General features: G+C 49.9%; 1 protein-coding gene across 1 annotated transcript; it reads right to left on the reverse strand.

The window, feature by feature from the left end:
- Window positions 1-6,497: 6,497 nt before the first annotated feature.
- Window positions 6,498-57,254, reverse strand: CHP1 (calcineurin like EF-hand protein 1). Its single transcript, XM_075331181.1, has 7 exons — window positions 57,101-57,254; window positions 50,946-51,018; window positions 45,902-45,982; window positions 44,802-44,929; window positions 34,555-34,616; window positions 13,763-13,885; window positions 6,498-7,056 (listed from the first exon to the last, which is right to left on the reverse strand). Exons 1-7 carry the CDS (start codon window positions 57,165-57,167, stop codon window positions 7,003-7,005), a joined length of 588 nt encoding a protein of 195 aa, XP_075187296.1. The 5' UTR covers window positions 57,168-57,254; the 3' UTR covers window positions 6,498-7,002.
- Between the last annotated feature and the right edge of the window lie 14,835 nt (window positions 57,255-72,089).

Here is a 72,089-nt window from a genome sequence, read left to right on the forward strand (position 1 = left end):
CATATAATCACTGCATATACATGTATGTGATGACTAGGGGAGGACACTGTACATATAATCACCGTATATACATGTATGTGATGACTAGGGGAGGACACTGCACATATAATCACTTATATACATGCATGTGATAACTAGGGGCGGACACTGCACATATAATCACCGTATATACATGTATGTGATGACTAGGGGAGGACACTGCACATATAATCACTTATATACATGTATGTGGTAACTAGGGGAGGACACTGTACATATAATCACTGTATATACATGTATGTGATGACTAGGGGCGGACACTGCACATATAATCACCGTATATACATGTATGTGATGACTAGGGGAGGACACTGCACATATAATCACTGCATATACATGTATGTGATGACTAGGGGAGGACACTGTACATATAATCACCGTATATACATGTATGTGATGACTAGGGGCGGACACTGTACATATAATCACTGTATATACATGTATGTGATGACTAGGGGAGGACACTGTACATATAATCACCGTATATACATGTATGTGATGACTAGGGGAGGACACTGCACATATAATCACCGTATATACATGTATGTGATGACTAGGGGCGGACACTGTACATATAATAACTGTATATACATGTATGTGATGACACTGGACATATAATCACCGTATATACATGTATGTGATGACTAGGGGCGGACACTGGACATATAATCACCGTATATACATGTATGTGATGACTAGGGGCGGACACTGTACATATAATCACTGTATATACATGTATGTGATGACTAGGGGCGGACACAGTACATATCACTGTATATACATGTGTGTGATAACTAGGGGAGGACACTGTACATATAATCACTGTATATACATGTATGTGATAACTAGGGGAGGACACTACATATACATGTAGGGGATAATCACTGTATATACATGTATGTGATAACTAGGGGAGGACACTGTAGATATACATGTAGAGGATAATTACTGTATACACAGGTATGTGATAACTAAGGGAGGACACTGTACATATACATGTATAGGATAATCACTGTATACACAGGTATGTGATAACTAAGGGAGTTCACTGTACATATACATGTATGTGATAATTAGGAGAGGACACTGTACATATACATGTAGGGGATAATCACTGTATATACATGTATGTGATAACTAGGGGAGGACACTGTAGATATACATGTAGAGGATAATTACTGTATACACAGGTATGTGATAACTAAGGGAGGACACTGTACATATACATGTATAGGATAATCACTGTATACACAGGTATGTGATAACTAAGGGAGGACACTGTACATATACATGTAGAGGATAATCACTGTATACACAGGTATGTGATAACTAGGGGAGGACACTGTACATATACATGTATGGGATAATCACTGTATATACATGTATGTGATAACTAGGGGAGGACACTGTACATATACATGTATGGGATAATCACTGTATACACAGGTATGTGATAACTAGGGGAGGACACTCTACAGATACATGTTGAGGATAATCACTGTATACACAGGTATGTGATAACTAGGGGAGGACACTGTACATATACATGTAGAGCATAATCACTGTATATACATGTATGTGATAACTAGGGGAGGACACTGTACATATACATGTAGGAGATAATCACTGTATACACAGGTATGTGATAACTAGGGGAGGACACTGTACATATACATGTAGAGCATAATCACTGTATATACATGTATGTGATAACTAGGGGAGGACACTGTACATATAATCACTGCATATACATGTATGTGATAACTAGGGGAGGACACTGTACATATACATGTAGGAGATAATCACTGTATACATATGTGTGATAACTAGGGGAGGACACTGTACAGATACATGTAGAGGATAATCACTGTATATACATGTATGTGATAACTAGGGGAGGACACTGTACATATACATAAAAAACCAAAGCTGTAAATAATTTAAACCTATACCCTGCTGTAACTAATAATTAAAAGCATAATGCATATAAAATAGGGTGCAAACACTGTTTTGATCAAAAAAATCATCAGGACAGTACCTACTCTCTCTAATAGGGCTCTCCTCCATTTGCGTTAAAATAAATCACAGCGATACTCGGCTACAAATGTGAGTCGAGTGTCCTGCGTGCGGTCTGCGTACGGTGTGTGTTTTTTTCCTCACACAGCATCCGTATGACATGCGAGTACTGTTTGAGTGTTTATGCAAGCAGCGTCAGACTGGCTACTGGAGGAATCTCCAGTAAAACCAGTCCTGGCAGCGGTTACCTGCACTGAACCCCGGAGCTGTCACCTGAGCCCCGGAGTTCAGCCCGGCCTGTCCGCAGCTGTGCTGAACTGAACAGAAATCACCGGGGAATCAATCACTCGGCACTCGCGTTCAGTCCAGGCTGCACTCCGGAGCTCAGGTTACAGCTCCGGAGTTCAGTGCAGAAAACCGCAGCCAGCGCTGGTATTTCTGGAGATTCCTCCGGTAGCCAGTCTGACGCTGTATGCAAGGATCCGTGTGACATGCGTATGCCATCTGTATGACATGCGTATGCCACCCATATTCTGATTGCGAGAGCTGAGACTCGGTGCAAACCTCAGCATGCTGCGATTTCACCGAGAGCACAAGTCATGCTGTTAAAAATTTAGCAAGAGGACACGGCCTCATTGATTAACACTGGTGCGAGTGCGATCCGATTTTTTTATCGGATCGCACTCGGGAATCGCAAGTGGACAAGAGCCCTTAGATTGATGTCTGTTGACACATGGTGAAGTTGTAAAGGGAACCTGTCAGGTGCAATATGCAAGGTGCAATATGCACATAGAACCACGAGCAGGTCTGTGTATGTTGCTAATCCCTGCCTAACCGTCCCTGTATACACTAGCATAGATAAAGAGATCTATAGAAAAAGGATTTCTAAAGATCTTTTACCATATGCTAATGAGCGAGGGGACTAGTCCACTGGGCGTTAGCACGCCCTCAGGGCCCCACTAACATGCTAATGAGGGGCGACTGGCCGGGAAACTATCATGCTAATGAATGTGCAGCGTTAGAGGATGATCTCACTCACCTCTCCGTTGCCATCGCATCTGACAGGGAATTTCGGCTCAGAGCACATGATCCTGGAGTTTGGGTCATGCCCACTACTTCAGTTTGAAGCCAGGACCTGTACACCCGGCTTCATAGTGTGCGTAACCCAAACCCCGGGGTCATGTGCACTGAGCCGAAATCCCTCGTTGGACGCGATGGCAGCAGAGAGATGAGATCATCCTGTGACAGTGAGTATCCATTAGCGTGATAGCATGCCCATAGGGGAGAATCATCATGCTAATGGAGCCGACAAGCCAAGGGAAGCAACGCCCAGTGGACTAGTCCCTGCACTCATTAGCATACGGGAAAAGATCTTTAGAAATCCTTTTCCTATAGATCTCTTTATCTATGCTAGTGTATACAGGGATGGTTAGGCAGAGCTTAGCAATATACACCCAGAACTGCTCGTGGTGCTGGGGGCAGATTACACCCCGAGAGGTTACCGTTAATATTAGAGTGTAGGTACTCTCCCGATTGGGTACACCTTGTCGCGGTGGGAGGGCTTTATGCTTTTTTGATTAATAACAGCTTGTTTTTTTATGTGTTATGGCCAGTGTGATCATGAGCTTACAAGTTGCCTGCACACCAATCATACTCCGGCTCACTTTTTTGTTTTCTTTTGTAGTCTTTTGGGTTCAGTACAAATAGGGTGCAGCCCCCCTTGATTTTTCTCCCATTTTCCATGAGCTGAACTAAAAGATGTAAGATTTTTCTATGTAACCAAAAGACCTTTTCTCTGAAATATTGTTCTCAAATTGTCTAAATCTGTGTTAGTGAGCACTTCTTTGCAGAGATAATCCATGCACCTCACAGGTATGGTATATCACGATGCTGATTAGAAAACAGGATTATTGCACAGGTGTGCCTTAGGCTATGTGCCCACGGGACTCTGTATCTGCAGATTTTTCTGCATCCAAATCCGCAGCTTTCCGCACCTTTTCATATGTGCAGATTTTGTGATTTTTTTTTAATTCAATTGAATAGGCAAAATCCGCACGAAAATCCGCAACAATAATTGACATGCTGCAGATTTTTCCGCACTATTTCCGCTGCGGAAAATTCTGCAGCGTGGGCACAGCATTTCCCAAATGCCATAGAAATGGCTGGGGAGTAGCTGTGCTGCAGATTTCTGGAAAATCCGCGACATTTCCGAAGCGTGGGCACATAGCCTTAGGCTGGCCAGCATGATTATTGCACAGGTGTGCCTTAGGCTGGCCACAATAAAGGCCACTCTAAAATGTGCAGTTGTATCACTCAGCACAATGCCACAGGTTTTGAGGGAGCGTATAATTGGCTGTTGACTGCAGGAAAGTCCACCAGAGCTGATGCCCGTGAATTGAATGTTCATTTCTTTACCATAAGAGGTCTCCAAAAGGAGTTTCAGAGAATTTGGCAAAAAATCCAACTGGCCACACAACCGCAGCCCACTTGTATCCACACCAGCCCAGAACCTCCACATCCAGCTTTACTTCCAAGATCGTCTGCGACCGGCCACCTAGTCATGCAACAATCTGTTAGAAATTGTCAGAAACCGTCTCAGGGACGCTGATCTGCTGCTCATCATGGATCTCCACCTGACGGAAGCCTATCGTCATAATGGACACGAGTGGGCAAATACACGGGCTCTTGGAGGTGTTCTCTTCAGAGATGCATCCTGATTTCGCCTGTACAGGGCAGATGGTGGACTGTGTGTTGAGCAGTTTGCTGATAAGGTTGTGAATGGAGTGGCCCGTGGTGAGGTTATGGTATGGGGAAAATGCATTTTATTAATGCCATTTTGAATGCAGAGACACTGACGATAATCTGAGGCCATTGTTGTACCTCATCCACGATGATCACCTCATGGTGCAGAATGGTAATGCTCGGCCCCATGTTGTAAGGATCTGTTGACAATGTATGGAAGCGGAAAACATCCCGGTTCTTGCATGGCCAGCGTACGTACTGGACATGTCACACCATTCAACATGTTCAGAATGCTCCGGATCGGCCTATAGGACACTGTTCAAGTTCCTGAAAATATCCAGCAATTCCATCTGGATAACACACGGACCGCACAACCTTGAATACTTACCTGTCTTCAGGGCTGCTGTTACACTTGCTTCGTAGTTCCCTGTTAGTGCAGTAAATATTCATAAGCATAACGAGCGGAAGCAAGTGACAGCAGCACCAGAGACAGGAAAGTATAAAAATATACCAGATGGACTTCAAGAAGATGGCTGCGGAGGTGACGTGTGCACAGATAGGACTCTGCAGCCATCTTCTTGAAGAGCATCGCATCAACCGCAGGCAATTCAGTGGAGTCCACAGTCAGCTCATTGCACCTGCTGCTGAGACACCGTGTCCTGCAACACCCTCGGAACCCGCTCGCTGATCAATGCCACCCGCTGCAACACCTGAGCGCGTCCCGTGACCCGGTCTCCTATGAACCTGCTCCACCATCGCTGCTCAGTTGGGGGGGGGGGGGGGGTATGCCATATTAGACGAGCGTTAAGATTTGGCCTTGGACACTCCTAAGCTGGTTTCCCTAGAGACAGGCACGTATTTGTACTCCATCAAACATACTATAGCCCAGCTAGGCTACACAGGTTTCAGCCTCAATCTCCGGACCTGTATTATAAGCGACACAAGGTCCCATGATAGAGGCCCATTAATTATGGGACTGACCAACAAGTAAATGCTTCTGGGCCCTAGTAGTTACATTTCCACATAACCATATGGGGGATCCTTTTTACACAAAAAGGACCCCAAATCCTATCTTTTCATAATAAATCCCAAAACACAGTATAGTCACTGCAAACAAATCCTTTTTTTGATGGAGACACTGATCATTGCCAAAAATGGTGTGGCCATATACTTCCAGTGCTTCATTGAGAATCGCTCATTTGCTTTAATGTCCTTGTTTTATTCTGCAGCGACATCGTAAAACGTCACTCCATAGTAAACCAGCTGCAGGACAGTGTAGATGCGGAAGCAAAAAAACTTGTCAGACACAGCCAGACTCCCTATAGGAGAAGGAAGAGACTGTTAATTACCGTCTCTGCCTTTTCTATAGTTGTATACACAGAATAAGAAAGTCCTCAGCTGTAACTGGGGCTAATGTTGAAGTGTTTGTATCCCAATTCTTAAATTTATTAAAAAAAAATAAACATACAAATATTTATATACCACCCCTGAGGGCAGAAATGAGAGACCAAGAAAAAAAAAAAAAAAATAATAAATAATGTAAATCTATATATCTATTTTGATTCAGTACTACAGACTATTCCCATACTCAATACTCCTATACTCAGTACTATTACCAGAGATAGTAACTCCTTTCTCCAAATATGCAAAATTTTTCTTATAGTCTTAACAGGAAAATCTCTGCAAAAACAACATTAATCTTCTCCATTCTCAAAACTTTATTTACAGTTACAAGTGTCCACGCGCTGAATATACAATCGCCTTTTGTATATTTTAATAAGAGCAGGAGCAGTCACTCACCGGAACGATCAAGATTATGAAGAGATGAGACAAGTTTGGCCTAAAGCTTAATGATAACAATTTGTACACATAGTTACAACATAGCAAAAAGGCACGAACAAGGCCGCAAATATCATTTTACAACCTCCGGATTTTGTCTGGGCCTGTACGCTATAGGTTTTTACAGCAGTTGCTAACAAAAAAAAAAAAAAAAAAAAAAAATTAAAGAAAAGATAAAACAAATGTAATAAATTAATAGTGACTTATGACTACTAAAGTTACAGTAGCATGTCAGACGGGAAACATTGCGGCAGTAGTGTTGTGCTTCTAATTAAGTTCTCCCTTATCTGAAGACGTAAGGCAATCCAAAGAAGATTACATAGGCCGTTACTCTACTGCTTCATCCATCCGCATGGTCCAGATGGGTTAGTGCAGGAATCGTATGCTCATTTTCTGCTCAACGTCCACTTTCTCCAAGACCTTTAAGAAAAGAATATTAGATTTTTCTTGTAAAACCTACCTATATACACACACACACACACACACACACACACACACACACACACACACACACTCCGTATTCTTTGTCGCTCCTAATTGGGAGACCCAGACAATTGGGTGTATAGCTATGCCTCCGGAGGCCACACAAAGTATTACACTAAAAGTGTAAAGCCCCTCCCCTTCAGCCTATACACCCCCCGTACTGCTACGGGCTCATCAGTTTTTATGCTTTGTGCGAAGGAGGTCAGACATCCACACATAGCTCCACAGCTTAGTCAGCAGCAGCTGCTGACTATGTCGGATGGAAGAAAAGAGGGCCCATAACAGGGCCCCCAGCATGCTCCCTTCTCACCCCACTCTTGTCGGCGGTGTTGTTAAGGTTGAGGTATCCATTGCGGGTACGGAGGCTGGAGCCCACATGCTGCTTTCCTTCCCCATCCCTCAATTAGGGCTCTGGGTGAAGTGGGATCCCATCGGTCTCAAGGCACAGGAGACCGTGCTCCATCCACAACTCCTGAGGAGCCTGCTGGATAGGAGCCGAGTATCGTTCAGGGACATGGCCCTGCTACTTGGAGGTACTCTGGGTCCCCGTGGGGACCGCGCACAGCAACACTCCAGCATTGCTGGGTGTGCTAGTGCACCGGGGACAGCAGCGCTGACTGCGTTTGTGCCACTATACACTTCAGCGTCGCTGAGTGTATTTGTGTAGGGGGACTGCCGCGCTGACCGCCGCTGCCATGGTTATCCCTGCGGCGCAGCTGGGACTGTTAGTGCGCCGGGGACTTCCGCGCCGACCGCGCTTATACGGCGGCCGCGCTTATAACTATAGTCCCCGGCTTCTGCGGCCTAGTCTCATTCTTTTCCCGCCCCCAGCCCTGCCAGTCAGGGGAAGGGTGGGACGCTGTACAGGACGGCAGCACTGACGGCTGGAGCATGCTTTGCATACTCCACTCCCCTCACTCTGCACAGTGGGGCACCAGTTCCCGCACTTTTCTGGGTCACGCCCACGGCTCCCTCCTCTCCCCAGGACGCTGGCAGCCATTCCTCTCAGCTCTGCTAACGCTGGAGAGGAGAGACAAGCTCAAAGAGACCCAGGCAGGAATTCTGGTGCCCACACAAACGCTTTGCGCAGGCAGTAAGCAGCACCTGTGGTGCTGGCCCCACTAGTGCAGAAGTGTATTTATAGTTTATATGATTATAGTCTATACTTTACACTGTATGGTGCACTGTTGATTTGTGGCTATTTACCCTCCTGTATTGCTCAGAGGAGACAACAGCATGTCGTCCACAAATAGCAAGGGTGCCATGGCACAGACTTACTATGCTGCCTGTGCAGCATGTACGGCTATACTGCCGGCAGGTTCCACTGACCCTCATTGTGTGCAATGCTCGGCCCCTGTGGCACTTTCTCAGCCGGAGCCTCTGCTAGGGGTGGCCCAGGGAGAACCACCTGTTGACACTATCCAGGTGACAGGGACGGAGTTTGCAGTTTTTACTGAAAGACTTTGAGACTATGGCTAAGATATTAGAAGCCTTGCAGTCCAGGCCGGCATCTCAAGCCAGGGGCACTGTGGAATCATTGCCCCCTGGTCCCCCTCAGTTGGAACAGCAAATGTCTTCCCGGGGTGTCTCATAGATCCCAGGGTGAGGTCTCTGACATGGAACGCAGTCCCAGACCGACTAAGCGAGCTCGCTATGAAATTCCCTCGACATCATCACAATGTTCAGGGTCTCAGCGAGAGGACTCTCTGTATGATGAAGCGGAGGTAGCTGATCAGGATTCTGATCCTGAAGCCGCTCTCAACCTTCATACTCCTGATGGGGACGCCATAGTGAATGATCTTATTGCGTCCATCAATGAAATGTTGAATATTTCTCCCTCAGCTCCTCCAGTGGAGGAGTCAGCTTCTCAGCAGGAGAAATTCCGTTTCAGGTTTCCCAAGCGTACAAAGAGTATGTTTCTGGACCACTCTGACTTCAGAGAGGCAGTCCAGAAACACCGAGCTTATCCAGATAAGCGTTTTTCCAAGCGCCTTAAGGATACACGTTACCCTTTCCCCCCTGACGTGGTCAAGGGCTGGACTCAGTGTCCCAAGGTGGATCCTCCAATCTCCAGACTGGCGGCTAGATCCATAGTTGCAGTGGAAGATGGAGCTTCACTCAAGGATGCCACTGACAGACAGATGGAGCTCTGGTTGAAATCCATCTATGAAGCTATCGGCGCGTCTTTTGCTCCAGCATTCGCAGCCGTATGGGCACTCCAAGCTATCTCAGCTGGTCAGGCGCAAAATTGACGCACTCACGTACGTCTGCGTCGCAGGTGGCGTCCATAACCTCTCAAACGTCAGCATTTGCGTCCTACGCTATTAATGCTGTCCTGGACTCTGCGACCCGTTCGGCGGTTGCAGCCGCCAATTCGGTGGTAATACGCAGGGCCTTGTGGCTGCGGGAATGGAAGGCAGATTCGGCTTCCAAAAAGTGCTTAACTGGATTGCCATTTTCTGGCGACCGTTTGTTTGGTGAGAGATTGGATGAAATCATCAAACAATCCAAGGGAAAGGAAACATCCTTACCCCAAGCCAAACCAAAAACACCCCAACAGAGGAGGGGACAGTCGAGGTTTCGGTCCTTTCGGGGGGCGGGCAGGTCACAATTCTCCTCGTCCAAAAGGCCTCAGAAGGATCAGAGGAACGCCGATGCATGGCGGTCTAAATCACGCCCTAAAAAGACCGCCGGAGGTGCCGCTACCAAGGCGGCTTCCTCATGACTTACGGCCTCCTCACACCGCATCCTCGGTCGGTGGCAGGCTCTCCCGCTTTTGCGACACCTGGCTGCCACAAGTAAAAGACCGTTGGGTGAGAGACATTTTGTCTCACGGTTACAGGATAGAGTTCAGCTCTCGTCCTCCGACTCGATTCTTCAGAACATCTCCGCCTCCCGAGCGAGCCGAGGCTCTTCTGCAGGCGGTGGGCATTCTGAAGGCAGAAGGAGTGGTGGTCCCGGTTCCTCTTCAGCAACAGGGTCACGGTTTCTACTCCAACCTGTTTGTGGTTCCAAAGAAGGACGGGTCCTTCCGTCCTGTTTTGGACCTAAAACTGCTCAACAAACACGTAAGGACCAGGCGGTTCCGGATGGAATCCCTCCGCTCCGTCATCGCCTCAATGTCCCAAGGAGATTTCCTAGCATCGATCGATATCAAGGATGCTTATCTCCATGTACCAATTGCTCCAGAGCATCAGCGCTTCTTGCGCTTCGCCATAGGAGACGAACACCTTCAGTTCGCGGCACTGCCGTTCGGCCTGGCGACAGCCCAAAGGGTTGTCACCAAGGTCATGGCTACAGTAGTTGCGGTCCTCCACTCTCAGGGTCACTCAGTGATACCTTACTTAGACGATCTGCTGGTCAAGGCACCCTCTCAAGAGGCATGCCAACACAGCCTCAACGTTACTCTGGAGATTCTACAGAGTTTCGGGTGGATCATCAATTTTCCAAAGTCAAATCTGACACCGGTCCAATCACTGACATATCTTGGCATGGAGTTTCATACTCTTCCAGCGATAGTGAAGCTTCCGCTGGACAAACAGCGTTCACTACACACAGGGGTACAATCTCTCCTTCAAGGTCGGTCACACCCCTTGAGGCACCTCATGCACTTCCTGGGGAAGATGGTGGCAGCAATGGAAGCAGTCCCTTTCGCGCAGTTTCACCTGCGTCCTCTTCAATGGGACATCCTACGCAAGTGGGACAGGAGGCCGACGTCCCTAGACAGGAACGTCTCCCTCTCTCAAGCAACCAAAGATTCCCTTCGGTGGTGGCTTCTTCCCACCTCATTATCGAAAGGGAAATCCTTCCTACCCCCATCCTGGGCGGTGGTCACGACGGACGCGAGCCTGTCAGGGTGGGGAGCAGTTTTTCTCCACCACAGGGCTCAGGGTACGTGGACTCAGCAAGAGTCCTCACTTCAGATCAATGTTCTGGAGATCAGGGCAGTGTATCTTGCCCTAAAAGCGTTCCAGCAGTGGCTGGAAGGCAAGCAGATCCGAATTCAGTCGGACAACTCCACAGCGGTGGCTTACATCAACCACCAAGGTGGGACACGCAGTCGGCAAGCCTTCCAGGAAGTCCGGAGGATTCTGCTGTGGGTGGAAGCCACAGCATCCACCATATCCGCAGTTCACATCCCGGGCGTAGAAAACTGGGAAGCAGACTTTCTCAGTCGCCAGGGCATGGACGCAGGGGAATGGTCCCTTCACCCGGACGTGTTTCAGGAGATCTGTTGCCGCTGGGGGATGCCGGACGTCGACCTAATGGCGTCACGGCACAACAACAAGGTCCCAACATTCATGGCTCGATCTCAAGATCACAGAGCTCTGGCGGCAGACGCCTTAGTTCAGGATTGGTCGCAGTTTCAGCTTCCTTATGTGTTTCTTCCTCTGGCTCTGTTGCCCAGAGTGTTACGCAAGATAAGGGCCGACTGCCGCCGCGCCATCCTCGTCGCTCCAGACTGGCCGAGGAGGTCGTGGTACCCGGATCTGTGGCATCTCACGGTCGGCCAACCGTGGGCACTGCCAGACCGACCAGATTTGCTGTCTCAAGGGCCGTTTTTCCATCTGAATTCTGCGGCCCTCAACCTGACTGTGTGGCCATTGAGTCCTGGATCCTAGCGTCTTCAGGATTATCTCAAGAGGTCATTGCCACTATGAGACAGGCTAGGAAACCAACGTCCGCCAAGATCTACCACAGGACGTGAAAAATATTCCTGTCGTGGTGCTCTGCTCAGGGGTTTTCTCCCTGGCCATTTGCCTTGCCCACTTTTCATCTCAATCAGGACATCTCCTTACCCTCGTTTTGTCCTCATCCAGTTCACCAATGTGAAAAGGATTTGCACTTGTTAGATCTGGTGAGAGCACTCAGATTCTACATTTCTCGTACGGCGCCCCTGCGCCGCTCCGATGCTCTCTTTGTCCTTGTCGCTGGCCAGCGTAAAGGGACACAAGCTTCCAAATCAACCCTGGCTCGGTGGATCAAGGAACCAATTCTCGAAGCTTACCGTTCCTCGGGGCTTCCGGTTCCCTCAGGACTGAAGGCCCATTCTACCAGGGCCGTGGGAGCGTCCTGGGCCTTGCGACACCAGGCTACGGCTCAGCAGATGTGTCAGGCAACTACCTGGTCGAGCCTGCACACTTTCACGAAACACTATCAGATGCATACCTATGCTTCGGCAGATGCCAGCCTAGGTAGGTGAGTCCTTCAGGCGGCAGTTGCCCACCTGTAGGACGGAGCCGTTACGGCTCTATTATGAGGTATTATTTACCCACCCAGGGACTGCTTTTGGACGTCCCAATTGTCTGGGTCTCCCAATTAGGAGCGACAAAGAAGAAGGGAATTTTGTTTACTTACCGTAAATTCCTTTTCTTCTAGCTCCAATTGGGAGACCCAGCACCCGCCCCTGTTTTTTGTATACACATGTTGTTCATGTTAAATGGTTTCAGTTCTCCGATATTCCTTCGGATTGAATTTACTTTAAACCAGTTTATAATTTTTTCCTCCTTCTTGCTTTTGCACCAAAACTGAGGAGCCCGTGGGAGCACGGGGGGTGTATAGGCTGAAGGGGAGGGGCTTTACACTTTTAGTGTAATACTTTGTGTGGCCTCCGGAGGCATAGCTATACACCCAATTTTCTGGGTCTCCCAATTGGAGCTAGAAGAAAAGGAATTTACGGTAAGTAAACAAAATTCCCTTCTTTTTCGTTTTATAAAACGCACCGGTTTATAAAGACGCACCCCAAAATGAGAAGAGGGGAAAAAAAAACAAACCAAAAACAAACCACGGTGTCCATCTTAGGGCTTGTGTGCACGTTGCTGAATTTCATGCATTTACGCTGTGTATAGCACTGCAGTGTAAATGCATGCGTCCTGAGCACAATCTATGTATATTGTGCATGATACGTGCACACGTTGCTTTTATGAATGCAGCAATTTGGGTGCTAAAATCTTTACCCAAATCCATGCGTTCATAAAATGATCGTCAATTAATTTGTGCGTTCTGGATGCAGCTCCCGCTCTGTCTATGGTGGGAGCAGCATACCATAGGGCATGAAATCGGCTTTTTTTCCTGCAGAAACACAGCATCCATTATGCAGAGTTTCTGCAGCGATTTGATGCGCATATGTGCTGACAAATCCCTGCAGAAATTGTTGCAGGGACACGACACAACGTGCGCACATTGCCTTATACTCTAAGGCTAGTGTCACAAATACTACTTTTCGCTGATTTGGCGGATCCGGTGCACTCCAGTACAGTGTGCACAGTACAGTGGCAGCGCTGTAACTTCCGGGTCACGTGCTCCGGTCACATGTGACCGGAGCTTGTCGTGCTTCAACTGTACTGTGCACACTACTGGAGTGCGCCGGATCCGCCAAACCAGCGAAAACCTGGATGTGTGAAACCGGCCTTACCGGAGGGGGAGGGATGTTGGGTCACAGGAGGCAGGGGCTGTGCTGCAGTGGGGTCTGTGCTGGCTGTGTGGAGCAGAGTGATACAGCGAGTGTCCCAGATGCTCTGTCTGCAGTGTGGGCTTCAAAGAAAATGTGCACCAAGATAGTGAGTGTGCAGATGAGGTCTTGAGTAGGGAGCTCTGTCTATACACACACACCACAAGATAACAATACATTTTATATGCAGACCTTAACAAATTCTGTGAAAGAAATTGCGCAATCTCCATTCTGGTCTGCCTCCTGGATGGTGCGGTCAGCAATGCTTCCTAGCTGCTCATCTGATATGTTCACTCCCACCATCATTCGCAGGACCTTGGAAAGGGGAAAACAAATGAAATTATATATATTTATATTATATTATATTATATTATATTATATTATATTATATATATATATATATTATATATATATATAATATATATAATATATATAATATATGTCTTTCTGATTTTTTTTTTTTGTTTTGTCTATATAATATCGAATGTGACTTCACATGAAAGCCTTATGCGTTTTCAAAATGTTGTGTTTGTTGCTTATGACAAATGTTCTACACACGCGGGAAAATAAAATGGCGGAGTCTAATGCAATATTCAAAGCAATTGAGAGCAGAGGAGGGATAACATTCTTGTTTCTGCAAGGAAAGTCCACGAAGGATATTCATGGTGATAGGTCACAGACATTGGGGGAGGGGGGAAATCAATGTCCTTCATATTCCACAGTTATGAACTGGGTTGCAAATGTAAAAACGGGCGACTTCAGCCCCAATGATGAGGAACGTCCTGGATGCCCGAGAGTGGTTGTTGTTCCGGAGATCGTTGATGCTGGACACAACCTCCTACTGGAGAATCCACCAATTTCAGGTACAGCAATAGCAGACATTATGGGGATTTCCCGTGAACGTGTTTGTCATTATCCATGAACATTTGGACCTGAGGAAGCTTCTGCAAAGAGGGTCCCCAAATGTCTGACAACAGATCTGAGAAGCAGCGAGTGACAACTTCCTGGTCCATTTCTCAGCGTTTCCAGACTGATAAGAACTTCCTGCATTGACCGGTCACTGTGGATGAGACCTGGATTTATTTGTAGGACCCTGAGAACAAGAAGCAGTCAAGAGTGGAGGCACAGGGGTTCTCCTTGTCTAAAGAAGTTCAGGGTGCTAAAGTCAGCCACTCAAGCCTGCTTTACACGTTGCAATTTCGCATACGATATCGTATGCGATTTGCAACGCTCCCATCGTACGTGCAGCACGTTCAATTTGTTGAATGTGCCGCACATACGAGTAACCCCCATCACACGCACTTGCCTTCCATACGACCTCGCTGTGGGCGGCGAACGTCCACTTCCTGGAGTGGGAGGGACGTTCTGCGTCACAGCGACGTCACGTGGCAGCCAGCCAATAGAAGCGGAGGGGCGGAGCTGAGCGGGACATAAACATCCCGCCCACCTACTTCCTTCCGCATTGTGGGCCGGGAGCCGCAGGATGTAGGCAAGATCCGTTAATCGTTCCCGGGGTGTCACACACTGCGATGTGTGCTGCCCCGGGTACGATGAACAATCTGACATGCAATTCTAGAGAAAGGTATGATGTGTATGCGATGAACGTTTTACTGTTCAATCGCAAGTACCTGTCACACACTGCAATGTACCTTTACAATGGTGGATGTGCGTCACTTACGACGTGACCCCGCCGACACATTGTAAGATACATTGCAGCGTGTAAAGCGGGCTTAAGGTGATGGCGTCTGTGTTCTGGGATAAGGAGGGTGTGCTGCTAGTGAACTACCTTCAAAAAGGGTTCCACCATCAATGCAAGGTATTACATTGAACTTTTGGACCAATTGAAGGCCAAAAGAAGCGTCAAAGGAATCTTGTTCCTGCAAGACAACACCTCTGCTCACACTGCACAAGAAACCATGGCAAAACTGGCAGAGGTGGGCTTCCAGCTGGTGACCACCCACCTTATTCACCAGATCTAGCTCTCCAACTATCATGTGTTTCCAAATCTGAAGAAACACCTCAAGGTACCAAATTTCACACCATTTCTGATGCCATGGCTGCTACGTTGCCTTGTTTGAGGCACAACCGAAATACTTTTTGCTAGGCTTACAGAACGTGGAATACCGATGCAAGAAGTGTGTGACATCAATGGAGAGTATGTGGAAAAAAAAAATGGAAAGTTTCATCATCCGATCTCGTTTCTTTTTGGGTAACGCTAAAGACTTAGCAGCCCCTCGCAATTTATATTACGATATATTAACACACACACACACACACACGTAGAACATCTTACATTGGACGATTAAGTATAAACCTGGGACAGGTGTTGCATGTGGGCAAAAGCTGTAGCTTTTGAAGGTGCTAATAAGTACAAAATGTGTTGCCAATACCTTACTGTTACCACAAACTCATGCATTTATTTGCCCCTGTTGGTGGCCATAGCATTAACCACATACATCACCTCAACGCAAATTTTAAAGAGGACCAGTCACATTTTTTTTTTGTGAAATACCCTGTAAATACTGTTTCTGCAGCTCTTTTTCCATTTCTTTGTCGCTCCTAATTGGGAGACCCAGACAATTGGGTGTATAGCTACTGCCTCCGGAGGCCACACAAAGTATTACACTTAAAAGTGTAAGGCCCCTCCCCTTCTGGCTATACACCCTCCCGTGGGATCACGGGCTCCTCAGTTTTCATGCTTTGTGCGAAGGAGGCACACATACACGCATAGCTCCACTGTTTAGTCAGCAGCAGCTGCTGACTATGTCGGATGGAAGAAAAGAGGGCCCATATAGGGCCCCCAGCATGCTCCCTTCTCACCCCACTTTTGTCGGCGGTGTTTGTTAAGGTTGAGGTACCCATTGCGGGTACAGAGGCTGGAGCCCACATGCTGCATCCTTCCCCATCCCCCTTAGGGCTCTGGGTGAAGTGGGATTTACCGGTCTCCAGGCACAGAGACCGTGCTCCGTCCACAGCCCCTGGGGAATCTGCTGGATATGGAGCGGAGTATCGTCAGGGACAGGGTCCTGCTACGCCAAGGTACTCTGTGTCCCCGTACAGTCCGCGCGCACACTGCAGCATTGCTGGGTGTGTTAGTGCGCCGGGGACAACAGCGCTGCGCGCTGGTGCCATTCCTATCTACAGCTTTGCTGAGAGGGGACATGTATTTGAAACTGCCGCGCGGCCGCTGTTGTCAGTTTTTTCGCTGCGGCGCGGCTGGGACTTGTGGTGCGCCGGGGACTTCCGCGCTGGCCGTGCATATATCACGGCCGCGCTTATTACTCGAGTCCCCGGCTTTCTGCGGCCTAGTTTCGTTTCGTTCCCGCCCCCAGGCCTGCCAGTCAGGGGAAGGGCGGGACGCTGTATAGAACGTCAGCGCAGAGAGCTGGAGTCTGCTTTGCATACTCCAGCCCTCACACTGGGCACAGTGGGACGCCAGTTTCCCGCACTTTTGTTTGAGGCACGCCCACGATCCACCTCTCTTCACAGGACGCCGGCAGCCATTCCTGTGTGCAGTCTGAGCTGGAGAGAGGAGACTGGGAGACCCAGACACGGGATTCTGGTGCCCACACACCCGCTTTTCAGCGGGCGGTAAGCTGCCCTCAAGGGCTGACCCCCACTGGTGCCGAAGTGTATATTGTATTTTATGCTTACAGCTTTACATTGCACTGTACGGGCGCTGGGGATCCTCTGCTATATACCCTCCTAGATTTCTCAGAGGACACAACAGCATGTCGACCGCAAAAAGCAAAGGTGCCAAGGCACAGGCTTTCTATGCTGCTTGTACCGCTTGTGGGGCTGTTCTACCGGCAGGTTCCACTGACCCCCACTGTGTGCAGTGCTCGGCCCCTATGGCACTTGCTCGGCCGGGGCCTCTGCTGGAGGTGACCCAGGCAGAACCTCCTGTAAATACTCTCCAGGTGACAGGGACGGAGTTTGCAGTCTTTGCTGACAGATTGTCTGTGACTATGACTAAAATTCTTGAAACATTGCAGTCTAGACCAGTACCTCAGGCCATGGACACTGTTAACTCATTGCTCCCTGGTCCCCCTCAGTCGGAACAGCTCCGGGATCCGGGGGTGTCTCTTGCATCCCAGGGTGATGGCTCTGACACGGACGACAGTCCCAGACAGCCTAAACGAGCTCGCTATGAGCGGCCCTCGACTTCATCACACTGGTCAGGGTCCCAGCAGGACTCTCTGTATGATGAGGCGGAGATAGCTGATCAGGATTCTGATCCTGAGACCGCTCTCAATTTGGATACACCGGATGGTGACGCCATAGTGAATGATCTTATAGCGTCCATCAATAAAATGTTGGACATTTCTCCCCCTGCTCCTCCTGTGGAGGAGACAGCTTCACAGCAGGAGAAATTCCATTTCAGGTATCCCAAGCGTAAATTAAGTGTATTTCTGGACCACTCTGACTTTAGAGAGGCAATCCAGAAACACCACGCTTATCCGGATAAGCGTTTTTCCAAGCGGCTTAAGGATACACGTCATCCTTTTCCCCCAGATGGGGCGGCACTTAAAGATGCCACTGACAGACAGATGGAGCTCTGGTTGAAATCCATCTATGAAGCTATCGGCGCGTCGTTTGCTCCAGCATTCGCAGCCGTATGGGCACTCCAAGCTATTTCAGCTGGTCTTACACAGATTGACACGGTCACACGTACATCTGCTCCGCAGGTGGCACCCTTAACCTCTCAAATGTCTGCATTTGCGTCTTACGCGATTAATGCTGTCCTAGACTCTACGAGCCGTACGGCAGTGGCGTCCGCCAACTCCGTAGTTTAACGCAGAGCCTTGTGGTTAAGAGAATGGAAGGCAGATTCTGCTTCCAAAAAGTGTTTAACCAGTTTGCCATTTTCTCGTGACCGACTGTTTGGGGAGCGCTTAGATGAAATCATTAAACACTCCAAGGGTAAAGATTCATCTTTACCTCAGCCCAGACAAAATAAACCCCAACAGAGGAGAGGACAGTCGGGGTTTCGGTCCTTTCGAGGCTCAGGCAGGTCCCAATTCTCCTCGTCCAAAAGGACTCAAAAGGATCAGAGGAGCTCAGATTCTTGGCGAACTCAGTCACGCCCAAAAAAGACAGCCGGAAGACCCGCTACCAGGGCGGCTTCCTCATGACTTTCGGCCTCCTCTCTCCGCATCCTCGGTCGGTGGCAGGCTCTCCCGCTTTGGCGACATTTGGCTGCCACAGGTCACAGACCGTAGGGTGAGAGACATTCTGTCTCACGGGTACAGGATAGAGTTCAGCTCTTGTCCTCCAACTCGCTTCTTCAGAACTTCTCCACCTCCCGACCGAGCCGATGCTCTGCGGCTAGCGGTGTCCACTCTAAAAGCGGAAGGAGTGGTGACCCCCGTTCCTCTTCTGGAACAAGGTCACGGTTTTTACTCCAATTTGTTTGTGGTGCCAAAAAGGGAATTTTGTTACTTACCGTAAATTCCTTTTCTTCTAGCTCCTATTGGGAGACCCAGACGATTGGGTGTATAGCACTGCCTCCGGAGGCCACACAAAGCATTACACTAAAAAGTGTAAGGCCCCTCCCCTTCTGGCTATACACCCCCCGTGGGATCACGGGCTGCTCAGTTTTAGTGCTAAAGCAAGAAGGAGGAAAGCCAATAACTGGTTTAAACAAATTCACTCCGAAGTAACATCGGAGAACTGAAAACCATTCAACATGAACAACATGTGTACCCGAAAAAAACCAACAATCCCGAAGGACAACAGGGCGGGTGCTGGGTCTCCCAATAGGAGCTAGAAGAAAAGGAATTTACGGTAAGTAACAAAATTCCCTTCTTCGGCGCTCCATTGGGAGACCCAGACGATTGGGACGTCCAAAAGCAGTCCCTGGGTGGGTAAAGAAATACCTCATGTTAGAGCTGCAAAGACAGCCTTCCCCTACGGGGAGGTAACTGCCGCCTGCAGGACTCTTCTACCTAGGCTGGCGTCCGAAGCATAGGTATGCACCTGATAATGTTTGGTGAAAGTGTGCAGACTGGACCAGGTAGCTGCCTGGCACACCTGTTGAGCCGTAGCCTGGTGTCGTAATGCCCAGGACGCACCCACGGCTCTGGTAGAGTGGGCCTTCAGCCCTGATGGAACCGGAAGCCCAGCAGAACGGTAGGCTTCAAGAATTGGTTCTTTGATCCATCGAGCCAGGGTGGCTTTGGAAGCCTGCGACCCTTTGCGCTTACCAGCGACAAGGACAAAGAGTGCATCCGAGCGGCGCAGGGGCGCCGTGCGGGAAATGTAGATTCTGAGTGCTCTCACCAGATCTAACAAATGTAAATCCTTTTCATACCGAAGAACTGGATGAGGACAAAAGGAAGGCAAGGAGATATCCTGATTAAGATGAAAAGAGGATACCACCTTAGGGAGAAACTCCTGAATGGGGCGCAGCACTACCTTGTCCTGGTGGAACACCAGGAAGGGAGCCTTGGATGACAGCGCTGCTAGCTCAGACACTCTCCGAAGAGACGTGACCGCCACTAGAAAGGCCACTTTCTGTGAGAGACGAGAAAGTGAAACATCCCTCAGAGGCTCGAAGGGCGGCTTCTGGAGAGCAACTAGTACCCTGTTTAGATCCCATGGATCTAACGGCCGCCTGTACGGAGGGACGATATGACAAACCCCCTGCAGGAACGTGCGCACCTGAGAAAGTCGTGCTAGACGCTTCTGAAAAAACACGGATAGTGCCGAGACTTGCCCTTTAAGGGAGCCGAGCGACAAGCCCTTTTCCAACCCAGATTGCAGGAAGGAAAGAAAAGTAGGTAACGCGAATGGCCAGGGGGATACTCCTTGTGCAGAGCACCAGGATAAGAAAATCCTCCACGTTCTGTGGTAGATCTTAGCAGAAGTGGACTTCCTAGCCTGTCTCATGGTGGCAACGACTCCTTGGGATAATCCTGAAGACGCTAGGATCCAGGACTCAATGGCCACACAGTCAGGTTCAGGGCCGCAGAATTCCGATGGAAAAACGGCCCTTGGGACAGTAAGTCTGGTCGGTCTGGTAGTGTCCACGGTTGGCCGACCGTGAGATGCCACAGATCCGGGTACCACGACCTCCTCGGCCAGTCTGGGGCGACGAGTATGACGCGGCTGCAATCGGATCTGATCTTGCGTAGCACTCTGGGCAAGAGTGCCAGAGGTGGGAACACATAAGGGAGCCGGAACTGCGACCAATCTTGCACTAAGGCGTCTGCCGCCAGAGCTCTTTGATCGCGAGACCGCGCCTTGAACGTCGGGACCTTGTTGTTGTGCCGCGACACCATTAGGTCGACGTCCGGCACCCCCCAGCGGCGACAGAGTTCCTGAAACACGTCCGGGTGAAGGGACCATTCCCCTGCGTCCATACCCTGGCGACTGAGGAAGTCTGCTTCCCAGTTTTCTACGCCCGGGATGTGAACCGCTGATATGGTGGATGCTCTGTCCTCCACCCACAACAGAATCCGCCGGACTTCCTGGAAGGCTTGCCGACTGCGTGTCCCTCCTTGGTGGTTGATGTATGCCACCGCTGTGGAGTTGTCCGACTGAATTCGGATCTGCTTTCCTTCCAGCCACTGCTGGAAGGCTAGTAGGGCAAGATACACTGCTCTGATTTCCAGAACATTGATCTGAAGGGTGGACTCCTGCTGAGTCCACGTCCCTTGAGCCCTGTGGTGGAGAAAAACTGCTCCCCACCCTGACAGACTCGCGTCTGTCGTGACCACTGCCCAGGATGGGGGTAGGAATGATCTTCCCTGTGATAATGAGGTGGGAAGAAGCCACCATTGCAGAGAGTCCTTGGCCGTCTGGGAAAGGGAGACTTTCCTGTCCAGGGAAGTTGACTTCCCGTCCCATTGGCGGAGAATGTCCCATTGAAGTGGGCGCAGATGAAACTGTGCAAACGGGACTGCCTCCATTGCTGCCACCATCTTCCCTAGGAAGTGCATGAGGCGCCTTAAGGAGTGCGACTGACCATGAAGGAGAGACTGTACCCCTGTCTGTAGTGACCGCTGCTTGTCCAGCGGAAGCTTCACTACCGCTGAGAGAGTATGAAACTCCATGCCAAGATACGTTAGTGATTGGGTCGGTGACAGATTTGACTTTGAAAAGTTGATGATCCACCCGAAAGTCTGGAGAGTCTCCAGCGCAACATTCAGGCTGTGTTGGCATGCCTCTTGAGAGGGTGCTTTGACAAGTAGATCGTCCAAGTAAGGGATCACCGAGTGTCCCTGGGAGTGCAAGACTGCTACCACTGCCGCCATGACCTTGGTGAAAACCCGTGGGGCTGTCGCCAGACCAAATGGCAGAGCTACGAACTGGAGATGGTCGTCTCTTATCACAAAACGTAGAAAACGTTGGTGCTCTGGAGCAATCGGCACGTGGAGATAAGCATCTTTGATGTCTATTGATGCAAGGAAATCTCCTTGAGACATTGAGGCAATGACGGAGCGGAGGGATTCCATCCGGAACCGCCTGGCGTTCACATGCTTGTTGAGCAGCTTTAGGTCCAGAACAGGACGGAACGAGCCGTCCTTTTTTGGAACCACGAAGAGATTGGAGTAAAAACCTTGCCCTTGTTCCTGAAGAGGAACAGGGATCACCACTCCTTCTGCTCTTAGTGAGCCCACCGCCTGCAGAAGAGCATCTGCTCGGTCGGGATGTGGGGAAGTTCTGAAGAACCGAGGCGGAGGACGAGAACTGAACTCTATCCTGTACCCGTGAGACAAAATGTCTGTTACCCACCGGTCCTTGACCTGTGGCAGCCAAATGTCGCAAAAGCGGGAGAGCCTGCCACCGACCGAGGATGCGGAGGGAGGAGGCCGAAAGTCATGAGGCAGCCGCCTTGGAAGCGGTTCCTCCGGTTGCTTTCTTGGGGCGTGAGTGAGCCCGCCAGGAATCTGAGCCCCTTTGCTCCTTCTGAGTCCCTTTGGACGAGGAGAATTGGGCCTTGCCGGAGCCTCGAAAGGACCGAAACCTCGACTGCCACCTCCTTTGTTGAGGTTTGCTTGATCTGGGCTGGGGTAAGGAGGAGTCCTTACCCTTGGACTGTTTAATGATTTCAGCCAATTGCTCACCAAACAGTCTGTCTACAGATAGTGGCAAGCTGGTTAAACATTTTTTGGAAGCAGAATCCGCTTTCCATTCTTTTAACCACAAGGCTCTGCGCAAAACCACCGAGTTGGCAGACGCCATTGAGGTACGGCTCGTAGAGTCCAGGACAGCGTTGATAGCATAGGTCGCAAACGCAGACATTTGCGAAGTTAAGGACTCCACTTGCGGCACTGCTGGACGTATGATAGAGTCCACCTGTGCCAGACCAGCTGAAATAGCTTGGAGTGCCCACACGGCCGCGAATGCTGGAGCAAACGACGCGCCGATAGCTTCATAGACAGATTTCAACCAGAGGTCCATCTGTCTGTCATTGGCATCTTTAAGTGAAGCCCCATCCTCCACTGCAACTATGGATCTAGCCGCAAGCCTGGAGATTGGGGGATCCACCTTTGGACACTGGGTCCAGCGTTTGACCACGTCAGGAGGGAAGGGATAACGTGTATCCTTAAGACGTTTGGAGAAACGCTTGTCTGGATAAGCATGGTGTTTCTGGACTGATTCTCTGAAGTCAGCGTGGTCCAGAAAAGTACTCAGTTTACGCTTGGGATACCTGAAATGGAACTTCTCCTGCTGTGCAGCTGCCTCTTCTGCTGAAGGGGCTGGGGGAGAAATATCCAACAGTCTATTGATGGCCGCTATAAGGTCATTTACCATGGCGTCACCATCAGGAGTATCCAGATTGAGAGCGGTCTCAGGATTAGACTCCTGATCACCCTCCTCTGTCTCATCATGCAGAGACTCTTCTCGCTGAGACCCTGATCCGCGTGATGACGTGGAGGGTCTCTCCCAGCGAGCTCGCTTAGGCTGCCTGGGACTGTCATCTGAGTCAGAGCCTTCAGCCTGAGATGCCTGGGACCCCCTTGAAGCACGGATTAACTCCAACTGAGGGGGACCGGGGAACATTGACGCAGCAGTGTCCATGGTCTGAGTGACCGGCCTGGACTGCAAGGTCTCTAGGATTTTTGTCATAGTGACAGACATCTTGTCAGCAAAGAAGGGAATTTTGTTACTTACCGTAAATTCCTTTTCTTCTAGCTCTTATTGGGAGACCCAGACGATTGGTGTATAGCACTGCCTCCGGAGGCCACACAAAGCAATTACACTAAAAAGTGTAAGGCCCCTCCCCTTCTGGCTATACACCCCCAGTGGGATCACTGCCTCACCAGTTTTAATGCAAAAGCAAGAAGGAGGAAAGCCAATAACTGGTTTAAACAAATTCACTCCGAGTGACATCGGAGAACTGAAAACCGTTCAACATGAACAACATGTGTACCCGCAAACAAACCAACAATCCCGAAGGACAACAGGGCGGGAGCTGGGTCTCCCAATAAGAGCTAGAAGAAAAGGAATTTACGGTAAGTAACAAAATTCCCTTCTTCTTCGGCGCTCTATTGGGAGACCCAGACGATTGGGACGTCCAAAAGCTGTCCCTGGGTGGGTAAAGAAATACCTCATGTTAGAGCTGCAAGACAGCCCTCCCCTACGGGGAGGCAACTGCCGCCTGCAGGACTCTTCTACCTAGGCTGGCGTCCACCGAAGCATAGGTATGCACCTGATAATGTTTGGTGAAAGTGTGCAGACTCGACCAGGTAGCTGCCTGGCACACCTGTTGAGCCGTAGCCTGGTGTCGCAATGCCCAGGACGCACCCACGGCTCTAGTAGAATGGGCCTTCAGCCCTGATGGAACCTGAAGCCCCGCAGAACGGTAGGCTTCAAGAATTGGTTCTTTGATCCATCGAGCCAGGGTGGCCTTAGAAGCCTGCGACCCTTTGCGCTGACCAGCGACAAGGACAAAGAGTGCATCCGAACGGCGCAGGGGCGCTGTGCGGGAAATGTAGATTCTGAGTGCTCTCACCAGATCTAACAAATGTAAATCCTTCTCATACCGATGAACTGCATGAGGACAAAACGAAGGCAAAAAAATATCCTGATTAAGATGAAAAGAGGATACCACCTTCGGGAGAAACTCCTGAATGGGGCACAGCACTACCTTGTCCTGGTGGAAGACCAGGAAGGGAGCCTTGGAAGACAACGCTGCTAGCTCAGACACTCTCCGAAGAGATGTGATCGCTACCAAAAAAGCCACTTTCTGTGATAGTCTAGAAAGTGAAACCTCCCTCAGAGGCTCGAAGGGCGGCTTCTGGAGGGCAACTAGTACCCTGTTCAGATCCCATGGATCTAACGGCCGCTTGTACGGGGGAACGATATGGCAAACCCCCTGTAGGAACGTGCGCACCTTAGAAAGTCGTGCTAGACGCTTCTGAAAAAAGACGGATAGCGCCGAGACCTGTCCTTTAAGGGAGCCGAGCGACAAACCCTTTTCTAACCCCGATTGCAGGAAAGAAAGAAGGGTAGGTAATGCAAATGGCCAGGGAGACACTCCCTGAGCAGAGCACCAGGATAAGAATATCCTCCACGTTCTGTGGTAGATCTTAGCAGACGTGGGCTTTCTAGCCTGTCTCATGGTGGCAACGACCCCTTGGGATAATCCTGAAGACGCTAGGATCCAGGACTCAATGGCCACGCAGTCAGGTTGAGGGCCGCAGAATTCCGATGGAAAAACGGCCCTTGGGACAGTAAGTCTGGTCGGTCTGGAAGTGCCCACGGTTGGCCGACCGTGAGATGCCACAGATCCGGATACCACGCCCTCCTCGGCCAGTCTGGAGCGACGAGTATGACGCGGCTGCAGTCGGATCTGATCTTGCGTAGCACTCTGGGCAAGAGTGCCAGAGGTGGAAACACATAAGGGAGCCGGAACTGCGACCAATCTTGCACTAGGGCGTCTGCTGCTAGAGCTCTTTGATCGCGAGACCGTGCCATGAAGGATGGGACCTTGTTGTTGTGCCGGGACGCCATTAGGTCGACGTCCGGCCTTCCCCATCGGCGACAGATTTCCTGAAACACGTCCGGGTGAAGGGACCATTCCCCTGCGTCCATGCCCTGGCGACTGAGGAAGTCTGCTTCCCAGTTTTCTACGCCGGGGATGTGAACTGCGGATATGGTGGAGGCCGTGGCTTCCACCCACATCATAATGCGCCGGACCTCCTGGAAGGCTTGCCGACTGCGAGTCCCTCCTTGGTGATTGATGTATGCCACCGCTGTGGAGTTGTCCGATTGAATTCGGATCTGCTTCCCTTCCAGCCACTGCTGGAAGGCCAGTAGGGCAAGATACACTGCCCTGATCTCCAGAACATTGATCTGAAGGGTGGACTCCTGCTGAGTCCACGTACCCTGCGCCCTGTGGTGGAGAAAAACTGCTCCCCACCCTGACAGACTCGCGTCTGTCGTGACCACCGCCCAGGACGGTGGTAGGAAGGATCTTCCCTGTGATAATGAGGTGGACAGGAGCCACCACTGCAGAGAGTCCTTGGCCGTCTAGGAAAGGGAGACTTTCCTGTCCAGGGATGTCGACTTCCCGTCCCATTGGCGGAGAATGTCCCATTGAAGTGGACGCAGATGAAACTGCGCAAACGGAACCGCCTCTATTGCCGCCACCATCTTCCCGAGGAAGTGCATGAGGCGTCTTAAGGAGTGCGACTGACTTTGAAGGAGAGCCTGCACCCCTGTCTGTAGTGACCGCTGCTTGTCCAGCGGAAGCTTCACTATCGCTGAGAGAGTATGAAACTCCATGCCAAGATACGTTAGTGATTGGGTCGGTGACAGATTTGACTTTGGGAAGTTGATGATCCACCCGAACGCCTGGAGAGTCTCCAGTGCAAAATTCAGGCTGAGTTGGCATGCCTCCTGAGAGGGTGCCTTGACCAGTAGATCGTCCAAGTAAGGGATCACAGAGTGTCCGTGAGAGTGCAAGACTGCTACCACTGCTGCCATGATCTTGGTGAACACCCGGGGGGCTGTCGCCAGACCAAATGGCAGAGCCACGAACTGAAGATGTTCGTCTCCTATCACGAAGCGTAGAAAGCGTTGGTGCTCTGTAGCAATCGGCACGTGGAGATAAGCATCTTTGATGTCTATTGATGCTAGGAAATCTCCTTGAGACATTGAGGCAATGACTGAGCGGAGGGATTCCATCCGGAACCGCCTGGCGTTCACATGCTTGTTGAGCAGTTTTAGGTCCAGAACAGGACGGAAGGAGCCGTCCTTTTTTGGAACCACAAAGAGATTGGAGTAAAAACCTCGCCCCCGTTCCTGAGGGGGGACAGGGATCACGACTCCTTCTGCTCTTAGAGAGTCCACCGCCTGCAGCAGGGCATCTGCTCGGTTGGGGTGTGGGGAGGTTCTGAAGAACCGAAGTGGAGGCCGAGAACTGAACTCGATTCTGTACCCGCGAGACAAAATGTCTGTTACCCACCGGTCTTTGACCTGTGACAGCCAAATGTCGCAAAAGCGGGAGAGCCTGCCACCGACCGAGGATGCGGAGGGCGGAGGCCGAAAGTCATGAGGTAGCCGCCTTGGAAGCGGTTCCTCCATTTGCTTTCCTGGGGCATGAGTGAGCCCGCCAGGAATCTGAGCTCCCTTGTCCTTTCTGAGTCCCTTTGGACGAGGAGAATTGGGGCTTGCCCGAGCCTCGAAAGGACCGAAACCTCGACTGCCACTTTTTCTGTTGAGGTTTACTTGCTCTGGGCTGTGGCAAGGAAGAGTCCTTGCCCTTGGACTGTTTTATGATTTCAGCCAATGGCTCACCAAACAGTCTGTCTCTAGATAATGGCAAGCTGGTTAAACATTTTTTGGAACCAGCATCTGCTTTCCAGTCCTTTAACCATAAGGCTCTGCGCAAAACCACAGAATTGGCGGCCGCCATAGAGGTACGGCTCGTAGATTCTAGGACAGCATTGATAGCATAGGTCGCAAACGCAGACATTTGCGAAGTTAGGGACGCCACCTGCTTGAAGTACGGATTAGTTCCAACTGAGGGGGACCAGAGAGCATAGCCACGGCAGTGTCCATGGTCTGAGGAACTGGCCTGGCCTGCAAGGTCTCCAGGATTTTTGTCATGGCCTCAGACATCTTATCAGCAAACACTGCAAAGTCTGTCCCCGTCACCGGGGCAGGGTTCACAGGCGTCGCTGCCTGGGCTACCACCACAATAGGCTCTGGCTGACGAAGTGCCACTGGGACTGAACATTGCACACAATGTGAATCATTGGAGCCTGCCGGTAGATCAGCCCCACATGCAGTACAAACAGTGCACACAGCCCGTGCCTTGGCAGCCTTGCGTTTTGCGGATGACATGTTGCTGCCTCCTCAGAGCAGTACAGGGTGTCCAGCCAAGAAGCGACCTTACAGTGCAAATATATATATATATGGTACCAAGAAAAAAGTACACTAATATGTCACTGAGGCACTAGAGGGGCCACCACTACTGTGCAGCTTACCGCCCGCTTAGGAGCGGTGTGTGGTCGCCAGAAATCCCTCTAGTCTGGGTCTCCCAGAGCCTGCTGCCTCTCCCCAGCCAGATCGCATGTGTAATGGCTGCCGGCGTGTGGAGAGGGGGGGCGGGCCCTGGGCGTACACCGACGAAGAGCGGGAAGTCTGCTTCCCCTTGTGCCTAGTGAGAGGGCTGGAGCATGTAAATAAAGCTCCAGCCCTCGGCGCTGTGATTGAGCAGCGTCTCTCCCCTACCCTGATTGACAGGGTGGGGGCGGGAACGAAGCGGCGCTAGGCCGCAGAAGCCGGGGGCTAAAGTTAGAAGCGCCGCCGCCGTAAAAGCGCGGTCGGCGCAAAGCCCCCGGCGCACCATAAGTCGCAGCTGCGCCGCCGCTCCAGGAGCGGTCGGCGCAGTAGTTCCCAATACACAACGTCACCCAGCAAAGCTGCAGTGACCTAACCCCCAGCGTACATCGCCACTGTCCCCGGCGCACTACAACGCTCAGCAGGCCCTGAGAGTGTCCGTGCCTGCCGGGGACACAGAGTACCTGAAAGTTGCAGGGCCTTGTCCCTGAACGGCACTCCCGCTCCCAATCCAGCAGGTTCTATGGGTCTGTGGATGGAGCCCGGCCCCAGGGCTTGGGGGCCGGCAAGATCCCACTTCCACAGAGCCCTAAGGGGATGTGGAAGGAAAACAGCATGTGGGCTCCAGCCTCCGTACCAGCAATAGGTACCTCAACCTTACAAGCACCAACCGCGGGTGAGAAGGGAGCATGCTGGGGGCCCTATATGGGCCCTCTTTTCTTCCATCCGACATAGTCAGCAGCTACTGCTGACTACAAACAGTGGAGCTATGCGTGGATGTCTGACCTCCTTCGCACAAAGCAGAAAACTGGTGAGCCAGTGATCCCACTGGGGGTGTATAGCCAGAAGGGGAGGGGCCTTACACTTTTTAGTGTAATTGCTTTGTGTGGCCTCCGGAGGCAGTGCTATACACCAATCGTCTGGGTCTCCCAATAGAGCGCCGAAGAAAACTGCAAACTCTGTCCCCGTCACCGGGACAGGGTTCACCGGTGACTCTGCCTGGGCCACTACCACCATAGGCTCCGGCTGACGAAGTGGCACAGGGACCGAACATTGCACACAATGGGGGTCCTTGGAACCTGCCGGTAGATCAGCCCCACAAGCGGCACAAGCAGCGTATACAGCCTGTGTCTTGGCACCCTTGCGTTTTGCGGATGACATGTTGTAGTCTCCTCAGAGCAATATAGGGTATACAGCCAAGAAGCGACCTTACAGTGCAATATATATATATATATATGGTATAGAGAAAAAAATACCCCAATATAACACTGTGGCACTAGTGGGGCCAGCACTAATGTGCTGCTTACCGCCCGCTTAACGCGAGTGTGTGGTCGCCAGAAATCCCTTGTCTGGGTCTCCCAGAGCCTGTGTCCGTTCTCCAGCCAGACTGCATGTAGGAATGGCTGCCGGCGTCCTGTGGAGAGGGGCGGGCCCTGGGCGTGTGCAGACAAAGTGCGGGAAACCTGCGTCCCACTGTGCTCAGTGAGAGGGCTGGAGCATGTAAATAAGACTCCAGCCCTCGGCGCTGACTATCGTACAGCGTCTCTCCCTTGCCCTGATTGACAGGGTGGGGGCGGGAACGAAGCGGAGCTAGGCCGCAAAAGCCGGGGACTAGATTTATAAGCGCCGCCGTCGTAAAAGCACGGTCGGCGCTAAGTCCCCGGCGCACCACAAGTCTCAGCCGCGCCGCCGCTCCAGGGGCGGCCGGCGCGGAAGTTCCCAACACATAAAGTCCCTCAGAGAAACTGCAGTGACTGTAACCCCAGCGCGCAGCGCTACTGTCCCCGGCGCACTAGCACACCCAGCAAGGCTGGAGTGTGCGCGGCCTGTCCATACGGGGACACAGAGTACCTGAATGTTGCAGGGCCTTGTCCCTGAACGATACCCAGCTCCGTATCCAGCAGGTTCTACGGGTCTGTGGATGGAGCCCGGCCTCAGGGCTTGGGGGCCGGTAAGATCCCACTTCCTCAGAGCCCCTCAGGGGGATGGGGAAGGAAAGCAGCATGTGGGCTCCAGCCTCCGTACCCACAATGGGTACCTCAACCTTAACAAACACCGCCAATAGGAATGGGGTGAGAAGGGAGCATGCTGGGGGCCCTAGTATGGGCCCTCTTTTCTTCCATCCGACATGGTCAGCAGCTGCTGCTGACTAAACAGTGGAGCTATGCGTGGATGTCTGACCTCCTTCGCACAAAGCTTGAAAACTGAGCAGCCCGTGATCCCACGGGGGGTGTATAGCCAGAAGGGGAGGGGCCTTACACTTTTTAGTGTAATGCTTTGTGTGGCCTCCGGAGGCAGTGCTATACACCCAATCGTCTGGGTCTCCCAATGGAGCGCCGAAGAAAGGACGGGTCTTTCCGTCCTGTTCTGGACCTAAAACTGCTCAACAAGCATGTGAAAACCAGGCGGTTCCGGATGGAATCACTCCGTTCCGTCATCGCCTCAATGTCTCAAGGAGATTTCCTAGCATCAATAGACATCAAAGATGCTTATCTCCACGTGCCGATTGCTCCAGAGCACCAGCGTTTTCTACGCTTCGTTATAGGAGACGAACACCTTAAGTTCGTAGCCCTGCCTTTCGGTTTGGCGACAGCTCCAAGGGTCTTCACCAAGGTCATGGCAGCAGTAGTAGCAGTCCTACACTCTCAGGGTCACTCTGTGATCCCTTACTTGGACGATCTACTTGTCAAGGCACCCTCTCAAGAGGCATGCCAAAACAGCCTGAACGTTGCGCTGGAGACTCTCCAGAGTTTCGGGTGGATCATCAACTTTTCAAAGTCAAATCTCACCCCGACGTAATCGATAACATACCTTGGCATGGAGTTTCATACTCTCTCAGCGATAGTGATGCTTCCGCTGGACAAACAGCGTTCACTACAGACAGGGGTGCAATCTCTCCTTCAAGGCCAGTCACACCCCTTGAGACGCCTCATGCACTTCCTAGGGAAGATGGTAGCAGCAATGGAGGCAGTCCCTTTCGAGCAGTTTCATCTGCGTCCACTACAATGGGACATTCTCCGTCAATGGGACGGGAAGTCGACGTCCCTCGACAGGAACGTCTCCCTTTCTCAGGCGGCCAAGGAATCTCTTCAGTGGTGGCTTCTTCCCACCTCATTGTCAAAGGGAAAGTCCTTCCTACCCCCATCCTGGGCGGTGGTCACGACGGACGCAAGCCTGTCAGGGTGGGGGAGCGGTTTTTCTCCACCACAGGGCTCAGGGTACGTGGACTCAGCAAGAGTCCACCCTTCAGATCAATGTTCTAGAAATCAGAGCAGTGTATCTTGCCCTACAAGCCTTCCAGCAGTGGCTGGAAGGCAAGCAGATCCGAATTCAGTCGGACAACTCCACAGCGGTAGCATACATCAACCACCAAGGTGGCACACGCAGTCGGCAAGCCTTCCAGGAAGTCCGACGGATTCTAACGTGGGTGGAAGACACGGCTTCCACCATTTCCGCAGTTCACATCCCAGGCGTGGAGAACTGGGAAGCAGACTTCCTCAGTCGCCAGGGTATGGACGCAGGGGAATGGTCCCGTCACCCGGACGTGTTTCAGGAGATCTGTCGCCGCTGGGGGATGCCGGACGTCGACCTGATGGCGTCACGGTACAACAACAAGGTCCCGGCTTTCATGGCACGGTCTCACGATCACCGAGCTCTGGCGGCAGACGCCTTAGTTCAAGATTGGGTAACAATGCCAGAGGTGGGAACACATAAGGTAGCCGGAATTGCGACCAGAGTGCTGCGCAAGATCAGGGCCGACTGCCGTCGCGCCATCCTCGTCGCTCCAGACTGGCCGAGGAGATCGTGGTACCCAGATCTGTGGCACCTCACGGTAGGCCAACCATGGGCACTACCAGAACGACCAGACTTGCTATCTCAAGGGCCGTTTTTCCACCTGAATTCTGCGGCCCTGAACCTGACTGTGTGGCCATTGAGTCCTGGATCCTAGCGTCTTCAGGATTATCTCGAAATGTTATTACCACCATGAGACGGGCTAGAAACCATCCTCCGCCAAGATCTACCACAGGACGTGGAAGATATTCTTATCTTGGTGCGCGGCTCAGGGAGTTCCTCCTTGGCCTTTTGCATTGCCTACTTTTCTTTCATTCCTGCAATCCGGGTTGGAAAAAGGTTTGTCGCTCAGCTCCCTTAAAGGACAAGTCTCAGCGCTATCTGTATTTTTTCAGAAACGCCTAGCACGACTTACTCAGGTGCGCACGTTCCTGCAAGGAGTTGGTCATATCGTCCCTCCTTACAAGCGGCCGTTAGAGCCCTGGGATCTGAACAAGGTTCTAATTGCTCTCCAGAAGCCGCCTTTCGAACCTATGAAGGATGTTTCCCTTTCTCGTCTTTCACAGAAAGTGGCTTTTCTAGTAGCGGTCACGTCTCTTCGGAGAGTGTCCGAGCTAGCGGCGCTCTCATGCAAATCTCCCTTCCTGGTGTTTCACCAGGACAAGGTGGTTCTACGTCCGGTTCCTGAGTTTCTCCCTAAGGTGGTATCCCCCTTTCATCTCAATCAGGATGTCACATTACCTTCCTTGTGTCCTCATCCGGTTCATCAATTTGAGAAAGGTTTGCATTTGTTGGATCTGGTCAGAGCACTCAGGATCTACATTTCCCGCACGGCGCCCTTACGCCGCTCGGATGCACTCTTTGTCCTTGTCGCTGGTCAGCGTAAAGAGTCGCAAGCTTCCAAATCCACCCTGGCTCGGTGGATCAAGGAACCACTTCTTGAAACCTACCGTTCTGCGGGGCTTCCGGTTCCTTCAGGGCTGAAGGCCCATTCTACCAGAGCCGTGGGTGCGTCCTGGGCATTACGGCACCAGGCTACGGCTCAGCAGGTGTGCCAGGCGGCTACCTGGTCGAGTCTGCACACCTTTACCAAGCATTATCAGGTGTATACCTACGCTTCGGCGGACACCAGCCTAGGTAGACAAGTCCTTCAGGCGGCGGTTGCCCACCTGTAGGAAAGGGCTGTTTGACGGCCCTATCACGAGGTATTCTTTTACCCACCCAGGGACTGCTTTTGGACGTCCCAATTGTCTGGGTCTCCCAATTAGGAGCGACAAAGAAGAAAGGAATTTTGTTTACTTACCGTAAATTCCTTTTCTTCTAGCTCCAATTGGGAGACCCAGCACCCGCCCTGTTTTCTTGGGAATTTTTGGTTTTTTCGAGTACACATGTTGTTCATGTTGAATGGTTTCAGTTCTCCGATGTTTCTTCGGATTGAATTTGTCTTTAAACCTGTTATTGGCTTTCCTCCTTCTTGCTTTTGCACTAAAACTGAGGAGCCCGTGATCCCACGGGAGGGTGTATAGCCAGAAGGGGAGGGGCCTTACACTTTTAAGTGTAATACTTTGTGTGGCCTCCGGAGGCAGTAGCTATACACCCAATTGTCTGGGTCTCCCAATTGGAGCTAGAAGAAAAGGAATTTACGGTAAGTAAACAAAATTCCCTTCTTTATGCTGCGTTGCTCCATTGCAGGAGGTATTTGATTTTAAAGCGCAGTATATGAAATCCCCGCTTTCACACCAACTGGGCATTTCTTCCAAGTCTTCTTGGAGTTGTGTGCCTTCACTCCTTATTCCCAAGTGCTGACAATAACAGTTCAGCAACTGATCTAACAGTCTTAAACACTTCTGAGGTGTACTTGGCAGCGTCTGGTTGGAAGAAGTGAAAACACAGGGCTCCAAAAGCTGAAGAAATGCTGTGTTGAGTTGCAAGTAGAGATTTCACATACTGTGCTCCAAAAGTAACAAATGTGAATATCTCTAATAGTGCTATATAAGTTCAGGATGGAAAACGAGTTTCATGCCGCGCTATAAACCACGAGCTGGTGTATTAAAAATAGATATTCTTTTATCGAGTTATTCCTACGCGTTTTAGAGGCATGTGCGCCTCCTTCAGGGAAAAGAAATAATCTGATTTCTTTTCCCTGAAGGAGGTGCACATGCCTCTGAAACGCGTAGGAATAACTCGATAAAAGAATATCTATTTTTTTAATACACCAGCTTGTGGTTTATAGCGCGGCATGAAACCCGTTTTCCATCCTGAACTTATATAGCACCATTTTTCTCAACGGGGCCGCTGCTGAACCACTCACATATGTCTGCACAGGGGTTGTGACTGGCACTGTATTTATTCCTCTACTCTTCTAAACCCATAAACCGGGTAAGACCCTATTTTGTGCCTAACTACAGTTTCGCCTAAATATCTCTAATAGAACAGTGCAACAGAAAATGGAAAAGGGTGCAATAATCAGTAGGGTTTGGGGATTACTACAAGTCATTTAACCATTTTTTTTTTGAGCAAGTGATTGTCTCTTAACACCACAGAATGATGGTCTTTCTACTAACAATTTTGGAATGTACATGTGGAAATTATATATATTATATATATATATATATCAAACTTTTAATAAAGTTATAGGTTTATAGTTATCAAATTTGATAAGTATAATTTACCTGCAGGAGTTCGTCCCGAGAGATTCGGTCATCTTTATCCAGATCGTAAAGCCTAAAAGCAACTATGTAAAGAGAAAAAAAAAAAAAATTAAAATGTTATATTTAATAGTCATATCAGATTCAGAAAACATCTTGCTGGAAAGTAACAGGTTGTCACATTTCATCTTTCAGAAACCGCTAATTAAGGCTAGTTTCACACTTGCGTTAAACGGTATCCGTTGCATTGCGTTGTGTGACGGATGCAACGGATGTGTTGCATATAGTGGCACAACGGATCGTACAAAACAAACAGAATCAGCTTTTTTCTTTTGATCGCTTACAGCAGCCGGTCGCTCAGCTGATCACTCACAGCAGCTGAGAATGTGTGCGGGGGGCGGAGTGCGGGGTGGGTGGAGCTGAGCGGGGCCATGGCGCTGAGGACAGGTGAGTATGTGTGTGTGTATGTGTACGCACATGTGGAGTGCAGGAGGGGGCGGAGCCAAGCGGGGAAGTGTCGTGCTCCCTGCACACGTAGCCAGGGTAAATATTGGGTAACTAGGCAAAGCACTTTGCTTGGTTACCCGATTTGTACCCTGGTTACGGGTGCAGGGAGCATGTGCAGTGAAATCCTAAGGATTCCACTGCTCAAAAAAACGTTACGTGCTGCGTTACTTCCGCCCGGCGGAAGCAACTCAGCGTCGCCCAGCAGAAGCAACGCAGCTCCTTTTGGCACAATCAGTCATCCATACAAGTCTATGGGAAACAGCGGAATCAGTTAACGTATTCCGCTGTTTTCCAAAAGGGCGGATTGTGACGAAAGGAAAACAACGCAAGTGTGAAAGTACCCTAACTGGTATTGTAGTTCAGTGCCATAGAAGTGAACAAGTTAGGCCACTTTCACACTTCAGTCTTTTTCCATCAGTCACAATCCGTTGGCTTGAGAAAATACGGTATCCTGCAACATATTTTGCAGGATTCAGTTTTTTTCCCCCATAGACATGTATTAACCCCTTAACGACCGCGGGCCGTAAAATTACGTCCTTGCGGTCATAAGGTTACTGCCCGCGGTCTGCCAGCAGCATCATGCTGCGATCGGCGCACATCTCCGCTGATGTTCACAGCTGAGATGTGTGCCTGCTAGGCACGAGCAGAATCATTATCTGCTCGTGCCGTTTAACCCCTTATATGGCGCTGTCAATATGTGACAGCACCATTATAAGCGCGATCGCGGTAAACATTTCCTTACCGCCCGATACCGGAAGTCACGTGACGCGATCACGTGACTCCCGATAGTTGTCATGGTAGCACAGGGTCATGTGATGACTCCTGTACTACACCTGACTTGCTTTCACTTTGCTGTGCCAGCGGCACAGCACAAGAGAAAGAGCATATCTGCTGTTTACAGCTAGGTAGCTGTGATCAGCAAATACTGCAGAGCGATCGGATTGCTGATCGCAATAGCCCCCCTAGGGGGACTGGAAAATAAAAAAAAACAAAAAAAAAAAAACACAACCTAAAAAGTTCAAATCACCCCCCATTCGCCCCATTGAAAATTAAAGGGTTCAAAAAATAAAAAAATATACACACATTTGGTATCGCCGCGTTCAGAAACGCCTGATCTATCAAAATATAAAATCAATTAATCTGATCAGTATACGGCGTAGCGGAAAAAAAATTCCAAACACCAAAACGATGTTTTTTGTCGTCACAACGTTTGCGCAAAATGCAATGAGGCGATCAAAACGTAGCATCTGCGCAAAAATGGTACCGTTAAAAACGTCAGCTCGAGACGCAAAAAATAAGCCGTCAATGAGCCATAGATCCCGAAAAATGAGAACGCTATGGGTCACGGAATATGGCGTAAAACGTGCGCCACTTTTTTCGGACAACCTTCCAATTTTTTTTTTAACACCTTATATAAAAAGTAAACCTATACATGTTTGGTGTCTACGAACTCGCACTGACCTGAGGCATCACACTGGCACATCCGTTTTACCATATAGTGAACACAGTGAATAAAATATCTCAAAAACCATAGTGCTATCGCACTTTTTTTGCAATTTTTCAGCATTTGGAATTTTTTTTGCCGTTTTCTAGTACACTATATGGTAAAACTGAGGGTTTCATTTAAAAGTACAGCTCGTTCTGCAAAAAAATGAGCCCTCACATGACCATATTGACTGAAAAATAAAAAAAAGTTACGTCTCAGAAATATGGCAAAAAAAAAAAAAAAAAAAAAAAAAAAAAAAAAGGAGGAAAGCGAAAAAACGGCCGGTCGTGAACGGGTTAATTATTTTGCAGGATTCAGTTATTTCCCCATAGACATGTATTAATGACAGATTGCGACTGGTGGCCTTGAGTTGCATCCATCCCGCGATGGATCAGTCGTGGGCTGACAGATTATCGGACGGAACTGACACTGCCTTTTTTTGGAGCGTCAAAAAAAAAAAAAAAAAAAAAAAGAAGAAAAGAAACCGCACTGTGCAGGATTCCATCACAATCTATCAAGAGGTATAATGGTTGTCTATGGTGCAGGATTCCTCCGTAATCCGTCGTACAACGGAATCCAGTGCTGGATTCCGTTATGTTCTACTGAGCATGCCCAGTATGTACACAATCACATTGCAAGGCTCCAGAGTGGCTTGATAGGAATATTCCACGCAATGTTAGCTATAACATTTATTCTGCCCCTTTATCTACAAACAGTCACAGATTGCCTATGAAAACACCAATAGGTCACCAAAATGTCTGCCACTCCCATTGGGCTCTCCCAAAGAAGGGAATTTTGTTTACTTACCGTAAATTCCTTTTCTTCTAGCTCCAATTGGGAGACCCAGACAATTGGGTGTATAGCTATGCCTCCGGAGGCCACACAAAGTATTACACTAAAAGTGTAAAGCCCCTCCCCTTCTGCCTATACACCCCCCGTGCTCCCACGGGCTCCTCAATTTTGGTGCAAAAGCAAGAAGGAGGAAAAAATTATAAACTGGTTTAAAGTAAATTCAATCCGAAGGAATAGCGGAGAACTTAAACCATTCAACATGAACAACATGTGTACACAAAAAAACAGGGGCGGGAGCTGGCTCTCCCAATTGGAGCTAGAAGAAAAGGAATTTACGGTAAGTAAACAAAATTCCCTTCTTTGTCGCTCCATTGGGAGACCCAGACAATTGGGACGTCCAAAAGCAGTCCCTGGGTGGGTAAATAATACCTCATAATAGAGCCGTAACGGCTCCGTCCTACAGGTGGGCAACCGCCGCCTGAAGGACTTGCCTACCTAGGCTGGCATCTGCCGAAGCATAGGTATGCACCTGATAGTGTTTCGTGAAAGTGTGCAGGCTCGACCAGGTAGCTGCCTGACACACCTGCTGAGCCGTAGCCTGGTGTAGCAAGGCCCAGGACGCTCCCACGGCCCTGGTAGAATGGGCCTTCAGCCCTGAGGGAACCGGAAGCCCCGAGGAACGATAAGCTTCGAGAATTGGTTCCTTGATCCACCGAGCCAGGGTTGATTTGGAAGCTTGTGTCCCTTTACGCTGGCCAGCGACAAGGACAAAGAGTGCATCGGAGCGGCGCCGTACGAGAAATGTAGAGTCTGAGTGCTCTCACCAGATCTAACAAGTGCAAATCCTTTTCACACTGGTGAACTGGATGAGGGCAAAAAGAAGGTAAGGAGATATCCTGATTGAGATGAAAGGGGGATACCACCTTAGGGAGGAATTCCGGAACCGGACGCAGAACCACCTTGTCCTGGTGAAACACCAGGAAAGGAGCTTTGCAAGACAACGCTGCTAGCACAGACACTCTCCGAAGTGAAGTGACTGCTACTAGGAAAACCACTTTCTGCGAAAGGCGTGCGAGAGAAATATCCCTCATTGGCTCAAACGGTGGTTTCTGAAGAACCGTCAGCACCCTGTTCAGATCCCAGGGTTCTAACGGCCGCTTGTAAGGAGGGACGATGTGACAAACCCCCTGCAGGAACGTGCGTACCTGTGGAAGTCTGGCTAGGCGCTTCTGGAAAAACACAGAGAGCGCCGAGACTTGTCCCTTAAGGGAGCTGAGCGACAAACCCTTTTCCAGTCCAGATTGAAGGAAGGACAGAAAAGTGGGCAAAGCAAAAGGCCAGGGAGAAATACCCTGAGCAGAGCACCACGACAGGAAAATTTTCCACGTCCTGTGGTAGATCTTGGCGGACGTTGGTTTCCTAGCTTGTCTCATAGTGGCAATGACGTCTTGAGATAATCCTGAAGACGCTAGGATCCAGGACTCAATGGCCACACAGTCAGGTTGAGGGCCGCAGAATTCAGATGGAAAAACGGCCCTTGAGATAGCAAGTCTGGTCGGTCTGGTAGTGCCCACGGTTGGCCGACCGTGAGATGCCACAGATCCGGGTACCACGACCGCCTCGGCCAGTCTGGAGCGACGGAGGATGACGCGGCGGCAGTCGGCCCTGATCTTGCGTAACACTCTGGGCAACAGTGCCAGCGGAGGAAACACATAAGGGAGCTGAAACTGCGACCAATCCTGAACTAAGGCGTCTGCCGCCAGAGCTCTGGGATCTTGAGACCGTGCCATGAACGCTGGTACCTTGTTGTTGTGCCGGGACGCCATGAGATCGACGTCCGGCACCCCCCAGCGGCAACAGATCTCCTGAAACACGTCCGGGTGAAGGGACCATTCCCCTGCGTCCATGCCCTGGCGACTGAGAAAGTCTGCTTCCCAGTTTTCCACGCCTGGAATGTGAACTGCGGAGATGGTGGAGGCCGTGGCTTCCACCCACAGTAGAATCCGCCGGACTTCCTGGAAGGCTTGCCGACTGCGTGTGCCGCCTTGGTGGTTGATGTATGCCACCGCTGTGGAATTGTCTGACTGAATTCGGATCTGCTTGCCTTCCAGCCACTGCTGGAACGCTTTTAGGGCAAGATACACTGCCCTGATTTCCAGAACATTGATCTGAAGCGAGGACTCTTGCTGGGTCCACGTACCCTGAGCCCTGTGGTGGAGAAAAACCGCTCCCCACCCTGACAGACTCGCGTCCGTCGTGACCACCTCCCAGGATGGGGGTAGGAAGGATTTCCCCTTCGATAATGAAGTGGGAAGAAGCCACCACCGAAGGGAAGCTTTGGTCGCCTGCGAGAGGGAGACGTTCCTGTCGAGGGACGTCTGCTTCCTGTCCCATTTGTGAAGGATGTCCCATTGAAGAGGACGCAGGTGAAACTGCGCGAAAGGAACTGCCTCCATTGCTGCCACCATCTTCCCCAGGAAGTGCATGAGGCGTCTCAAGGTGTGTGACCGACCTTGAAGGAGAGATTGTACCCCTGTCTGTAGTGACCGCTGCTTGATCAGCGGAAGCTTCACTATCGCTGAGAGGGTATGAAACTCCATGCCAAGGTATGTCAGCGATTGGGCCGGTGTCAGATTTGACTTTGGAAAATTGATGATCCACCCGAAACTCTGGAGAGTCTCCAGGGTAGCGGCGAGGCTGTGTTGGCATGCCTCTAGAGAGGGTGCCGTGATCAACAGATCGGCCAAGTACGGGATCACCGAGTGACCCTGAGAGTGGAGGACCGCTACTACAGTAGCCATAACCTTGGTGAAAACCCGTGGGGCTGTTGCCAGGCCGAACGGCAGTGCCACGAACTGCAGGTGTTCGTTCCCTATGGCGAAGCGCAAGAAGCGCTGGTGCTCTGGAGCAATCGGTACGTGGAGATAAGCATCCTTGATATCGATCGATGCAAGGAAATCTCCCTGGGACATTGAGGCGATGACGGAGCGGAGGGATTCCATCCGGAACCGCCTGGTCTTTACGTGTTTGTTGAGAAGTTTCAGGTCCAGGACAGGTCGAAAAGACCCGTCCTTCTTTGGGACCACAAACAAGTTGGAGTAAAAACCGTGGCCCTGTTGCTGAAGAGGAACAGGGACCACCACTCCTTCTGCCTTCAGAATGCCCAGCGCCTGCAGAAGAGCCTCGGCTCGCTCGGGAGGCGGGGATGCCCTGAAGAATCGAGTCGGGGGACGAGAGGTGAACTCTATCTTGTAACCGTGAGACAGAATGTCTCTCACCCAACGGTCTTTTACCTGTGGCAGCCAGGTGTCGCAAAAGCGGGAGAGCCTGCCACCGACCGAGGATGCGGAGTGAGGATGCCGAAAGTCATGAGGAAGCCGCTTTGGTAGCGGCACCTCCGGTGGTCTGTTTAGGACGTGACTTAGACCGCCATGCATCAGAGTTCCTTTGATCTTTCTGAGGCCTTTTGGACGAGGAGAATTGGGACCTGCCCGCGCCCCGAAAGGACCGAAACCTCGACTGCCCCCTCCTCTGTTGGGGTATGTTCGGTTTGGGCTGGGGTAAGGATGTATCCTTTCCCTTGGATTGTTTGATGATTTCATCTAAACGCTCGCCAAACAATCGTTCGCCCGAAATTGGCAAACTGGTTAAGCGCTTTTTGGAAACAGAATCTGCCTTCCATTCCCGTAGCCACAAGGCCCTGCGGAGTACCACCGAATTGGCGGCTGCAACCGCCGTACGGCTCGCAGAGTCCAGGATAGCATTAATAGCGTAAGACGCAAATGCCGACGTCTGAGTGGTTATGGACGCCACCTGTGGCGCGGACGTGCGTGTGGCTGCGTCAATTTGCGCTTGACCTGCTGAGATAGCTTGGAGTGCCCATACGGCTGCGAATGCTGGGGCAAAAGAAGCGCCGATAGCTTCATAGATGGATTTCAACCAGAGCTCCATCTGCCTGTCTGTGGCATCTTTGAATGACGCCCCATCTTCCACTGCAAGTATGAATCTAGCTGCCAGTCTGGAGATTGGAGGATCCACTTTGGGACACTGAGTCCAGCCCTTGACCACGTCAGGGGGGGAAAGGGTAACGTGTATCCTTAAGGCGCTTAGAAAAACGCTTATCTGGACAAGCATGGTGATTCTGGACTGCCTCTCTGAAATCAGAGTGGTCCAGAAACATACTCGGTGTACGCTTGGGAAACCTGAAACGAAATTTCTCCTGCAGGGAAGCCGACTCCTCCGCCGGAGGAGCTGAGGGAGAAATATCCAACATACGATTGATGGACGCAATAAGGTCGTTCACTATGGCGTTCCCGTCCGGAGTATTAAGATTGAGAGCGGCCTCAGGATCAGAATCCTGATCAGCTACTTCCGCGTCATCGACCAGCGATTCCCCTCGCTGAGACCCTGAACAATATGATGATGTCGAGGGAAAATCTAAGCGAGCTCGCTTAGTCGGTCTGGGGCTGGGGTCTGTGTCAGAACCCTCAGCTTGGGATCCATGAGATACCCCTGGAGGACATTGTTGGTCCAGCTGAGGTGGGCCAGGGAACAAAGATTCAACAGAGTCCCTGTGCTGAGATACCGGCCTGGACTGCAAGGCTTCTAGTATCTTAGCCATAGTATCAGAGAGTTTTGCAAACTCCGTCCCTGTCACCTGAACAGTGTTAGCAGGTGGCTCCCCCTGGGCCCCCCCTAGCAGAGGCTCTGGCTGAGCAAGTGCCACAGGGGCCGAACAGTGCAGACAATGAGGGTCAGTGGAACCTGCCGGTAGCGGGGTCGTACATGCGGCGCAGGCAACATAATAAGCCTGTGTTTTGGCACCCCTGCCTTTCGTGGGCGCCATGCTATTATCTTCCCTGAGCAACACAATAGGGTATATAGCCAGAAATCAACTGTGCACTATACAGTGTAAAATAAACATATAATGTTACACTACTGCACAATGGGGCTAGCACCACAGGTGCTGCTTACCACCCGCTTAAAGCGGTTGTGAGGCCACCAGAGTCCCTGCCTGGGTCTCCCAGATTTTGTCCCCCTCTGCAGCGTCCGAGGAGCTGACAGGAACGCGTCCTGAGGAGAGGAGGGAGCCGTGGGCGTGACCCAGAAAGAGCGGGAGCTGGTGCCTGCACTGTGCACAGTGAGGGGAGTGGAGTATGCAAAGCATGCTCCAGCCCTCAGTGCTGCTCGTTCTATGCAGCGTCCCGCCCTTCCCCTGCCTGTCAGGGCTATGGGCGGGAGGAAAGGAAACTAGGCCGCAAAAAGCCGGGGACTCTACTAATAAACGCGGCCGCCGTAAAAGCGCGGCCGGCGTGGAAGTCCCCGGCGCACTACAAGTCCCAGCCGTGCCGCAGTATTTCCAAGGCAGCGGCGGTCAATGCGGCAGTCCCTATACATAAACACACTCAGCAACGCTGAGTGTGTAATGGCACATATTAACCCGGTCAGCTCCGCGGTCCCCGGTGCACTAGCACACCCAGCAAAGCTGGTGTTGCTGTGCGCGGTCCCCACGGGGACACAGAGTACCTCCAAGTAGCAGGGCCATGTCCCTGAACGATACCCGGCTCCTATCCAGCAGGCTCCACAGGAGTTGTGGATGAAGCACGGTCTCAGTGCCTGAAGACCGATAGGATCCCACTTCCACCAGAACCCTGAGGGGGATGGGGAAGGAAAACAGCATGTGGGCTCCAGCCTCCGTACCCGCAATGGATACCTCAACCTTAACAACACCGCCGACAAGAGTGGGGTGAGAAGGGAGCATGCTGGGGGCCCTATATGGGCCCACTTTTCTTCCATCCGACATGGTCAGCAGCTGCTGCTGACCAATCTGTGGAGCTGTGCGTGCGTGTCTGACCTCCTTCGCACAAAGCAAAAAACTGAGGAGCCCGTGGGAGCACGGGGGTGTATAGGCAGAAGGGGAGGGGCTTAACACTTTTAGTGTAATACTTTGTGCGGCCTCCGGAGGCATAGCCTATACACCCAATTGTCTGGGTCTCCCAATAGAGCGACAAAGAAATCAACCGTGCACCATACAGTGTAAAGTATAGCCTATAATCATATAATCTATAAGTACACTTCTGCACTAGTGGGGCCAGCACCTAGGTGTTGCTTACCGCCCGCTCAAAGCGGTTGTGTGGTCACCAGAATCCCTGCCTGGGTCTCCCTGAGCTTGTCTCCCCTCTCCAGCGTCAGAAGAGCTGACAGGAATGGCTGCCGGCGTCCTGAGGAGAGGAGGGGGCCGTGGGCGTGCCCTAGAAAGTGCGGGAATCTGGTGCCCCACTGTGCACAGTGAGGGGGGTGGAGTATGCAAAGCATGTTCCAGCCCCAGTGCTGACGTCCTGTACAGCGTCCCGCCCTTCCCATGACTGGCAGGCCTGGGGGCGGGAAAAAAGTGAGACTAGGCCGCAAAAGCCGGGGACTAAAGTTATAAGCGCGGCCGGCGTATGAGCGCGGTCGGCGCGGTAGTCCCCGGCGTACTAACATTCCCAGTCGCGCTGCAGTGTGAAATGGCAGCGCGCGGTCAGCGCGGTAGTCCCCAGTAACACTAACACACCCAGCCACGCTGCAGTGTGTAATGGCACAAATGCAGCCAGCGCTGCTGTCCCCGGTGCACTAGCACACCCAGCAATGCTGGAGTGTTGCTGTGCGCGGTCCCCACGGGGACACACAGAGTACCTCAAAGTAGCAGGGCCATGTCCCTGAACGATACTCGGCTCCTTATCCAGCAGAGTCCCCAGGAGCTGTGGATGGAGCACAGTCCCCTGTGCCTGGAGACCGATTAGGATCCCACTTCACCCAGAGCCCTAAGGGGATGGGGAAGGAAAACAGCATGTGAGCTCCAGCCTCCGTACCCGCAATGGGTACCTCAACCTTAACAACACCGCCAACAAGCGTGGGGTGAGAAGGGAGCATGCTGGGGGCCCTGTTATGGGCCCTCTTTTCTTCCATCCGACATAGTCAGCAGCTGCTGCTGACTAAGCTGTGGAGCTATGCGTGGATGTCTGCCTCCTTCGCACAAAGCATAAAAACTGATGAGCCCGTGGGAGCACGGGGGGTGTATAGGCAGAAGGGGAGGGGCTTTACACTTTTAGTGTAATACTTTGTGTGGCCTCCGGAAGGCAGTAGCTATACACCCAATTGTCTGGGTCTCCCAATGGAGCGACAAAGAAAACAAACGGATCATGACGGATCAGTCGTAAAACAGATGCACAACGGATGTAACGGACGCGACGGATCAGTTATTTCACAGGATTCCTGACCGCTGAAAAACGACAGATCCTTCGTAACGACTGAAGTGTGAAAGTAGCTTACGTGACAATTTAAGGCCAAGCAAACGGACAAGTGTGGCCGAGCTCAGAGATTTGGAGGGGGGGTAAAGTAGGAAAATGTATTACTGGGAATAGAGTTCAGAGATGGGAGGTGGAAGTTTAATTACTGGGAATATTTCATCACTTAACGATCTATTTTTAGGATTTTGTAATCTTACACAATAGTTTGTTGTTTCTGCTGTTCAGGGGCTCGGAGCCGGCGAGGTCTTTTGATTTTTCATTATCTTCAATAGGTCTGAAATGAGCGAGTGTCCTCATAAACCCACGGAAATTAACCTGGTCTTCCCTAAAATGTAAAAAATAAAATACATAGATTATCTTAGCGGGTGTGTGACAACAGTAACGTCTTCAGCGCCGGATAACAAACTTTCTATATAGCTCTTCCTGACACACACACACACACACACACACACACACACACACACACACACACACACACACAAAATATGAACAGTGTTTACAGCTCGTTGCTTTGGAGACCGACCACCACTGATATCTAGATTGTAAGCACGGTGCTGCAGCTGGACAGTATTAGGGTATGTGCGCACGTTGCTTTTTACCTGCTTTTTTGCTGCTTTTTCTTCTGCGCTGTTTAATGCCAAAATGGATGTGTTCTTCTATTCAAGCAAAGTCTATGGGAATTTGGGTTTCTTGTTCACACTATGTTGTTCAAAATGCTGCCTTTTTGTGGCAGAACTTTGGTCAAAAACTCAGCTTTTCAAAGAAGCAACATGTCAATTGTTTTTGCCATTTGGGTTTTGCACTGCAAAGCTGAGTTTTTGACCAAAGTTCTGCCACAAAAAGGCAGCATTTTGAACAACATAGTGTGAACAAGAAACCCAAATTCCCATAGACTTTGCTTGAATAGAAGAACACATCCATTTTGGCATTAAACAGCGCAGAAGAAAAAGCAGCAAAAAAGCAGGTAAAAAGCAGGTAAAAAGCAACGTGCGCACATACCCTTAGGAGGTTCGTGTGCTGCAGAAATCCTTACAGTGCTTACAAGCTCAATATAAAAGAGCTTGTAAACCATGCAACTGCCCCGCAGCAGTGGTCAGTCTCCACGGCAAAGAGATTAGAGATAAAAATAAGTCTCAAGAATGGCTGAAATTTTTTTTTATAAAGCAGTAGGCTGGTAATGGTGATTGAATAACCCCCTTAAGTGTAGCCAATCACAAAAAAATTTAAAAATAATTAAAAAAAAAAAAAATATAAGAGTCTTGTAACTGTGCTTGTGGTGCCTTATTATAAACCTTACCCTTCTGGGAAGAAGGCATTAATAATTCTATCTCCCAACGGGTTAATGGCCAGTTCCGGGATCCTTTGGAAATCTTCCCGGCTAAGAAGAGAAAAGTAAATATAATAATCAAACATATCCTGCAGAGTTAGCCATTATTAGCAGCGACCACAAACAGCCTGGCCAGTACTGGTGTGCTGAATAGTGCCGCTATCATACAAAGAAGCCTACTTCAAAAAGGTGTCGCTCCCACCCAATCTGATATCAGACGAATAAACATTGGGGCGGCACACTTGACCTGACAGCCACCAGGGTCATACATAACACTGGGCGTTTTGTCTTGGCATACCATTGGCGTCTCCACATGTACGTTAGATTGAGAGTGAAAATCTGCTTAGACAACCCCTATAAAAAGTGTGACTTTTACCCATTATGGCAGGGTCTTCAGTTCTTGCTAAAAATACTACAAAATATGGCCTTAAAGGGGATCAGTCACCAGATTCTAAGTGACCAGTTTTTGTTCTTATTTTATTTGTGCTGCTCCACTAAAGTATTCTGGTTTTGGTTTGGTTATAATCCAATAAACAGTCTCAGAGATATGGGCATTGTGCTTTAGTATAGTCCTGATCAAGGAGGCCTGGCTCCCAGGATTCCCTGGTGGGTGTGTCTTTACACTACTAAGCCCCGCCCCCAGAGAAGATCATAAAAACAAGAGCTGAATAAAAAAGGTCCATATCTCTGGGACCACATATTGGATTGAAACCAAACAAAAACCAGAAAACTCAGGGAAGCAGCGAGAATAAAATAAGAGCAAAAACTGGTTCCTTATAATCTGGTGACTGGTCCCCTTTAAGGCAATATTTTGCCCTTAGATCGTTAAATGGACTTTACACCCAGAGCAAAGTGTTACCTTTCTGAACAAGTGTTTATTAGACAACCATTTAAATGTCCCCACATTAGTTTTTATGGAACGCAATGTCAGGATCAATCATGTTACATTATAATCAATATCATAACCAAGCGAGAAAGTGTTATGTTTTTTTAATGGGGAGCGGCAGTAATTTCTCTTGTAAAGTAAACTACTTAGTTGAAGCAATTATAAAATGAATTGTGTTGAAACAATGCCGCACATTATGTAACGTTTACCTTTATTACAGACGGCCGAGCAAAGTTCACCCGCACGCCACGTTTAAGAGACAAATGGGTTAATAAAAAGAGCACAGAGATAAAAATATGAAGGCGGGAGAAGAACATTGTAAAAAGGAAACTTTACAGAAGATTGGCCATTTGCAATAAATATATCATTGTTACCTGATGTACACGCCGCTGTTCTCCTGAATCCGGCGAGGTTTTTCTCTGCTTCCTACTCATCTCCTTTCCCGAGATATTGCCCGTTCTTTCCTGTACATAAATCTAATCTTTTTGGCCAAGTGGGCTTGGTTCTCAAAAAAATATGCAATGGAAAAGTTGGGGACCACACCTACTTGGCTAAAAAGTTTAAGACTTGCATACAATGAAGAGTGTGTCATATGTCAGGAACGGAGGGGAGCAGGAACATAGGGAAACCGGATTCAAGAGAACAGCGGCGTTTACACCAAGGTCAGCGTTTTAGACCAGAAGTTGTCCAACAGTGCTCCCCGGCAGACATATTAAAAAAAGGCCATGTCTCAACAGGTTCCCCAAACCACTGCTGGGACACCCATCGAACCAAAAAACAGGGCTTCTGTTTGATCACAGAGATAGCATGAATGGTCTACGGAACTGGCGGTAATAGTCAAGCATTGTGCTCAATCTTTGTCTATGGGACTGCCAGAGATGGCAGAGCAGTGGTACGCACGGTCAGCCATCGCGCTATTGAAACAAGGCTGTTCAAGAGGCTTCTTTCGACATTGGTGCGATTGGAAAGTTCTCACCTAGATACATGATAAGACAAGTCTAAGACCCCCCCCCCCCCCATACAATTTAGCTTCCAGCCAAACAATGGTTCTGCTGGCAACTTTCTAACCAGAGTCCTTGATATGCGGGTATATGGTGGTCTCTATGAGAGGGTCAGCTTATTTCTTAAAGGTCCAGTCACACTAAGCAACTTACCAGCGATCCCAACAACGATAGGGATCGCTGGTAAGTTGCTAGGAGGTTGCTGGTGAGATGTCACACTGCGACGCTCCAGCGATCCCACCAGCAACCTGACCTGGCAGGGATCGCTGGAGCGTGGCTACACGGGTTGCTGGTGAGCTCACCAGCAACCAGTGACCAGCCCCCAGCGCCGCGTGGAAGATGCTGCGCTTGGTAACTAAGGTAAATATCGGGTAACCAACCCGATATTTACCTTGGTTACCAGCGCACAGAGCTACACGTGCAGAGAGCAGGGAGCAGCGCACACTGAGCGCTGGCTCCCTGCTCTCCTAGTTACAGCACACATCGGGTTAATTACCCGATGTGTGCTGCAGCTACACGTGCACAGAGCAGGGAGCAGCGCACACTGCTTAGCGCTGGCTCCCTGCTCTCCTAGCTACAGCACACATCGGGTTAATTACCCGATGTGTCCTGCAGCTACATGTGCACAGAGCAGGGAGCAACGCACAATGCTTAGCGCTGGCTCCTTGCTCTCCTAGCTACAGCACACATCGGGTTAATTACCCGATGTGTGCTGCAGCTACATGTGCACAGAGCAGGGAGCAGCGCACATCGCTTAGCGCTGGCTCCCTGCTCTCCTAGCTACAGCACACATCGGGTTAATTAACCCGATGTGTCCTGCAGCTACATGTGCACAGAGCAGGAGCCGGCACTGACAGTGAGAGCGGCTGAGGCTGGTAACAAGGTAAATATCGGGTAACCAAGGACAGGGCTTCTTGGTTACCCGATGTTTACATTGGTTACCAGCCTCCGCAGAAGCCGGCTCCTGCTGCCTGCACATTTAGTTGTTGCTGTCTCGCTGTCACACACAGCGATCTGTGCTTCACAGCGGGACAGCAACAACTAAAAAATGGCCCAGGACATTCAGCAACAACCAACGACCTCACAGCAGGGGCCAGGTTGTTGCTGGATGTCACACACAGCAACATCGCTAGCAACGTCACAAAAGTTGTTCGTTAGCAGCGATGTTGCTAGCGATGTTGCTTAGTGTGACGGGGCCTTTAAGCATTAACCCTTATCTCTGCAGACAACCACCAGTTGAGCCCCCCCCCCCCATACACAAACTGTTGGCTTAATCAGTTTAACTCTGCGAGATTGGATGTCATTAGTCTAAAGTGTATGGGGCATTGTACTTTGTGATAGAACTGCACATTTTAGTGACCTTTCATAGTGGCCAGCCCAAGGCGCACCTGTGCAATAATCAAGCCGTCCAATCATCTTAATATGCCACACCTGTGAAGTGGGTGGATTGTCTGCAAAGAAGAAGCACTCACTAACAGAAATTTATACAAATTTCTTAATGGTTTAGAGAGAAAACAGGCCTTTTGTGTGCAATAAAGTCTAAAATCTGATTTCAGAGCATGAAAAATGGGAGGGGTTGGTGCAGAGCTTCTCTGCTTTTTTCCTATATATTATAGCTGGTGGTCTCAGGAAGGGAATGGGGGACACGGTCCATCAGCTTATTGTCTAGGTATGCTTCCCAACAAGTAGGGATTGACCGATGCAAAAGCCCCCTTTAAACAGGGCCACGCTTCACTATATGAATATCTTGTATATAAAGCCAACAAAAACCCCATAAAAAAGGTCACCGCAGTTCATAGCCATGCACTAAGCCAACAATGTAACTGGCACATCATGTGATGAGGCTGAGCCACTTTACAGAGTTAAAAAATGACTAAATGGCCGTAAAAGACAATAATGTCGTGCCTTACATAACCAGCTCCTTCATTAAATGTCATGTCGTTACCACAGGCAGGCAGTTTATGATGAAAGTAATTAGTGGTCAGCAGCATGACACAATTACATCTGGAAGGCAATTAGTACCGCTAATGGAAATAACCGGGGGTGGGGGTGGAATTGTTTAACCCCCTTTCTCCCAGTGGGCCCATCACAACCCTAGCAACAGTGGTTAGATGTGGGAATATAAGAAAATTAGACCTATTCAACCCGGGAAGGTGCTCCTGTGCTCAGACAATGCCCTCCATGCCGGCAGTGAGCGAGTGCCGCCAGGCAACGTGGGGCCAACGTCATTGCTTTCAGCCCAGTGGAAACTGGGCACCAGCATTGGGGGAAGACAGTGGATCCCCATAGCATGTTATGATCGATTTAGGTTTTAAAATTAATTTCTTAGGACAAGCCACCAATATTCCATCTCTAAGGGTCTAAATCACAGCACCCCTTAAAATCCACTGCAGCACTAGAGTCTGTTCAAGACCATCCATATGTCCCAGTCCATTGGCCACGTCTAATCTGAGACTATAGGATAGTAGCCCCGAGAGCCATCTCTTACCGGACGGCAGTCGAGGTTCTTTGTTTGATTAGCCAGGCTGGCCTGACATAGCAATGATGATGCCACGCCAGGCTGGCCAAATAAAGAGAAGATCCATGAATGCCGGGGAGGTAGGATGTGGCTCTCAGGGGTCCCATCCAGGGGCCACAGATTACAGTCATAGCCGATGGACTGGGATGTGTAAATTAATTCACACTATCACCAAAAGGGGACTGCTCCAGTCTAATAGCCACTACTATGTGTACAGTTACATCTACACCTCCATGATGGTCACTTGCCGGAGAGACGCAGCTCCTCTAACACTTGATTGCAGGAACACAGTTTCAAATCCCCATCAATGGCAAATGTTTAATAACTTTGCAAATACATTGCTCATCTTATACAGCTCAATCCAGAGCTGCATTCATAATTCTGCAGCTTTCCATAACTCCTTCCCCAGCATTTCTTACTGAATAAATGTATAGAGTGTTTTATGGGGAGACTAAGTAAAAACCTCATAAAGAGCAGAAGTGAGAAACTCTGGGCTATAAGAGAAGTAATAAAGTTTTAAACCACTCATAATTCTTTATATAGACCGAGACTCGATGTGCAAAGGTGAAAAGAAGCCTGTAGACGTGTAACCAATACATATAGGGTTACCTTAACGTCCCATTCTCTCCCTTGTCCAGGCTGGTGAAGCGGCTGTACAGGCGGGTTATCTGGCTGTGAGAAACTAGACAAAAAAAAATAAATAAAAAAATTAATTCATAAATTTCACATCAACGGCAACTTAGTAGGGTTATGTTCACACTAAGGTTTGGCACAGGATGCAAGGAAAGCTCCAAAAACGGGTTACATCTTATCAAGTCTATGTATGACAGATGCTCACGGACAAGGAAATTTGTGTGGTGCATTTCAATGGGAGGCGCTGATGGACCGGGTGTGCTGATTACCCTTCATCAGATAAATTTTCAGTGTATAAGAGACAGAATTAGCGAGGGGGGCATTGCTTCAAGGAGAAAAAAAAAAAAAAAAAAAAAAAAAAAAAAAAAAAAAAAAAAAAAAATCGACCCAAAGGTTTAAAGACTAGTCCATTATTTTAACACTCCAGGGACGCTGCCCTAAAACGAACGAGACTAGTGTAAAACTGCCGAGCGCATAGACTGCAGAGGAACAGCAGTGGAAACTGAGCGCAGGACCTGGGGAGGATGAGTAAAGCACAGTTTGCTTTATAAACTACCAGGGTACAGAATTTTCCTTACGACTGCACAATCGCTTTAAAAGCCTCTTGATCCTTCAGTCAATTACACAGCAGAAATGTAGATCTCCACCTCCCGCAGACGCCAGAAGCATAAAAAGGCTAATCTCACTGGCACAAAATCAAAGCCATGATCTTGCACAAACTGGCCCTCCACCCTCCTGATTAATGGCTTCCTGCCATTACTATGAGGAGGTAGAACGTTAGCAGTCACCTCCACAAGTGGGTCCCCCATCAGTCTTACGTGGGCACCATTATGAGAGTCATCAGCAGCACATCGCTCCGTGTATGTGCCAACAATGTGCAGACTGTTTGGCGACCTAAAGTCGTCTGGCATTTATGGGCAGACGTCTGTTAGTAAATCCACGATTACGCTACTCTCCCCATAGAAAATGCCTAATTGAGCAGAAGGAAAACTAAAAATATCTCAGTAGACATACAGACACCTTAGGCTATGTGCCCACGCTGCGGATTTACCGCGGATTTTGCCGCGGATTTGCCGAAAATCTGCAGCAGCGGCACTTCCAAGCCATTTCAATGGCATTTTGGAAATGCTGTGTCCATGCTGCGGATTTTTCCGCTGCAGATTTGCCGCGGATTTTGATGCGGAAAAATCTGCAGCATGTCAATTCTTTGTTGCGGATTTTGGTGCAGATTTTGGGGATAGAATGGGGAAAAAAAAAAAAAAGAAATCCGCATCAAAATCCGCGGGTGCGGATTTGCCGCGAAAGTCGCGGATTTTCATGCAGAAAAATCCGCAGGTACATTCTACCGTGGACACAGCCTTAGGTGTTTTTGTCCAGAACTTGGATTGATGCACACAAAGGACAATAGTTTTTGTAATGGCACCACCCAGACTTTCCTCACTGGTGTTACATATGGAGGAACAAGAACTGGTGATGAGCGGACACTACCATACTGAGCGAGCAGTCAGATGGGCTCGATGTGTGTACTGAGTATAATGGAAGTCAATGGGAAACTTGTTCGAGGTTCCTCATCAACTTCCATTATGCTCCGTACACAAGTTGTGCCCATCCGATAGCACGTCGAGAGCATGGTACTGCCCACTCATCACTATTAGGAACCCATGCATATGAGAGCGCAAGGATGGGGGGGGGGGGGGGGGGGGTAAGCGCAAGGCCTTTGGGGGTGGGGGGGGGGGGAGGAGAGAGAGCGCAAGGCCAGGGGGTGGGGGTGGGGGGGGGGGGGAAGCAAGTATCACTGACATATATCCACTTGCACAGGAATATAAACCAATCCTCAGGGCCTCCACTGCTCGGATTACACCTAAGTGCACTGGATTGTGCCCGACCTTGACGCTATGTACACAGTGCTCCGGGAAGGAAGTGGCAGCAGCTCACAGGTCTGCACTCAGGGCGTACAACAGTTTCCAGAAATTCTAGTGCGGGGGATCAAAGGACAAAGAGCGAACCCTAGGATCATACGCTGCGCCCCGCACAGGCAGATTTGACTGCAGCGTTCCGGACGAGGGATAAAAAAAAACAAAAAAAAACCGTGTGCACTTTGCAGAACGGGGGTCCTAACGTTCCCACACTGCTCAAGAGAAGTGTCCACAGCTACTGAGCCATTCATACACGGAAATGTGGAACCACTGTTTTGAGAATTGGTGGGGAAGTGTAGACCTTTTTTGTTTTTTTCCAATAGAAATAAGTATGAAGTGTTTTTTTTTATTTTTCAGGTGTTTATTGAAGCAGATCAGTGTGCACAGGTCCCAAGATTAGCCGGAATGACACCTACAGGGCTGTTATACGATTACTCACTATATAAACCCTTCCCGACCCGATGGAACAAATATTCCCTCCACCTTTGTTATCATAAACTTAAAAAAAACAACACCCTTTTAGGCTATGTGCACATGCTGCGTTTTTTTGACGCTGCGTTTCTGGCCGCTAAAAACGCATGCGTTTTTGCTGCGATTTGGTGCGTTTTTGATCTCTGTTTTTCCAATGCACAGCATGGGGGGGAAAACGTAGAAAAACGCAGGAAAGAACTGACATGTCCATTTTTTTTTTTTTTAGCTCAAAAACGCAGCTTAAAAAATAAATAAATAAATAAAAAAAAAAAAAATGTGCGGACAGCAAAAATGAAAACTCAGACTTTGCTGGGCAAGCAAAGTCATGCAGTTTTGAGGCCAAAAACGCACCCGAAAAACGCACCGTGTGAACTTACCCTTAAGTTAAGATAACCACACTCTGTGCGATATTCCCTTTGTATACTCTGATGGTACCCATTAGGAAGGTGGACGACCATCTGATATGTGGGGGGTAGTCATACCACCCCATCCCTGACAGTAGGGAAGAGGGGGGGGGGTTACGGAGAGAAGGGATATAAAAAAAAAAAAAAAAAAAAAAAAAAAAAAAAGAATATAGGGCTGCTTTGATCCCTCTCCACAGTCGTCAAGTGTTGCATTTTCTCTGCATAGCCGCCTCCAGACCAAAAATCTATAGCTCCCCTGAAAATTTAGGATTGGACATATCAAAAGCTCAGCCCGATCCTTCTTTCCTTTTCACAAGAAAATTAATACAGAACAACATCTGTATAACAGCCAAACTAAAAAGGGACCATCCAATCCAAGTGCCTCGCATGCATCCCAAGATTACACCCCCCAAAAGTAAATATTATATTATAACCCTTCTCTCCCCCAGTGTGAATTCAGCAGCATCTTGAGAAATGATGACCCTTAGAATATAATGCAGTGATCGCACAACATAGTTATTGTGTTTTGCAGGGGTCCTAGCAGCCGGATCTCTCCGACATAAGATCTTAAAGAGATTGTCCACTAATGCATTTGGGGGAAAAAAAAATAATTACATTTATATAATTTTGTAATAATACATATAATTTTCTGACAAATGAAAATCATTAAAAGCTGATGTGCTGTTTAGTTTGTTTCCTAACATATTGAATGTGCTCATAAATCAGCTGTCTTAAGAGTGCTAGAAAGAGCTCGCTGCCCAATTCTCAGTTGACTCGATATACAACAATAGGTATCAACCACCGAGGACTCAGTTCTTTTAAACATTTTTTTTATGTAACAATAGGCAGAGCAACAGAGAATATCAAAAGCAAATGGCGCAACACGTTCAGATACAAAAATTATTTTAGATGAAAAATACATGGATTTTATTAGAAAAATTATGGTGGACACCCCCTTTAAAATCCTATAGATGACTTCATAGACTGTAGCTTACGAGCAGGGCCCTCACTCCTCCTGGTATCTGAATGTTGTTATTTTTCATTGTCTCATATTGTCTGTACATGTCCCCTCTGAATTGTAAGGCGCTGCGGAATATGTTGGCGCTATAGAAATAAAACTTATTATGAATTCCTTTAAAAAAATATATAGCCTGATTATACTCAGTGAGACTTTTCATAGGACTTCTAGTAATCAGACCTTTAGGCTATGTGCCCACGCTGCGGATTTACCGAAAATCTGCAGCAGTGGCACTTCCAAGCCATTTCAATGGCATTTTGGAAATGCTGTGTCCATGCTGCGGATTTTTCCGCAGCAGATTTGCCGCGGATTTTGATCTGGAAAAATCTGCAGCATGTCAATTATTCTTGCGGATTTTGGGTATAGAATGGGGGAAAAAAAAAAAAAATCCGCATCAAAATCCGTGGGTGCGGATTTGCCGCGAAAGTCGCGGATTTTCATGCAGAAAAATCCGCAGGTACATTCTACCGTGGACACACAGCCTTAAAGGGAACCCATCAGCAGAAATTTTGCTTTAAACCTAATAGTTTCCCCTCTGCAGCTCCTGGGCTGCATTCTAGAAAGCTTCCTATAGTTTTTGTGCCCCCTTTTAGACCAAATTAAATACTTTATAAAGTTGTACCTTTTGGTATGCAAACCTTGCAAATTATCCACGGGGGCGGGCTGTCTGGTGTTCGTTACTGTCCCTCCTGCCGACTTACGCCGTCCCCCAACGCTCCATTTCATACCTCAGGACGCCGCCCAGTGCGCCCGAGGTCCCGCGCATGCGCCGTGCGACTGTACCGGGACTGTGCACTGTGTGAGCGCTGGTGACGTGCTACACAGCCCTGAGATTATGGGCGGCGCTGTGATTGTCATCAAGTACCCGCCCATAATCTCGTGCCCGCGCTTTCCCCTCTGCCTCCAGCGTTCTGCGCAAGCGCTGGCCAGATGACCTGACGTCACCTCTTTCCCATCTTGCCCTGGAGCAGGAAATAGATGGGAGGAGCGGAGCAGGACACCACTGGTTACGAGAGGTAACGTCGGGTCATCTGGCCAGCGCTTGCGCAGAAAGCTGGAGGCAGAGGGGAAAGGGCAGGCACTTGCTGATGACAATCACAGCGCCGCCCATAATCTCATGCCTGCGCAGCACGTCACCAGCGGTCACAAAGTGCCAGTACAGTCGCACGGCGCATGCGCGGGACCACGGGCGCACTGGGCGGCGTCCTGAGGTATGAAATGGAGCGTTGGGGGACGGCGTAAATCGGCAGGAGGGACAGTAACGGACAACAGACAGCCCGCCCCCATGGATAATTTACAAGATTTGAATACCAAAAAGGTACAACTTTATAAAGTATCTAATTTGGTCTAAAAGGGGGCACAAAAACTATAGGAACCTGCTAGAAAGCAGCCCAGGAGCTGCAGAAGGGGAAACTTTTAGGTTTAAGGCTATGTTCACACTAGAAAAATGATTTTTCTTAAGAAATTTCTCAAGAGTGAAGGATTAGTGCACCTGCGTTTTTGCCGCGTTTTCGGTGCGTTTTTGGCGCTGGTTGCTCCCTGCGTTATTGTGCCAATTATCTATGGCAAATAACGCAGTTAGCTGCAGAAAAGAAGTGAAATGCTCATTCTTTTTCTTAATAAAATCTACTGGAAGAATTTTCTTAAGAAAAAAAGAACAGTGTGTGCACAGCTAATTTTTTTGGCCATAGGTTTTGCTGGGGAATGTCTGCAGAAAGGTTACAAGAATTTCTCAAGAAATTTCTGCAGCAAAAACGGACCAAAAACGCAGGTAAAAAACGCAGTGTGTGAACATAGCCTTAAGCAAAATTTCTGCTGACATGTTCCCTTTAAGGATTGTCCACATTTTATGATTGCTCTTAAAAAAAAAAAAAAAATTATATATATATATATATATATATATATATATATATATATATATATATATATATATATATATATATATATATATATATATATATAAAATATATTTTTTTTTTTAGTTTTTCAATGAAATATTTCCAGGCTCTTAGTTTCCCAACACATTCAGCCTCAATGTGATTATAAAACCGTCAAAGACACCCAAAAAAAGTTCTCCAATCACTATGAGAGTGAGCTCACTGGCCAAGCCTCAGTTGACTCATTGTGCAGTACAGAGGCTACAGGAGACCAATAGTGCAACATTTTTAACCTGAAAAAAGGTTCCCAAAGGTGGACACCCCCTTTAAATGGCAGTAAAGCTGCTCCGTGTGATATAACAGCTGAGCAGTCATACACAGCCGTGCAGACTGACAGCCCCATGCACACACTGCCCCGGAGCCGCGTCCCTGTGCCCACACTCACAGCCGGTCTCCTTCTTAATCTCTTCTAGCTCCTCGTCCCTCAGCAGTGTAGACGCCCGGGAGCCCATCTCTACGGCCGCCGCTTCCGGTCCCAATCCTGAAAACCGCAGCGTTCCCGGTATTTATACTACGACAATCCACGCCCACAAGACGTTTCAGAAGCCACGCCCATCCATGGAACAACGCAGCATTGGGAGAGGCGGGCCAGCCGTCAGAGGGCGTGGCCTGGAATCATTTCCGGTGTTGTGTGGTCATGTGACCATTTCTAGTAACGTGACCGCTCTAATTATATTATACTCCATTTATAATGACTTATTAACCATATCATTTATTTCCAGAATGAGCAAAGCACTAAAGAACACATTACCTGTCTGTAAGATGCATTATAAGCACGCCCTCTGCTGGCTGTTAAATAATAGTTGTGCTGCCCCTTTAAGACACTGGTTTCTAAAAAAAATTTAAATTCTGTCACAAAATAAAACAAATCTCTTCGGTCCAGTCTTTCCCTCCACATTTTAATTACGTTTGTCACTTTTAAAGCGTAAAAAGTCACAAAAATTTACTGGTGACACATTTAGTGCCATAAAAAGCTCGATAACTTCTCCGATACTAAAACAATAGATGACCGTCCATCCCTCCAAACACAATCCAGTCCGGATACCCAGAAAGATACGGAACCAGGGGCTTACAGGGGGTTTATTACTAAAATGCGTGGATTTTGGGTTAAAAATCAATTTTGAAATGGCGTTTCATTAATAAATTGCAGTGTTTGCCTTCTTCAGCCACTGAACTCCATTGTCTAATGTTACCTGATAAATGAGCTAACTGAGAAACAGTCAGTGAGCTCATTCTGATGATCCAATGCTATAGTTTTCTCATCTGATTTATGACCAAAGACCACTTAAAGCAAAGCATCTGCAAAGCCAAACAGTGCAAATACTTTTTTTATTTTTAACAAAATTTTTATATATATATATATATATATATATATATATATATATATATATATATATATATATATATTTCTCCAGAGGTGGATACCCCATTTAAGATAAGGGAGATGCAAACAAGTGTGAATAATAAACTAAATGTGAAATACCCCAAAACTCCTCGACAATGGCATCTAGGAGCCTTAGGAAATGAGTGACTGTCTAATGAGGCTGGAACAATGTGTGACCCCTGCCCTCACCTTCTTGGGAAAACAACCCCAGTCTATACTGCATGTCAATAAAGTTAGTTTTATTCACCCCCATTGCTCAGCTACACAGCGCCCTCAACAGAATAGTGGCCACAGCAGGTATTACACATCTGGTCATTATTGATTAGAATATGTGGATGTGCAGTACCTGGTTGTGGCCACTATACAGGTGAAGGCGCTGTTCTGTGCAGCTCCACAATTGACTAGCACTGGGAATAGCTGACTGGTGGGGGTGTCGGGGTTACTCAGGTGGGGTGAACTTGTACATTGGGGTCCGGGCCCTTAAAACAGAAAGTTTCCCAAACACTGGGCATTAGAAAGCTGCCAATCTGCCAATGAACGAGCAGAATTTGTAAACTTGGTTCAAAGTCATTTTTCTCAGCAACACATTGTACTGTGACCGTGCCGGGCTATGCACAACCATGCATAAAGGATATAATCCTATAGGAAGATCTATACAGGGTATTAAACCTCACACCCCCCTGTGACCATAGACAGGACAGTCCAGGCTTCACCAGATGTTTAGAGCTGCCGAGGAGCACATCTATATATCTATATATCTATATATCTATATATATATATATATATATATATATATATATAGCTATACAGGACGTGTGTGAGCAGAGATCTTACCGGCTTGTCCCACACTCCAGCAGGTCCTCTCCCGCCCCACACTCTCTAGGGCTGCAGCCTCCACCCAACTCTCAAATGACTAATCAATTAATTAGCCCTAATTTAGGACCAGGACAATGACTCTCTGGTTGGATTTGCTTTTTTAGTGTAAATAGTCTACATACAATGATTAGCCTAAAGTCTATAATTAAAAAAGCATCTCTACAATGGAGGCAGTAAATGAAAAATGCAAAACCGCGATAGAGGCGGCACAAGGGATCCTAGGAATGTGCAGTGTAAAGCCATGTTCACACAGCGCTCACACATTGGCTCTTTCCTACTAAGGCTATGTGCCCACGTTGCGTTCTGTCCCTGTAGAAATTTCTGCAGCAATTTGAACAGCACACGTGCGCTTCAAATCGCTGCAGAAACACTGCGTACTGAAAAGCTGGTTTCATGCGCTCTGCATGCAGCCCCTCCCATAGACAGAGCGGGGGATGCATGTAAAGCGCACAGAAGTGACATGTCACTTCTTAGAACGCAGCGCTCCGGCAGTAGCCAAAGCACTGCGCTCTAATACGCCATGTGGGCATGGATTAGGCACAATCTCCATAGATTGTGCTGGGGACGCAGGACGCATGCAGTTACGCTGCGGTGCAGAATGCAGTGTAACGGCATGAAAATACGCTACGTGGGCACAGAGCCTAAGCTCTTTATACTGCTTGCCCCATCCTAAGAATTCAAATAAGGAGCGGATGTGCAGAGCTCAGGTACGGAAAGTATATACTTCACGGCAATGAACAGCGGCACTAGAAACAGCTGATCAGGGGAGTGTCAGGTGTAGCCCCAACGATCAGACATTGATGACCGGTCCTAGGGAACTGACGAGTTTGGAATGGATTCCATCACATCAAGCTGCTTCAAACATGTTTTTCAAAACCTGAAGCGGAAAATTCCTAAAGACTGATCACTAGTGATGAGCGGGCACTACCATGCTCGGGTGCTCTGTACTTGTAACTAGTGATGAGCGGGCACTACCATGCTCAGGTGCTCAGTACTGGTAACTAGTGATGAGTGAGCACTACCATGCTCGGGTGCTCTGTACTTGTAACTAGTGATGAGCGGGCACTACCATGCTCGGGTGCTCAGTACTCGTAACTAGTGATGAGCGGGCACTACCATGCTCAGGTGCTCAGTACTCGTAACTAGTGATGAGCGGGCACTACCATGCTCGGGTGCTCTGTACTTGTAACTAGTGATGAGCGGGCACTACCATGCTCAGGTGCTCAGTACTGGTAACTAGTGATGAGCGGGCACTACCATGCTCGGGTGCTCTGTACTTGTAACTAGTGATGAGCGGGCACTACCATGCTCGGGTGCTCAGTACTCGTAACTAGTGATGAGCGGGCACTACCATGCTCGGGTGCTCAGTACTGGTAACTAGTGATGAGCGGGCACTACCATGCTCAGGTGCTCAGTACTGGTAACTAGTGATGAGCGGGCACTACCATGCTCGGGTGCTCTGTACTTGTAACTAGTGATGAGCGGGCACTACCATGCTCAGGTGCTCAGTACTGGTAACTAGTGATGAGCGGGCACTACCATGCTCGGGTGCTCTGTACTTGTAACTAGTGATGAGCGGGCACTACCATGCTCGGGTGCTCAGTACTCGTAACTAGTGATGAGCGGGCACTACCATGCTCGGGTGCTCATTACTGGTAACTAGTGATGAGCGGGCACTACCATGCTCAGGTGCTCAGTACTGGTAACTAGTGATGAGCGGGCACTACCATGCTCGGGTGCTCTGTACTTGTAACTAGTGATGAGCGGGCACTACCATGCTCTGGTGCTCATTACTGGTAACTAGTGATGAGCGGGCACTGCCATGCTCAGGTGCTGAGTACTGGTAACTAGTGATGAGTGGGCACTACCATGTTCAGGTGCTCAGTACTAGTAACTAGTGATGAGCGGGCACTACCATGCTCGGGTGCTCATTACTGGTAACTAGTGATGAGCGGGCACTACCATGCTCGGGTGCTCTGTACTGGTAACTAGTGATGAGCGGGCACTACCATGCTCAGGTGCTCAGTACTCGTAACTAGTGATGAGCGGGCACTACCATGCTCTGGTGCTCATTACTGGTAACTAGTGATGAGCGGGCACTGCCATGCTCAGGTGCTGAGTACTGGTAACTAGTGATGAGTGGGCACTACCATGTTCAGGTGCTCAGTACTCGTAACTAGTGATGAGCGGACACTACCATGCTCGGGTGCTCAGTACTGGTAACTAGTGATGAGCGGGCACTACCATGCTCGGGTGCTCAGTACTGGTAACTAGTGATGAGCGGGCACTACCATGCTCGGGTGCTCAGTACTCGTAACTAGTGATGAGCGGGCACGACCATGCTCAGGTGTTCAGTACTCGTAACTAGTGATGAGCGGGCACTACCATGCTCAGGTGCTCAGTACTCGTAACTAGTGATGAGCGGGCACTACCATGCTCAGGTGCTCAGTACTCGTAACTAGTGATGAGCGGGCACTACCATGCTCGGGTGCTCAGTACTCGTAACTAGTGATGAGCGGGCACTACCATGCTCGGGTGCTCAGTACTGGTAACTAGTGATGAGCGGGCACTACCATGCTCGGGTGCTCAGTACTAGTAACTAGTGATGAGCGGGCACTACCATGCTCGGGTGCTCAGTACTGGTAACTAGTGATGAGCGGGCACTACCATGCTCAGGTGCTCAGTACTCGTAACTAGTGATGAGCGGGCACTACCATGCTCAGGTGCTCAGTACTCGTAACTAGTGATGAGCGGGCACTACCATGCTCGGGTGCTCAGTACTCGTAACTAGTGATGAGCGGGCACTACCATGCTCGGGTGCTCAGTACTGGTAACTAGTGATGAGCGGGCATTACCATGCTCGGGTGCTCAGTACTAGTAACTAGTGATGAGCGGGCACTACCATGCTCGGGTGCTCAGTACTCGTAACTAGTGATGAGCGGGCACTACCATGCTCGGGTACTCAGTACTCGTAACTAGTGATGAGCGGGCACTACCATGCTCGGGTGCTCAGTACTGGTAACTAGTGATGAGCGGGCACTACCATGCTCAGGTGCTCAGTACTGGTAACTAGTGATGAGCGAGTACTACCATGCTCGAGTGCTCTGTACTGGTAACTAGTGATGAGTGGGCACTACCATGCTCGGGTGCTCTGTACTCGTAACTAGTGATGAGCGGGCACTACCATGCTCAGGTGTTCAGTACTCGTAACTAGTGATGAGCGGGCACTACCATGCTCAGGTGCTCAGTACTCGTAACTAGTGATGAGCGGGCACTACCATGCTCAGGTGCTCAGTACTCGTAACTAGTGATGAGCGGGCATTACCATGCTCGGGTGCTCTGTACTCGTAACTAGTGATGAGCGGGCACTACCATGCTCGGGTGCTCAGTACTCGTAACTAGTGATGAGCGGGCACTACCATGCTCGGGTACTCAGTACTCGTAACTAGTGATGAGCGGGCACTACCATGCTCGGGTGCTCAGTACTGGTAACTAGTGATGAGCGGGCACTACCATGCTCAGGTGCTCAGTACTGGTAACTAGTGATGAGCGAGTACTACCATGCTCGGGTGCTCTGTACTGGTAACTAGTGATGAGCGGGCACTACCATGCTCAGGTGCTCAGTACTCGTAACTAGTGATGAGTGAGCACTACCATGATCAGGTGCTCTGTACTCGTAACTAGTGATGAGTGAGCACTACCATGCTCGGGTGCTCAGTACTGGTAACTAGTGATGAGTGGGCACTACCATGCTCGGTTTGCTCAGTACTGGTAACTAGTGATGAGCGGGCACTACCATGCTCAGGTGCTCAGTACTGGTAACTAGTGATGAGCGGGCACTACCATGCTCGGGTGCTCAGTACTGGTAACTAGTGATGAGCGGGCACTACCATGCTCAGGTGCTTAGTACTCGTAACTAGTGATGAGCGGGCACGACCATGCTCAGGTGTTCAGTACTCGTAACTAGTGATGAGCGGGCACTACCATGCTCAGGTGCTCAGTACTCGTAACTAGTGATGAGCGGGCACTACCATGCTCAGGTGCTCAGTACTCGTAACTAGTGATGAGCGGGCACTACCATGCTCGGGTGCTCAGTACTCGTAACTAGTGATGAGCGGGCACTACCATGCTCGGGTGCTCAGTACTGGTAACTAGTGATGAGCGGGCACTACCATGCTCGGGTGCTCAGTACTAGTAACTAGTGATGAGCGGGCACTACCATGCTCGGGTGCTCAGTACTGGTAACTAGTGATGAGCGGGCACTACCATGCTCAGGTGCTCAGTACTCGTAACTAGTGATGAGCGGGCACTACCATGCTCAGGTGCTCAGTACTCGTAACTAGTGATGAGCGGGCACTACCATGCTCGGGTGCTCAGTACTCGTAACTAGTGATGAGCGGGCACTACCATGCTCGGGTGCTCAGTACTGGTAACTAGTGATGAGCGGGCATTACCATGCTCGGGTGCTCAGTACTAGTAACTAGTGATGAGCGGGCACTACCATGCTCGGGTGCTCAGTACTCGTAACTAGTGATGAGCGGGCACTACCATGCTCGGGTACTCAGTACTCGTAACTAGTGATGAGCGGGCACTACCATGCTCGGGTGCTCAGTACTGGTAACTAGTGATGAGCGGGCACTACCATGCTCAGGTGCTCAGTACTGGTAACTAGTGATGAGCGAGTACTACCATGCTCGAGTGCTCTGTACTGGTAACTAGTGATGAGTGGGCACTACCATGCTCGGGTGCTCTGTACTCGTAACTAGTGATGAGCGGGCACTACCATGCTCAGGTGTTCAGTACTCGTAACTAGTGATGAGCGGGCACTACCATGCTCAGGTGCTCAGTACTCGTAACTAGTGATGAGCGGGCACTACCATGCTCAGGTGCTCAGTACTCGTAACTAGTGATGAGCGGGCATTACCATGCTCGGGTGCTCAGTACTCGTAACTAGTGATGAGCGGGCACTACCATGCTCGGGTACTCAGTACTGGTAACTAGTGATGAGCGGGCACTACCATGCTCGGGTGCTCAGTACTGGTAACTAGTGATGAGCGGGCACTACCATGCTCGGGTGCTCAGTACTGGTAACTAGTGATGAGCGGGCACTATCATGGTCGGGGGCTCAGTTCTCGTAACTAGTGATGAGCGGGCACTACCATGCTCGGGTGCTCAGTACTGGTAACTAGTGATGAGCGGGCACTACCATGCTCGGGTGCTCTGTACTGGTAACTAGTGATGAGCGGGCACTACCATGCTCGGGTGCTCTGTACTGGTAACTAGTGATGAGCGAGCACTACCATGCTCGGGTGCTCAGTACTGGTAACTAGTGATGAGCGGGCACTACCATGCTCGGGTGCTCAGTACTGGTAACTAGTGATGAGCGGGCACTATCATGGTCGGGGGCTCAGTTCTCGTAACTAGTGATGAGCGGGCACTACCATGCTCGGGTGCTCAGTACTGGTAACTAGTGATGAGCGGGCACTACCATGCTCGGGTGCTCTGTACTGGTAACTAGTGATGAGCGAGCACTACCATGCTCGGGTGCTCTGTACTGGTAACTAGTGATGAGCGGGCACTACCATGCTCGGGTGCTCAGTACTGGTAACTAGTGATGAGTGAGCACTACCATGCTCGGGTGCTCAGTACTGGTAACTAGTGATGAGTGGGCACTACCATGCTCGGGTGCTCAGTACTGGTAACTAGTGATGAGTGAGCACTACCATGCTCGGGGGCTCAGTCCTCGTAACTAGTGATGAGCGGGCACTACCATGCTCGGGTGCTCAGTACTGGTAACTAGTGATGAGTGAGCACTACCATGCTCGGGTGCTCAGTACTGGTAACTAGTGATGAGCGGGCACTACCATGCTCAGGTTCTCAGTACTGGTAACTAGTGATGAGTGGGCACTACCATGCTCTGGTGCTCAGTACTGGTAACTAGTGATGAGTGGGCACTACCATGCTCGGGGGCTCAGTCCTCGTAACTAGTGATGAGCGAGCACTACCATGCTCGGGTGCTCAGTACTGATAACTAGTGATGAGCGGGCACTACCATGCTCAGGCGCTCAGTACTGGTAACTAGTGATGAGCGGGCACTACCATGCTCGGGTGCTCAGTACTGGTAACTAGTGATGAGCGGGCACTACCATGCTCGGGTGCTCAGTACTGGTAACTAGTGATGAGCGGGCACTGCCATGCTCGGGTGCTCAGTACTGGTAACTAGTGATGAGTGGGCACTACCATGCTCTGGTGCTCAGTACTGGTAACTAGTGATGAGTGGGCACTACCATGCTCGGGGGCTCAGTCCTCGTAACTAGTGATGAGCGAGCACTACCATGCTCGGGTGCTCAGTACTGGTAACTAGTGATGAGTGGGCACTACCATGCTCAGGTTCTCAGTACTGGTAACTAGTGATGAGTGGGCACTACCATGCTCAGGTTCTCAGTACTGGTAACTAGTGATGAGTGGGCACTACCATGCTCGGCACGCATAAAGAACAGTTGGATGCTCTGCCGAGTGTGACTTAAGTACCTGAGTATAAGGGCAGATCTTCTGTAAAGATTCTCCAGCTCCATTGACTTCCATTATACTCGGTACATGAGTCCCCCCGTGCGGCTGCTCCATACGAGCACCTGAACATGGCAGTGCTCGCTCACCCTTGCTGGCCATATGAACAAAAAATAGTTATTAAATAAAAGCTTTGCCCAATAATTTGCAGCTTTTTGCGGCTGTGTTGTTTTGCAGGAAGGATGAAATTGTCATAATACACAATTACTCAACTCTCTGTTGCTTAACCCCTCATATTCCAGGACGTATAGACCTAGAGGAGGGGGAAACAGCAAAAAATAACATGCAGGTATATAATTATCCGAAATACGCTCCCACTCATCCTATTAGAGGTTTTCTGTATCACTGTCGTGACAATATTAACTTTTTTTTTTTTACACATAGTTTTAGTCGTTTAATGTTGGGGCTGCACGGTGACATGTCACGTAACCACAATTCTGTGAAAAGTCCATCTTGTCTGCGCCTTATTTTGGAGTTTTGCAAATAAAACCACCGCGATTTAGCGGCGTGGCATGGGACGCACTGAATTCTATGACAAGTGTATGGCGTGCGACAGAAAACACGACACATTTGAAAACGTTTGCGCAAGTCACAACGTGACACCATAGGAACAAATACATGCGATGTCGCAGTGTTTTGTGACTCCTCAGCTGATCGGTTGGGGCAGGGTCCTGAGACCCCCACCAATTGCCTAGAAGACCTTTTATAAGTGCGGAGCAGAGAACACAGAAGCAGCGATGGACACGTTCTACTGCGTCCGTCCTCCTCTATGGGGGGGGGGGGCGATCTCCCATCTCTTCTTGTGACTGATCAGTGGAGGTCTCAGGACCTGAACTGAACCCCCCCTGATCGCAAAATAAAAGGACCTAAAATATTAATAATTAATATTAATAATACTTTCCAAAGTTTAGTGACAGACACCCCTCCACTGTGAAATGTTAGGCCATATTCCCATGTATAAAAAAGCAAAAAATAACCAAAAACGAATAAAAAGAGAATTATGTTTACTTACCGTAAATTCTTTTTCTTATAGTTCCGACATGGGAGACCCAGACCATGGGTGTATAGCTTCTGCCTCCGGAGGACACACAAAGTACTACACTAAAAGTGTAGCTCCTCCCTCCGAGCATATACACCCCCCCGGATGACAAATCCAACCAGTTTAGTGCAAAAGCTGAAGGAGGACATCCACCCATAAGTAGAGATAGAGTCAAACCCGGAATAACCGGATTCTCTGTCTACAACAACAGCCGGTGAAAACACACGGAACAAGAAAGCTGCCAACAGGCAACAGGGAGGGTGCTGGGTCTCCCATGTCGGAACTATAAGAAAAAGAATTTACGGTAAGTAAACAAAATTCTCTTTTTCTTCATCGTTCCTTATGGGAGACCCAGACCATGGGACGTCTCAAAGCAGTCCATGGGTGGGAAATAAACAGAAACTGAGAAGTAGGCAAAACCTAACTTCACAAATGGGCGACAGCCGCCTGAAGGATGCGTCTGCCCAAGCTTGCATCTGCCGAAGCATAAGCATGCACTTGGTAGTGCTTCGAAAAGGTGTGCAGACTAGACCAAGTGGCAGCCTGACAGACCTGCTGAGCCGTAGCCTGGTGCCTGAAGGCCCAAGAGGCACCGACAGCTCTGGTCGAGTGCGCCTTAATCCCAGGCGGGGAGGCACCTGAGAACATTGGTAGGCATCGGATATGGCCGACCTAATCCAACGAGCTAGGGTCAGTTTAGAAACCGAGAGACCGTTGCGCTGACCTGTGGTCAGCACCAAAAGAGAGGTGCACCGCCTAAGAACAGCGGTGCGGTACACATAGATCCGGAGCGTCCGCACCAGATCCAGAGTATGCAACGCTTTCTCAAAGCGATGCACAGGGGCCGGACAAAGGGAAGGCAATGAAATGTCCTGGTTAAGGTGCAAAGGAGACACCACCTTAGGGAGAAAGTCCGGAGTCGGACGGAGAACCACCTTGTCTTGGTGAAAAACCAAAAAGGGTGATTCCGAAGAGAGCGCAGCCAAATCAGAGACTCTCCTGAGAGAAATTATGGCCACCAGAAAGACCACTTTCTGTGAAAGACGAAACAACGAAACCTCCCTAAGAGGCTCAAAGGGGGGTTTCTGTAGGGCCGTGAGGACCAGATTAAGGTCTCAGAGATCCAGAGGCCGCCGGTAAGGTGGAATGATGTGAGATGCGCCCTGCATGAAGGTGCGCACCTGAGCCAGCCGAGCGAGACGCCGCTGGAACAACACTGACAGAGCCGAGACCTGTCCCTTGAGGGAATAGAGGGACAGTCCTAGCTGCAGACCGGACTGTAGAAAGGACAGGATGGTCGGCAAGGAAAACGGCCAAGGAGCATGGCCGGAAGAACGACACCAGGACAGGAAAATTCTCCAAGTCCTGTGGTAAATCCTGGCCGAGGAAGACTTCCGAGCCTGAGTCATAGTGAAGATGACCTCGGAAGGAATGCCTGAAGCCGTAAGGATCCAGGGCTCAAGAGCCACGCCGTCAATCTGAGAGCCGCAGAATTCTGGCGGAAAACGGACCCTGTGAGAGAAGGTCTGGGCGGTCCGGGAGATGCCACGGCACCTCTACGGACAGACGGAGCAGGTCTGGGAACCAAGCTCGCCTGGGCCAGTCTGGGGCGATGAGTACGACCCGACGGCCCTCCATTCTGATCTTGCGCAGGACTCTGGGCAAGAGAGCCAGAGGGGGAAACACGTAGTCCAGACGGAACTGGGACCAATCCTGAACCAGCACGTCCGCCGCCAAAGCCTGAGGATCGTGGGAGCGAGCCACGTAAACCGAGACCTTGTTGTTGTGCCGGGATGCCATTAGATCCACTTCCGGAGTGCCCCACTTGCGGCAGATTGACCGGAACACTGCCGGATGCAGGGCCCACTCGCCGCTGTCCACGGTTTGAGGCTGAGATAATCTGCCTCCCAGTTTTCTACGCCTGGGATGTGGACTGCGGATATGGTGGACTTGGAGTCCTCCGTCCACTGAAGGATGCGTTGAATTTTCAACAGGGCTAGGCGGCTGCGAGTCCCACCCTGGTGATTGATGTAGGCAACTGCTGTCGCGTTGTCTGACTGGACTCGAATGTGCTTGCCCGCCGACAGGTGGTTAAAAACTACGAGAGCTAGGAGTACAGCCCTGATTTCCAGCACATTGATCGAGAGGGCTGATTCGGACGGAGTCCAAGTGCCCTGTGCTCGGTGGTGGAGAAACACTGCTCCCCAGCCGGATAGACTGGCATCCGTGGTGAGAATCACCCAGGACGGGGCCAGAAAGGAGCGTCCCTGGGACAGAGAGAGGGGCCGAAGCCACCACTAAAGAGAGCTCCTGGTCTGTGGCGACAGAGCCACCAGCCTGTGCAAGGAAGAGGTCCCTTGTCCCAACAGCGGAGAATGTCCAGCTGCAGGGGACGCAGATGGAACTGGCAAAGGGAATCGCTTCCATTGACGCCACCATCTGACCCAGCACCTGCATGAGGTGCCTGATGGAATGACGGCGGAGCCTCAGCAGAGAGCGAACCGCCAGATGAGGGGACTGCTGTTTGACTAAGGGCAGCTTCACAAGTGCCAGCAGAGTCTCGAATTGCATCCCTAGGTACGTAAGTTCCTGGGTCGGGGTCAGAGTGGACTTGCAAGCGTGGCGAGAGTGAGCGAGACACTCCGCTGAGAGTGAGCGAGACACTCCGCTGACAGTCTGCACTGGATGAAGCCTTGACTAGAAGGTCGTCCAGGTAAGGAATCACTACCAACCCCTGGAGGTGCAGAACCGCAACCACTGCTGCCATGACCTTGGTGAATACACGAGGGGCCGTGGCTAACCCGAAGGGGAGAGGCACGAATTGGAAATGTTCCTCTCCGATTACAAAACGTAGCCAACGCTGGTGTGAAACTGCGATTGGCACATGCAGATAGACATCTCTGATGTCGATGGATGCTAAGAAATCTCCTTGGGTCATTGACTGATCGCAGAGATTCCATGCAAAAATGCCGCACCTGAACATGCTTGTTGAGAAGCTTGAGATCCAGGTCGGAAAGCACCGTCCTTTTCGGGGACTAGGAAGAGATTTGAATAGAAATCTCAGAACCGTTCCCAGTCGGGAACTGGTACAATTACTCCATTGGCCTGCAAGAATGCCACGGCCTGAGAGAAGGCGGCGGCCTTGGAGCAGGGGGGAGTTGACAGAAAAAATCTGTTTGGCGGGCTGGATAGAATTCTATTCTGTAGCCGTGGGTGATGGTAACCCACACCCACTGATCGAAGACGTGTTGAAACCACACGTCGCCCAAGAGGGAGAGCCTGCCACCGACCAAGGACGTTAATGGCGCGGCCAGATAATCAAGAGGAGGCTGCCTTGGTGGCAGCAGCTCCTGCGGACTTCTGAGGACGCGGCTTCATGCGCCAGTTGGTTTACGAACCTTGGCTGAGTTAGTGGACGAGGCCGAGGGCTTAGAGGACGACCAGTTAGAGGAACGAAAGGAACGAAACCTCGACTGGTTCCTGCCCTGGACAGGTTTCCTGGGTTTGTGGCATGGAAGTACTCTTCCTGCCAAAAGCTTCCTTAATAATTTCATCCAGTTGTTCACCGAATAGACTGGTCCCAGAAAGGGAGTCCAGCAAGGAACTTCTTAAGAAGCATCTGCCTTCCACTCTCGAAGCCACAGGCGCCTGCGGATAGCGAGGGAAGTAGCCGAGGCCACCGCAGTGCGGTGACAGTCTCCAGCATGGCAGAAATGGCATAGGATGAAAAGACTGAAGCCTGGAAGTTAAGGCAACCATTTCGGGCATAAAGTCCCTGGTGAGGGAATGCATCTCCTCCAGAGAAGCAGAGATGGCTTTGAGAGCCCGCACTGCTGCAAAAGATGGGGAGAACGAGGCCCCTGCCGCCTCATATATAGATTTGGCCAGAAGGACAACCTGGCGGACAGTGGGATCCTTAGAGAGGTGTCGTCAGCCACTGATACAACTGTCCGGGCTGAAAGTCTAGACACCGAAGGGTCCACCCTTGGTGAATGAGCCCACTCCTTGACCACCACTGGTGGAAGGGGGAAAACAGTCATCAGAACCACGCTTTGGGAAGCGTCTGTCAGGACAGGCTCTGGGCTTGGTCACAGTGGCCTGAAAACTGGAGTGGATAAGGAACGCACTCCTTGTTCTCTTAGGCAAGGTATACTGATGCTTTTCTGCCAGAGAAGGGTGCTCCCTTGATACAGGCGGATTGAGGTCCAGTACAAATATAATGGACGCAATCAAATCATTAGCATCTGCGTCACTTTCGGACAGATCAATGGGGTACATGGAGAAGCGTCCGAGTCCCCAGTAAAGGCATCCTCCTTGTCCTGCGAGTCAGCTCGTGAACCAGAGCCGCGGGGCGAGGAGGGAAAGGGGACCCTGCGTCTCCATTTTAGGAGGACGGGGTCTGAGACCAGATGAAGAATCCTCTGTGAGCTTTGCTGAGCGAGCCGTAGCAGCGGAAGCGCCCTGAGAAGGGGGCTGATGCATGCTCAGCAGTGTCCGGGACAGCTGTCCCCTGGAGAGAGGGATTCTACCCAAGCCGGGGGTTCAGCCACCGGAGCCGGAGCAGCCGGAGGAACCACTGGGGATGAGCCTCCAGGATGAGGCACCACTATGTTAGAGCAGGCATCACAATGTGGTTATGTGCTCGGTACAGGCAGTACAAGTCTACATACAGTGCATATTAAGAACAGCCTTGCAGCCTTGCTCTGATGTGAGACATGCTGCAGAAGTGGGGGCTCTGTCCAGAATGACCCCCAGCAGAGTATATAAACAGAGTATATAAGCCGCTCCACAACCGGAGGTTGTGGCTTGCCAGACCGTTTACATAGAGACATCTCTGTGCCCTCCAGATCCCCCAGCCCAGGCCCCCATTTGTCACAATGTGGTTATGCAGACATTGAGAACGCTGAGAAAATGGCGCCGGAGCGAGGAGAGGGGGCGGGGCCTACTCTGAGAGCTGGATCCGGAGGGCAAATGAGGTATACAGGGGAGGGAATCTTTCCTCAGTGAGGTGTCCGTTCCCTGTGCTGAACAGCCGCTGGGCGGAGCCACACTGTCCCACTGCACTGACTGACATGCAGGGGTAGAGAATCGAAACTAGGCCTCAGGCGAAGCCGGGGCCTAGATTTAAACATGCGGCCAGCGTGCAGGCACCATCGGCGCGGTTCTCCAGTGAAAACTGGAGAACCGGCCGGAAATGTTAACACAGTCATATAACACACTCTCCCCAATATATAAAGTACAAGGGACCCCTGGAAAGACCACTTTCTGTGGTAATAACGTCTCAGTACTTAGCTTGTGAGACACAGGTGCCAGGTCCCTGGGGGGTGATCGCTCCGTCCGGCAGGATCCTGAAAGGGCTGCGGATGGAGACCGGTCTCCTGCAAAGCAGTGAGAACCGTGATGGCTCCCACTTCAAGCCAGAGCCTCAGGGGATGGTGAAGGAGCACGGCATGTGAAGGCTCCAGCCTTGGAAAATCAACCTTAACAGCACCGCCGACACAGTGGGGT

This window comes from Anomaloglossus baeobatrachus, chromosome 12 (genome assembly GCF_048569485.1).
Source record: "Anomaloglossus baeobatrachus isolate aAnoBae1 chromosome 12, aAnoBae1.hap1, whole genome shotgun sequence".
Classification (NCBI taxonomy): domain Eukaryota; kingdom Metazoa; phylum Chordata; class Amphibia; order Anura; family Aromobatidae; genus Anomaloglossus; species Anomaloglossus baeobatrachus.

Bases quoted from the DNA above. Each gene is read 5' to 3' on its own strand.
- CHP1 (XM_075331181.1), bottom strand. From the start codon at position 57,167: ATGGGCTCCCGGGCGTCTACACTGCTGAGGGACGAGGAGCTAGAAGAG. The intron at 44,930-45,901 runs GTAAGGTTTATA...TTTACATTTTAG, and splicing joins AATGCCTTCTTCCCAGAAGG to GGAAGACCAGGTTAATTTCC. The intron at 34,617-44,801 runs GTAAGATTACAA...CTCTTTACATAG, and splicing joins CAGAAACAACAAACTATTGT to TTGCTTTTAGGCTTTACGAT.